General features: G+C 39.1%; 1 protein-coding gene and 2 long non-coding RNA genes across 3 annotated transcripts; all 3 read right to left on the reverse strand.

Moving 5' to 3' along the window:
* Positions 1-14,036: 14,036 nt before the first annotated feature.
* LOC105379544 (uncharacterized) lies at positions 14,037-15,986 on the reverse strand. Its single transcript, XR_001756145.1, has 3 exons — positions 15,923-15,986; positions 14,213-14,241; positions 14,037-14,114 (listed from the first exon to the last, which is right to left on the reverse strand). It is a non-coding gene; the product is annotated as an uncharacterized LOC105379544 (long non-coding RNA).
* Positions 15,987-22,392: 6,406 nt separating this feature from the next.
* LOC102723869 (uncharacterized) lies at positions 22,393-46,673 on the reverse strand. Its single transcript, XR_001756146.1, has 8 exons — positions 46,418-46,673; positions 34,508-34,536; positions 34,341-34,413; positions 30,641-30,671; positions 27,795-27,861; positions 25,465-25,531; positions 22,870-22,929; positions 22,393-22,451 (listed from the first exon to the last, which is right to left on the reverse strand). It is a non-coding gene; the product is annotated as an uncharacterized LOC102723869 (long non-coding RNA).
* A 12,587-nt stretch (positions 46,674-59,260) lies between these two features.
* LOC102724052 (translation initiation factor IF-2-like) lies at positions 59,261-60,189 on the reverse strand (the record flags this gene model as incomplete). Its single annotated transcript, XM_037916380.1, has 2 exons — positions 60,148-60,189; positions 59,261-59,872 (listed from the first exon to the last, which is right to left on the reverse strand). Coding segments are annotated over exons 1-2 (654 nt in total), but the record flags the coding sequence as incomplete, so codon positions are not given.
* Between the last annotated feature and the right edge of the window lie 7,752 nt (positions 60,190-67,941).

The following is a 67,941-nucleotide window of genomic DNA, read 5'->3' on the forward strand; positions in this document are numbered from 1 at the left end:
AGTCATTTATTCAGGAGAGTAGTGCTTAACTTCCATGTGATTGTATTGTTTCCAAAATTACTCTTCTTATTGATACCTAGTTTTATTCCTAGTAGTCAAAGAAGATGGCCACGGAGACAGCAGCGTGGTCAGAGTGGTAGGAGCCGGCCATCAGCGAGAGCTGCTCCATGCCTGGCTGCTGGGTGCTAGAGCCTGTGGCCCGCTGGCTTGCCTCACTGTGGTTGGTGGTGGTGGTGACAGAGACTGCAGCACGACCAGAGTGGTAGGACAGGGACTATCCAGGGCTGCACCTTTCGCAGTGTGGGGTGGGTTGGTGGTGCTATCCAGGGTGTCATTGCCTGCATTAGGGGTACTGGTTGGTAGCACTGTACAGGGCTGCACTTCCCACGGCAGAGACAGTGGGTTATGGGTGCTTTCTGGGGCTACAATGCCCATGGAGGAGGACAGGTTAGGGCACTATCAGGTATACGCTACTGGCGGTATTGGGGGACCGAGGTGGGGGCGCTATTGAGGGCAGGACTAGCTGTGGAGGGGGGGCGAGTTCGGTGCTATCAGGGGCTGCACTGCTGGCAGCAGTCAGGAGAGTTGGCATCCAAGGAAGGAGTGGTTCTCCTCTCCCTGACTCCACACTCCAGAGGGCGACCCACTCTTGGTCATATTGGAGTGCAGCAGGGCACCACAGCATTTGCGTGGGAATCCTGAGCATGGCAGAGCCCCCACACCCACTGTGGTTCCTGGGCCTGTGCACTCTGGGTCTGTGCCTCAGAGGCTGCCAGGCACCCCTGGGGACACCACGGGGGACAGGGCCCTGTGTGTGGAGGCGTCTGGAACAGGAATTGGCACCTGGGTGCAGAGGGCTGGCTGGGTCTGAATTTTTCTGCTTCTCCTGCTCCCCGAGGAGTGCAGCCCCGGTGGGCCCAATGGTTCCTGTGGAGTGGGGAGCTGGGTGCTGTGGTGTCTCCAGCACCCTCCCCAGACCCCAGTTCCTGGCCAGCTTGGGCCAAAAGGAGAGGCTGGACTTTGGAGGGTGGGTGTGAGTGCCTTTGCTGAAACTGGCCCCTGCCACCCAGTGGCCAGCATGACAAGTTGAGGCTCTAACCCTTCCACCCCTCACATCTTCCTCTAGGCTTTTCTGGCTTTGCCCACCCAGCTGCTCCATGCCAGGAGGAGGAGGAGACACCTAGAGCCTGCGACACCACGACTTGCCTCACTGCGGGTGGGTGGCAGCGACAGAGACTGCAGTGCGCCAGAGCGGTAGGAGAGCGGCCGCGCTAGGAGGGCAGGCGGCTGCAGCCAGGGTTGGGGGTCAGGCTTACAGCCATGGACGGGCTGCAGCAGTGGCCAGGTGGTAGGAGCCTTGTAGGGAAGGCTGGTGCATTGGCAATGGGCCTGGCTTTTCCCTGCCCCTGCCATGGATTTGGCCCTGTACTGCCCTGCCTTGCCCTGTACCTGCCCTACTGTTACCTGGACTCTCGGCCCTGTCCTGCTCTGGTCCCATCCTGACTCTGTCTTGGCCCTGTGCTACCCTGTCCCTGCCCTGGTCTTACCCTGGCACTGGCTGTGCCCTGAACCTGCACTGGCCTGACCTTGGCTCTGGCCCTGGCTCTGGCCCTGCCCCTTGTCCTGACCCTGGTCCTGTTGTGGCACTGGCCCTGCCAATGGTCATGGTCCTGCTCCTGTTCTGGCCCTGACCTGGCCTTGGACATATCCTGGCCCTGCTTTGGCCCATCCCTGCCCTGGCCCCACCATGGGCCTGCCTTTTCTGCCCTCTCCTGGCACTGACCTTGCCCTGTCATGGCCCAGTGGTGCCATTGCCCTGCCTTACCCTGCACTGGTTGTGCCTTGGCCCCGCTTGGTGCTGGCCGCTCCCTGGACCTGCCGTGACCCTGCCTTGGCTTTTGACCTGCCCTCACTATGGCCTGTCCCTGGCCCTAGCCCTGGTCCTGGCATATCCCTGGCCCTACCCTTATCCAGGCCCTGCCCCTGCTGCTGCCCTGGCCCTGGCCTGGAACCTGGTCCTGTCAAGGACCTGCCCTGACTCTGCCATGGCCCTGGCCCTGCTCTGCCTTGTTCCTGGCCCTGACCCAGACCCAGACCCTTTCCTGTCTCTGCACTGGCCTTTCCCTGGCCCTGAGCTGGCAGTGGTCTGCCCCTGGTCTTGCCATCACCCTGCCCTGCTGTGCTCTGGATGTGTCATCCCCCTGCCCTGGCCCTACTCTGCCTTTGACCCTGCCCTGGCCTTACCTTGGCCCTCACCCTAGTCTTCATTAGGCCCTGCTCTGGAGCTGGCCCTAGCACAGACCTGGCCCTGACCCTGGCTCTGGTCTTTGTCCTGCCATAGCCCTGGCCCTGAAGTGGACTTGGAGGTGTCCTGGCCCTGGCATGACATGGCTCTGCATTGGCCTGTCCCTGCCCTGCCACTACCATCGCCTTTCCCTGCTCTGCCCTGTCCCAGTACTGACCTGGCCATGCTATTTCCCTGCCATACCCTGCCTTGGCTGTGCCCTGCCTCGGTTCTGGCCCTGGCCCCGGCCCTGCCCTGGACATGCTCTGACACTGCCTCAGCCTTGGCACTAGCCTGGCTCTTTCTTGGCATCAGCCCTGCTCTCTCTGTGGACCGGCTCTTGTCCTGTCCTGCACTGGCCATACCATGCCCTGCCCTGCCCTGCCCTGACTCAGCCCTGGCTCAGCCCTGGCCAGCCTTGGCTTTGGCATTGCCCCTAGTCCTGCCATATTTCTTGCCCTGTCCCTACCCTGGCCTTGGCCCTGACCCTTACCTTGCTCTGGCCCTGCCTTTGCCCTAACACAGCCCCTGGACCTGTCCTGGCCCTGGCCCTTCCCTGCTTGAGACCTTGCCCTGGTTCTCCTCTGGCCCTGACCCTGAAATGCCTGGCCCTTCCCTGGCCTTGCACTGCTCTGGCGCTTGCCCTGACTCTGGTCCTGTCACTGGCCTAGCCCCAGCCCTGTTGCTGGTCTTACCATGGCCCAGACCCTGCCTTGGCCCTGCCCTGACACTGTCCTGGACCCTGGCTGTGCCAAGAACCTGCACTGTCCTTGCCTTTGTTTTGCTCCTGCCCCAAACCTGGTCCTGCCCAGGCCATGGCCATGGCCCTAGCCCTGGCCCTGGCCCTGGCCCTGACCCTGACCTGGCTGTTCCCTGGCCCTGCCCAGGTCTTGGCACTGGCCTGGCCCTGCCCTGCCTTGGCCCTATGCTTTCCTGGCCCTGCCTTGGCCCTAGCCTGGCTTCGACCCTGCCCTGGCCATACCTTGGCCTTCACCCTAGCCTTCCCTCGGCACTGTGTTGGACCTGGCCATAGCACAGACTTGGCTGTGGTCCTGGCCCTGCCATGACCCTGTCCCAGACCCTAGCCCTGCCAGGTACCTGTCCTGGCCCTGTTCTGGGCCTGGCTTTGTCCCTGGTTCTCAGATGACCCTGACCCTGCTTCTGCCCTTGCCCTTGCCCTGGCACTGGCCTTGGACATGTCCGTGGTCCTAACCCTGGCCCTGCCCGGGAGCTGCCACTGTCTCGGCCCTGCCCTGGCTCTGGCCCTGCCCCAGCTCTGGCCCTGCCCTGGCCCTGGCCCTGCCCTGGACCCAGCCATAGACCTGCCCTGGTTGGTCGTGTCCTACCTTAACCCTGTGCTACCCTGGACCTGCTCCACCCTGCCCTCCGTTTGGCCCTGCCCTGACCCCACCTTGGCCCACACACTGGCCCTAGCACAGACCTGGTCCTATCTGTGGCCTTGGCCTGGCATTGGCCCCTGCTCCTGACCCTGGTCCTGCCATGGCCCTGACGGCCCTGGCCCTGACCCTGTCTTGGCCCTGGCCCTGAACTGGCCCTGCCCTGACCCTGGCCCTGAAGTGGATTTGCAGGTGTCTTGTCCCTGAGTTAACCTGGTCCTACCATGGCCCTGTCCCTCTCCTGTCTCTGTCCTGGTCTTGTGCTGACCCTGACCCAGACCTTGGCCCTGCCCCAGCCTTGTCCTAGATCTGGCCATGGCCCTGCCTCTGCCCTGGACCGGCGCTGGCACTGGCATGGACCCCCTGGCCCTGGCCCTTCGCTACTTAAGGCCATACCCTGGCCCAGCCCTGATCCTGACCCTGTCCTGGCCCTAATTTGGCCTGGCTCTACCCTGGCATGCTATTCTGGCCCTAGCCCTGACCCTGTCCCTGTCCCTGTCCTGGCCCTAGCCCCGTTGCTGGTCCTCCCATGGTCCTTGTCCTGACATTGCCCTTTCCTGGTCCTGGCCCTGGCCCTGGCCCTATCCCAGCCCTGGTCTGGCCCGGGTCTGAACTCTGGCCCTGCAATGGACCTGCCTTGGTCCTGCCCATACCCTGGTTCTGGCCCTACCTCTGCCCCGGCCATACCTTTGCCCTGGCCTGGACCCCGGTACTGGTCCTTGTCCTGCCCCAGCCGTGGCCCCAGCCCCGCCCTGCCTGTGCCCTGTTCTATCCTGGGCTGGCCCTGCCATGGCCTGGTCTTGCCATTGCCCTGCCCTAGCCTGCCCCGCTTGTGCCCTAGATCTGCCCCGACCTTTGCCCCTGTCTTGGTTCCAGCCTTGACTCAGCCCTGGACCTTCCCTGACCTTGCCTCAGCCCTGGCACTACCCTGGCCTTGGCTTGGCTTTGCCCTACTCTCTCTATGGCCTGGCTCTGGTCCCGCCCTGCTCTTGTTCTGTCCTGGCACAGCCCTGGCCCTGGCCCTGCCGTATCACTGGCTCTGGTCCTGCCCTTATGCAGGCCTAACCCTGCCCCTGCCTTGGCTTTGGCCTGGACCTTGGCTGTACAGTGACCCTGTCATGACCCTTTCCTGGCCCTGGCCCTGGCCTGGAACCTGGCCCTGCCAAGGACTCGCCCTGGCTCTGTCATGGCCCTGGCCCTTTCCTGGATTTGGATGTGTCCTGTCCCTTATTTGCCCCGGCCCTTCCCTGGCTCTGCCATACCCCTTCTCTGGGGTAGGGCCAGGGTCAGGACCAGGGTAGGGCCATGGTAAGTCCTGAAGATGGGAAGGGCCGGGGCAGCGGCAGGACCAGGGAAGGGTCAGGGCCAGGGATGTGGTAGGACTAGGGGCAGAGCCGGCACTAGGGCTGAGCCGGGGCAAAGCAGGAGAGATTACATTAGGCTATTATGTAAAATGTTTATTTTAGATTTTTAAGATAACTATAGTAGTAGTAATAATGTCTATACTATGTTGTTTGTAATAGTAATAATATTTGCAGTAAATAATCACTAAATTTTAACTAATACTATTTGTGCTTCCAGTACTGTTCTATGAGTATAATTTTATCAATATGTAAATTTGTGAGGCATTGATTCTCACAATAATTCTATGTGCTAGGTACTTAAACCATCCCCATTTTCCAAATGTAGGAAACAGGCATAAAGAAGTTAAATACTTGGCCAGATTACTCCAGTAATCCCAGCACTTTGGGAGGCCAAGGCAGGCAGATGGCTTGAGCTCAGGAGTTTGGAACCAGCCTGGGCAACATTGTGAAACCCCATCTCTACTAAAAATGCACAAAAAGAACTGATTTAAGTTTCTTGTAGGATTCTGGTTATAAAACACTGGTAAAATACACAGGGCATGGACAGGGCAGGGCCAGGGACAAGGTCAGGCCAGGAAGGGGCCAGGGCCAAGGCAGGGCCAGAGCTGGACTTGGAGGTGTCCTAGTCTGATTTGCCCTGCCCCAACGTTGATATCTTAAAACTTCATTAATTCATCTCTCTTTGCCCTTGGTTCAACATTGTGCTATACCAAAACTCATGTAAAACAATGATCTAATGTAATAAAAATGGCATTTTTCTTTCATGTAGATGCAAGGTAACTGGCATTTTTACAATCAACATATTTCCTTTGTCAATTTTTCATTCTGTATTGGAAGTAATTGATAGATATTTCTGAAGGGATGAAGGTGTTTCTGTGTTCATTGTGATCCAAACTTTTTTTAGACCTAGTGGCATTTGTAAAACAATTTGTGCCAGCTGACCAAGGACCACTGTGGCAGAAAGCAGCAAACTTGCATAAGATGTCACTGCCGCATAAGTTGGCTTTGAAAACTAGGGGCTTACTCTATAGTCTTATGAATCAGAGACATTGATAGATGTAGTATAAGATTACAATCATATTTTCCTTTTGACGGTCACATTATAAAGCATGATGTATTGCAATTAATCTCAATTAGCTGATCACAATTAAAATTAATAATGTTGATTATTGCTGATGAACAATCATGACTTCTGTTCTCAAATGTGAAAGTAATTCTTGTAATTTTAATACAAATTTACATATTATTACTAATTGATTTACTCTCATTGGATTTGGTTCATGGATCCAATTTATTAAAATATTGATAATGGGATAATGATTTGTCTCCCCATTTCATTTACACTAAAAGCCACAATTCTTACAATGGTCTGCAAGCCCATCATGATTTGCCGCATGTTAACCGCCAAAATTCTTTTATATCTTCACCCTTGATCTTACCAGTGGTCCTGGCCACTTCACTGTCCTCTGGACATGCCAACATGCTGCTGTCTTATGACCAAGACTCTAGTTAATTTCTTGGCTTGGAAAGATAGCCCTCCATATATCCATTGATCAGCTCATTCAGCTTCCTCAAGTCTTTACTGAAACCTCACATTCTCGATGAGACCTATTCAGTATTTCAAACTGCCTCCCAGCTGCAGCATTCCAAAACCCCTTAGTCTTCTGTGTATTTTTGAAAGGATTTATTGAGACATAATTTACATAGTGTAGAGTGCACACACTAATGTCTACAAGTCAATGGCTTTTAGTATATGCACAGATAAGTGGAGCCATCATCACAATGAATTTTAGAGCATTTTCATCACTTCAAAAAGAAACCCCACCTTCTTTAGCTGTTAACCTCCCATGCACCCATCCCCTACTCAATCCTAAGCAACCACAAAGCTGTTTTCTGTCTCTATAGATTTTCCTATTCTATTTTCATCTAAATAGAATCATACAATAGGTGGCCTTTTGTGCCTGGCTTCTTTCAGTTGGCATAATGCTATCAAGGTTCATATGCGTATTGGTACTTTATTTCTTTTTATAACTGTATAACATTCAATTTCATGGATATAACATTTTGTTTATCCAATAATATTTTATTGACATTCGAGTTGTGTTCAGCCTTTGGCTATTTTAAATACTGCTGCTAAAAATACTTGTGTACAATTTGTGTTTGAACACCTCTTTCCAATAATCTGGGTGTATACCTAGGAATAAATTTCTGGGTCATATGACAATTCTATGTTTAATATATTTAGAAGCCAACAAACTATTTTCCAAAGTGGCCAGTTTTAGCCATAGAGTATCTAATTGTGGTTTTGATTTGTAGTTGCCTGATGAGTGATGCTATTGAGTATCTTTTTATGGGATTATTGACCGTTCGTGTATCTTCTTGGGAAACACATCTATTCCTATCATTTATCAGTTTTGAGTTGGGATATTTGTTACTGAGTTAAAACAATTTTTCTATATTCAAGATACATATATATACAGACATATAGATACGTGTTTTTCAAATATCTTCCACAGTTTTTGAGCTGCCTTTTGACTTGCTTGGTTGTCCTTTGAAACACCAATGTCTTTAATTTTTAAGAAATTTTAAATATCTAATTTTTATTATGTTGCTCATGTTTTTGGTGTTACAGCTATTTCTTTGCTAGATCCAAAATCCTGAAGATTTTCCCATATGCTTTACTCTAGCTCTTGCATGTATGTCTTTAATTCATTTGAGTTAATATTTTTGTATGTTCTGGGGTAAGGGTTCGAATTTATTATTTTGCAAGTGGTGATCCACGTGTACGTTGTCAACCCAGTTTGTTCAAAGATTGTCTCTACCTCATTGAATTGCACATGGCACCACTGTAAGAATCCATTGACTATAGATACATAGTTTTATATATGGACTCTCAATTCTCTTCCAACAGTCTATTTTTCCTTCATCAGTATTGTCTTGTCTTGATTACTGATGCCTTGCAGTAAGGTTTGGAGCACGGGGGTGTGAATTATCCTAATATCTTTCTTTTTTCCAGACTATTTTGGCTATTTTGAGTCTCTTACAATTCCATGTGTATTTTAGAATCGGCTTGTCAGTTTCTAGACAGAAGTCTGTTGGGATACTTGCAGGGATTTCATCAAATCTGTAGTTCAAATTGTAAAGTACTACAATATTAAATCTTCCAATTCATGGCTGTAAGATATTTGCTAATTATTTAGATCTTCTTTAAACAATAATTTTTAATTTTCAGAGTAAACTCTTGTATCACATTTTCCAAATTAATTATTTTTTTTTGTGATGCTATTGTAAATTGAAGTGTTTTCTTAATTTCATTTTGGGGTTTTCATTGTAGATGTGTGCAATTGATTTTTGTACATTTATCTTGTATGCTGTAATATTGCTGAAATAATTTACTAGTTCTATCATTCAGTGGATTCCTTAAAATTTTCTATATACAAGAATGTTATTTGCAAATAAAGTTTTATTTCCTCCTGTCCAATATGGGTGACTCTTACTTCTTTACTTGCTGATTTGTCCTGCATAAAATCTTTAGTACAGTGTTGACTAGAAGAGGTCAAAGTATATATCTTATTCTTATCTCTGACCATAGCGGGAAAGTATCCTTTCTTTCACCACTAAGTTGAATGTTTGCTGTTGGCTTTTCACAGGTGCCATGTATCAGGTGTAGAAAGTTCTCTATTCCTGGTTCATTGAGTTTTTATTTTTATTTTTAATCATTAAAGCATTTGGATTCTGTTAAATGTCTTTTCTGAATCTATCGAGATGATCATGCAATTCTTGTTTCTTATTCTATGGATAAGATGTATTACCTTAATGGATTTTGGGCTGTTAAACCAACCTGGGATTACTAGTATAAATTTCACTTTGTCATAGTGTATAATTCTTTTATATGTTGCTAGATCTGATTTGTTAGTATTTTTTAAGGAATTTTGCATTTATACTTATAATAGTTTTATTTTTCTATGCTATTTGGACTAACTTTTGTATCAAGGTAACACTGGCCCCACAGAATAAATTGGGAAGTGAATATTTCTCCTTTTAAAAAAAGTTAGTCGAGGATTAATATCAATTATCCGATACTAACAAATATTATTAATTTATAAATTATTAATTTCTCTAATTTTTATTTTCTTCCTTCTGCTTGCTTTAGGTTTAGTTTGCTATTTTTTCCAGTGCCTTAATATGGAAGGTCATCTTCTCTCATCCTTTCCTTTGTCTTTTCATTTTCTAAATAGTGTCTTTTTAGCATCAGGTGAGCTCCCCAGGTTGGTAGTACTCCATGTTTATTGCTGTACAACGACAGGTAATATGTCCTGAAGACAATGGAAACTTAACATTCAAAATCCTCCTAGAATCCACCTTATGTGGTATGTCTCTTCCTTTGATTGGTCCTAATTTCTACCCTTTCTCTATTACAAACCATGAGTACAATGGCATTCAATGAGTTCTGTGAGTCTTTCTAGTAAATTCTTGAAACTGAGGGTGTTCTGGGGAAACCCCTGAACTGGCAGTTGGTGTCAAAAGTGAGAATCGTCTTATATGGCCTCTTCCTTTGAACTTTGCAGCTGGACCCAAACTCTGCACAATTTGGGCCAGAAGTCTCGTGTTGACTTTGCAGCCTAAAGTATCTTGTAGTTTGTCTAACCCTCAATAAATTTGCTTTCATCAAATATTGTATTTGTCACCCCAAAATTACCATCATGTTTTTTTTCTCCGAATAACTAACATTGGGAGAAAGAGTCAGCTGAATCTGTAACTCAACAGAAACAAGTGATCCATATACCATATAAGTGGCCATTTCATTTTGCCTCCTTCCACCAAATCTTAGCAACCTCAACCATTGCCATGAGCCACTATAGGCCTACCAGCTACAAACAAACAAGTATCTTTTTAAAACACTTCATACTGCCATTTGATAAATTTCCCAGCAAAGAGATGCCTACTTTAACTCTATGCAAGTGGCTCATATTCGCGAAGTCTGGAGATATTATTCATGTAGTGTGAGAAAATCATCCCAGCGATGCCAGCACATTCTCCTTCCCATGATCTGCTTAGTTTGCAAACATATTCAGGCCATGGGTGAGAGATTTGTATTTCACAGTACAACAATTTTATGGAGGGCATTGAAACTTAGATTGAGCATTTTAGTACAGTCACACATCACTGAATGATAGGGATACGTTCTAAGAGATGCATCCATAGGCAATTTCTTCATTTTGCAAACATCACAGAGAATATTACAAACACCTAGATTGTACAGCCTACCACGTCTAGGTTAAATGGTATAGCCTCTCTCTCCTAGGCTACAAACCTGAGTACTACATTACTGTACTGAATACTGCAGGCAGTAAGAACACAGTGATAAGAGTTTATGTATCTAAACATACTTAAACATAGAAAAGTATGTAAAAATATGTATTGTAATCTCATGGGACCACTTTTGTATATGTAATCCATCTTTGAAATGTTATTATGCATGACATGACTGTATGACAAAAATAAAATAATACATTGTAAAAAATGTACACATGTATCAAACATATTAATATTATAAAAATAAAAATATTCAGTGTAAGAATTTGTAATGATCACAAAATGTTCACAGCTTATATTTTAGTACAGTTTCAAATGCCTAGTGCAATTACTATTTATTTCTGTGTGTATTTTAAACATGTATATAATAAATATTTTTCAGGTTCAACAATATATATCAATCCTACTGGCTCGTATAAATATTGGTTAAAATCATTTAGTAAATTCATGTATATATACACACACGTGTATCAGTGAGTGTGTGTGCATGTATGTGTGTGTAAATGTAATTGTATGTGTGTGTAAATGTAATTGGATGCATCCTAATATTTACCCTTACCTACAAGATTTCCAAGATTCATTTATTATCTTTAGATGATGTATATTTAAAGATTTACCAAATAAAACTGTAATCATGGAAAATATCAGATGTTTTTAAATTCACCTTGTGCACATAATTGTTTCTTTAAATTTATGTTTCTTGCAAAACTTGCAGTAATGCTCATGCACAAAATAATTTTCTAAGTAAAAAATAAAAACATTTTGTCATTCTTAATAATTATTTCTCCCCAATAATTAATGTGAATTAATTCTTAATTCTTAATTATAGAATAATGTTGCCCTTCAGAGTTCTGAAACTTTTGCATGTTGTATACATTTCACTAACTAGAACAACTTCTGAAATATTGGCATTAATTAATGTCACTCAGCAATTATTGATTTCAAAGAAATTAAATACCATTCATATTCTGAATCACAAGGGTACTTTGGCATCTAATTTAATCAAGCTCTTTGTATCATCATCTACACTTTAATTACTTAACAAACATTTCGCTGTGTGAGAAAGACTGAGGAGGTTATTGTGCTTTTTTAAGATGCAACTGTTGCTTAACCTAGAGATAGGCAATGCTCCCTATAAGGGACAAAGAGAAAAATGAATGAGCAATAGAGATGTGACAGGCATGGAAAAAGACAATACATTTATAAAACAAATAGGGCCACAGATGATGAAAATGGGGATCAAATCTTGAGATACTGACTCATTTTATAACGGCACTGTATAATAGAGCAAATCATTTGTTAATTTTTTACAAATGGATTTTAATTTAATTAAGATGAATACAGTGTTTTAAACAAGGCAGGTCATCTTAAAATAAATTAGTAGAATAAAGTGATAAAACCAAAGTAAAAATCATAAATATTTTATAAAGAATTTTTGTCATGTAATTTAATATTTTTGTTTATTTAAAATCACCCAAATCAAAATAATTTTATCTTCATTAATAAATAATCATCAGAAGTTTAACTAATTTTTACTTTATAATACTAGGTTTAAAAATTCTTAACTATATTTGTAATCATATGCTTATATATAAAATAGGATATATATTTACATGTTCACAATATTATATTGTAATTGTTCCTATGGATGTGATTTTTCAATAGAATTAATAAGTACTTTTAAAAATTTTCAATTTCAATGATATATATGTTTGACTTTTCTTTGACAAAGCATACATATATTGATAGGTAATAATATGAAAATCTTCTAAAGACATTACAGGAACATGAAAATGTAATTAAATCCTCACTAATTTGTAATGTTTTATGTAAGCGGAACACATTTAACTGAAAATTGCTTTTATATAATACTCAAACGAGACTAAAAACATTTTAACTAGCGGAGTAAGTCTCCAAATTGATAATCTGAACTATATAAGAGGAGAAACTTCAGGCACTAAAATATTTGAAATGCTACAAAATATTTATATAAACTATTATTTAACAATTTCTGTTTGTAGAGTGCTATACAGTAATCAATATAAATGACATCTCAAGTCTTTCTATAGCTTTGACCACATTTACCTCCTAATTTTAATTATTAATATGTTGGAGCAGTGCATACAACTAGATTCCGATCTTCCTTTTTAATGAGTAAAAATGTGTCCTTTGAGACAGCATTAAAGAAAGAGCACCTTGTATAAATTCAATGCCAAGAGACAAGATATTCTTGATTCTGAAGTCTTGTTCTTTTATACAGCACTGTAATTAATAAGAAGAAGAAAAGCAGGACATAGATGTGGAGTCTATTTTAATAAAAAATTGTCTATAGATTTTGATGATAAAATTTAAAAATCTACTATATTTAGTTACAAAAAAACTAGGTTGTGGGAACATATTTGGTTAATAAACACCCCTACCAAATGCTGACAAGAAAAAAAGTTAGGTGCCACCTTTCTTCTCTGCAGATGTCCTGAGATGAGTTAATTTGAAAGAATGCTTCCAAACCTGAGGTGACCCCTGAGAACAGCATAATCCACTGCTGTCTCCCACATTCAGTTTCTCAGTTTGTGCTCTTTTAATTTTGGGGGGAGGGAAGCCAGTCCTTTCAACCGATCTTCAGCATGATGACAGAGCCAATGAGTGTGGACAGGTGGCACGGTGTCTGACTTTGTTCCAGCAGCCACTTGGGCTTTCTCTGGGTCTTCTCTGCCCTAGGGATAGCACCACTATGGAAAACATGTCTTTGTGACATTCTCTATGCCAGGAACTCCCAACACATTTTCCTTGAAACTGATGAAATGAATAAAAATAAACCAAGAGGTGTGCTGTTTGTTTCTGTTTCCTCCTTTCTGCAGCCCTTCTTGATCATCTAATATTTTTAAATACATTGTTGATCACCAAAAGGAGCATAAGGGGTATATTGATTTGTAGCAGATGTATTAATAGCCCAGCCCCTATTCCTTACTTGTAGCTGCTGGGAAGAAAAGGAATCTTAACACTCTACAAGGTCTCATCTCCAGAACTTGCACCTGTTTCTAGCTGAGGACTTTCTCTAGCAGCACGGGAGCTTGTTACTGGGCATGAAGTGGGAAGAAAAGGTGAGGGTAACTAAGAAGAATCTCCCTGGATTCAGTGATGTAATTCTGAGGCATGTTCCACATAGCTTCCCAGAGAATTAAGCCCAGATACCTAATAATAATGGCTACATCAGGGGTCTTGTTAGTTCTCGTTCTACACTGTCTACGGGTTATTACTATCAGTTTTCTGTCTTTTTTTTTAGCAGTACGACGTGACATCTGTAAAATCTATATTTCCTCTCTTTCTCCTTCCAGCCTTAGTGAAACTATGCTGTAGAATTAAAGCAAAATTATGTTGTGCCCCAGAGCCCCTTATGTCTTGAACTGCTCTCCATATTTCTTCTTCCCAATCTCAATGTGGGGAAGTAAGACCAATTTCAATGTAGTCTTACTGCGAAGATCATGTTCCAGACCAGCAGCTTTAGTGTCACCCAAGAACTTACTACAAATGAAGAATCTCAGGCCTGCTCAATCAGAATGTGCAGCTTCAGCGAGCCCCCACCCCACACCCCACCCCCTCCCCCCGCTGATTTATGCGGGGAAGAGAAGTTCTTCTCTATGTGGATTGAACATGACATTAAACGTGTTTTGCCAAATTACCTGTCCCAGATTTTTCTCCATCCTTTATTTGTGTGGCTATATTCGAAACAGAATCTTTCTCGTCACTTGTAGCCTGAATGGAATTTGAAAGAAAATAATAAATAAATAAATGAAGTATGTTTCAAAGACTATATATTTAAAAGTTCACAATATAAATGAGAGTTTAATTACCTTCAAGGCTGGTGGTTTCTGAGAAGACACTGAAAAACAAAAGGGATACATAATCACTCATATATAAATATGATAAAGTAATCCATACATTCACACAGTGTTAGCATCAAGCTGTAACCTTCTGCCTGTACTGGTGTAGGCTCTGATGTCTTCTACTTTGTGTCTTGGGACTGGAACATGACAGAAATACACTGATAAAAGGGAATACTGTCTCCATGAAATATACCCTTACAATTTCAAACATGTTATGATTTGTCATATGTCGAAAACTAAAAACCGTGTCAATATCAATGTGGATATGTCGATGATGAGGACAAACATGATTTAAAATCAGAGGAGCAACTCATACACCTGAGAATCAATGTCAAAGCAGGTGCTACATGATCCCACATGTCTTTCACGCAAGAAATCAAAAGGATTTACACCATTATACTACAAACATTCATCATGCTCTTTAACTTGCCCAATAACTGAGAAGGCACACAATTACGATGACACTTCAGTTGAACGTACACTTCACATCACTTCAGTGGAAGTGTCCTAAATTGATAATCTTGGATATCTGTTTGCTGATACCTAGTAGATAACATTCATTATCTCTCACACCCATCTGGTGTAATAATGTGCCTAAGTTTCTTTTATCCACTAGTTTAGCCTCCTGAAAGTTTCTTCATCCACTCATGGCACCAAAGGATAATACATTAGCCTCAAGAAAAATATCATCAATTATCAATTTTGACATACTTCTACAAAGTAAAACTGCTACAAGCATTAGATATTAATAAGTTTTTCATTCAGAAATCACTCCAATGTTCATTGAAAATGATCACTTTAGGAGTTCATTAGAATTCTACACAATTTTTGTTTCTAAAATAGTCTTGTTTGGGAATATCACACTATTCTCTATAGAAGTTTCATTAAATAGCTATTTTATCCAAGAGGTAGCTCCTTGAACAAGGAAGCCAATGTATTCATATTCAAGTTTGTCTCATTTCTATTACTAAAATCAACAAAACATGTATCTCTGATGCCTCCTAGTAACAAAGAAGAGTAATGAGTCATTGTGCTTTATCCCAATTCTAGCATTGTTTCCTGCTTCCAGTAGCTCCTGGAGCTGCCAAAATCAAATATTTTTTAGGCAAATATTCCAAATGCATCTGAAGTGAGTTCACTCAGGTTTCCTCAGCAGAAACCCCAAAATTATATAAATAACTTCTTTTCCCTCCTTCCTGCCTCACGATCCGTCTTCCTTGGGAAAATAATTGCTACATCAGGGGTCTCCTTAGTTCTCATTCTACAGTGTCTATGGGTTATTACGATCAGTTTTCTGTCTTTTTTTAGCAGTACGATGTGACGTCTGTAAAATCTATACTTCCTCTCTTTCTCCTTCCACTCTTAGTGAAACCATGCTGTAGAGTTAAAGCAAAATTATGCTTTTCCCTGAGCCCCTTATGTCTTGAACTGCTCTCCATATTTCTTCTTCCCAATTTCAACGTGGGGAAGTCTATAATCTTACTGCAAAGATCATGTTCCAGACCAGCAGCATTAACGTCACCCAAGAACTTATTACAGATGAAGAATCTCAGGCCTGCTGAATCAGAACATGCAGCTTCGAGGAGCCACACCCCCGCCCCGGCTGATTTATTCGGGGAAGAGAAGTTCTTTTCTATTTTGACTGAACATGACATTAAATGTGTTTTGCAAAATTACCTGTCCCAGATTGTTGTCCATCCTTTATTTCTGTGGCTATATTCGAAACAGAATCTTTCTCGTCACTGGTAGCCTGAATGGGGTTTGAAACAAAGTAATCGATACATGAAGTAGGTTTCATAGACTATACAGTTAATAGTTCAACATATAAATGAGACTTTAATTACCTTCTCAGCTGGTTGTTTCTGAGAAGACACTGAAAAGCAAAAGGGATAATCACTCATATGTACATATGATAAATTTATCCATACATTCATGCAGTGTTAGCATCAAGCTGGTATCTTCTTGCCTGTACTAGTGTAGGCTTTGATGTTTTCTACTTTTTGTCTGGAGACTGGAACACGACAGAAATACACTGAGAAAAAAGGAACACAGGCTTCACAAAATATACCCTTACAATTTCAAACATGATATGATTTGTGATACGTCTAAAACTAAAATAAAACCGTGTCAGTATCAATGTGGATATGCCGAGTGACGAGGACAAATCAGAGGAGTAACTCACACACCTGAGAATCAATGTCAAAGCAGGTGGTACATGATCCCGCATGTCTTTCTTGCAAGAAATCAGAAGGATTTACACCATTATACTACAAACATTTGTCATGCTCTTTAACTTACCCAATAACTGAAAAGGCACACAATTATGATGACACTTCAGTTGAACATACAGTTCACGTCTCTTCAGTGGAAGTGTCCTAAATTGATCACCTTGGATATCTCTTTGCTGATACCTAGCAGATAATATTCATTATCTCTCACACCCATGTGGTGTAATAATTTGCTTAAGTTTCTTGTATCCACTAGTTTGGCATTCTGAAAGTTTCTTCATCCACTCATGGCACCAAAGGATAATATATTAGCCTCAAGAAAAATATCAATTATCAATTTTGGCATACTTCTACAAAGTAAAACTGCTACAAGCATTAGATATTAATGAGTTTTACATTCAGAAATCATTCCAATATTCATTGAAGATGATCACTTTAGGAGTTAATTAGAATTCAACATAATTTTTGTTTCTAAAATAGCCTTCTTCGGAGTATCATGTTATTCTCCAAAAAAGTTTCATTAAACAGCTATTTTATCCAAGAGGTAGCTCCTTGAACAAGGAAGCCAATCTATTCATATTCAAGTTTATCTCATTTTTTTAACTAAAATCAACAAAACATGTATCTCTGATGCCTAATAGTAACAAAAAGGAGTAATGAGTCAGTGTGCTTTATCCCAATTCTAGCATTGTTTCCCACTTCCAGTAGTTCCTGGAGCTGCCAAAATCAAATATTTTTTATGCAAATATTCCAAATGCATCTAAAGTGAGTTCACTCAGGTTTCCTCAGCAGAAACCCCAAAATTATGTAAATGACTTCCTCTTTTCCCACCTTCCTGCCTCATAATCCGTCTTCCTTGGGAAAATAATGCCGTAAACCCGGGAGGTGGAGTTTGCAGTGAGCCGAGATCCCGCCACTGCACTCAAGCCTGGGTGACAGAGCGAGACTCCGTCTCAAAAAACAAAAGAAAAGAAAAGAAAAGAAAAGAAAAGAAAATGTATCATTCACTTCTGCTTGCAGGAAGTGCTCTCAATCATTAGTTTAGATATCTACTTGGAGAAAAATTGTTTCTAAAAATACTCATGTTATCCACAGTCATGAAGACTTCTGATATTTTCAACTTCTGGATTCTCAACTTAAGTTCTCTTGCCATCTTTTCATTCACTTATGCAAAAAAAGTATGCATTACACATCAAATAACTAATGAGTACTCAGATTTTCATTTACAAAATGTAACCAAAAATCTCTGAATCATCATTGATTTTTTTTTCATAATGATCAACTTTCTTTTTTTTTTTTTTTTTGACATGGAGTCTTGCTCTGTTGCCTAGGCTGGAGTGCAGTGCGCACAATCTCGGCTCACAGCAACCTCCGCCACCGGGGTTCAAGTGATTCTCCTGCCTCAGGCTCCCTAGTAGCTGGGACTACAGGCACACGCCACCATGCCTGGCTAATTTTTTGTATTTTTAGTAGAGATGGGGTTTCACCATGTTAGCCAGGATGGTCTCCATCTCCTGACCTTGTGATCCTCCCACCTCAGCCTCCCAAAGTGCTGGGATTACAGCCATGAGCCACCGCGCTTGGCTTAATCAACTTTTACATATCAAAATATTTGCCATGATTATGGACAGTTACACTTTTAGTACTCAAGAAATAAATTTCTCGTTTGTTTTTTTCTAGTCAGTTTGATATGCAATAGCATAGCAGCCTCTGAGGTACTTTTATACAATGGCTATTTCATCAAAAACAGCACTGTTTTTAAAGAAAACTGCCAATGTTTTGATATCCAAGTGCATCCCAGTTCACTAACAAACATGAATGAAGCACATATCATTGATGTGTAACCCCTATAGAGAGAAGAAATGAGTTCCTGTGGTTTCCTGTCGTTCTTCTATCCTCTGCTTCCAGTAAGCTCCAAAGCAGCAATAATTTAGTCTTCTCTTTGAGTGGGAATATACTGAGTCTACATAAAGTGAATTCCCTCGAGTTTCCTCATCAGAAACCTCCGAATTACCTAGCCAGCTGCTTTCTTAATTTACACCATCCCACCTCACATTTTTTTTTGCAAATATACTAATGTCCATTTCTCAACAATGAATATTATATTTTGATCTGCAAGTTTAAGTGTTCACCAAAGTTTTAAGAAAAAGAATGTTTAAATTACATTATATTTACTATTAAAATTTAATAAATTATATTTACAATTTAATTAAAATTAGGCTTATAATTTAATGTAATTTAACAATTAATTTTAAATTTATTTTAAATTATATTTAAATTAGTTATATTTATTTTCAAAAATTATATTATTAAAGCATAGAAAATTATTCAGCTATATTCACTGCCTCACCACCTTTGTTTTTTTGTACACAAAAAATAACATTATCATTATTTGATTGCTCTCATGAAGCACTTTTTATAATACCAATACCATTTGCTTTTTGTCCAGTTGCTGGTAGTGCTTTTCATTCCTATTTAAAAAAAAAAAAGAAATCTTCAGAAAATGTTATATTTACTACTCAGTCAGTAATTCAAGAAACATTTTCTGTGTCTATAAATTCATAAGGTCTATACTGGAAAATCTGATAATATGAATAAAATACTAATTTTATTTATTTATCAAGTGAAAAAAGAAATTTATAAAAACAAACAAAAGCAGAAAGACACAATTCATTATTTCTACAATTCAAGTCAATAAAAACAGTGATAGCACAAAGGTAATAACACTTATTTCTACTTGGGAAGCTTCTGAGACACTGCAAATTCAGGGTTCTATTTTTAAAATAGACAAGTGAAGAGTAAGAGTGTGAAGTGTTTCTAGTGAGGGCAGCATGTGCAAAAAAATAAAGCATGAAACAGCATAGCCAATAAGAAATACCACAATAACGTGGTAAAACTTGGACACAGACCGAGAAAGTGGAGTGGAGAGATAAAATGGGAGAAACAGGCCAAACCGCAAAATAAGTGTTATGCTAGAATGTAAATGTTTCTTTCGTGTAATGAGGGTCCAGCCATAAGCAGATGAGTTAGATAAAAGTAAACATGTTTAAGAAAGGTCACCCTGAAAGACATATATAGATAGATAAACATGGGGAGAAGAGAGAAACAAAAACAAACATTCCGAAAGTATAGGGCAGACAGTGTATTACAGTAATAAGATATGAGAAATGGTTAAAGGTAGAAAATACAAAATTTGGTGAGTCACTGGATTGGCAATGTGAGGGAAACCTGGAGTGCAGTTTTTTCTGCTTCAATGTTTCATTGCTACTTTCTTGGTGTTATTTACTAAAATTGGGAAGCCAGATGACAGAGTAGATTACAAAGAGTCAGGAAAGAATCTGGAAGGCAGTTTGAGACCTATTAAACTGGAGGCACAAAGGGGACTTAGAAGACTGATCTGGGTAAATACATTTGGAGTAGAAATAGATGACCTTACTCAAAAAAAAACCATACGTTGTTGAGAAGGTCAACATTTGTAACATATACTAAACTGGTAGGATTCAATAATTTAAACCTATGAAGAACACTGAAGTTTTGAAAATAAAAAGAAAACAAAACATGGGATTCAAAATTTCAATTATATATTTCTATACTGGATTAAAAGATATAAAATATATTTTCTTAATATATGCAGATATTTATTTCTGGAATATTATGGTCATCTGCATTTTTGAACTTAATGAAAACAGTTATCTAAACCAGTAATTCAAGGTATCCTAAGAAAGCTCATTTTTAAAAAATCATCTTAAAAGTTTAACTTGCACAAATGTTTATTCTATTATAGAATTATAAGGCATTTTAAGTGCTACTAAAATATAAGAGAGAAATGTAAAACCTATTTTAAAGTTCATATGGTTTTCTGATTCTCCTGTAAATTATATACTAATAGCTCTAATTGCCTACTTATGCCATAAAGATAATAGTTAAAAATCAGAGAAAGGATCAAGTAAAATAATCATATGACTATGCAAGCTGAAGATTTACATGTCTTCAAATACACTATGCCTGTCAATCAGGACCCAATACTGACATGAAGAGAGAAGAAATTTATTTTAAACATCAAGTCAAAAGGATTCCTGAGTTTTAGAGCTGAATCAATTTATATGCAAGGTATAACAACTATAAATACTAAAGTTAATAATGCTTCCAGAGAATAATACAAAATGTCCCAACTGTAGGAGATAGTTTTAAAAGTAAAAAGTAATATTCCAGAGATAATTCTGTGTACTCTGTTGGCAATATTTCTTTCCTTACAATTCTATCAAAATAGGTACTTTGTTTAGAAAACAATCATGAGTGTTGATTGCATTCATCACATGTATGTTCTTAAGTACAGACGTTATCAGCACAAGGTAAGTCAGACTAGCTCCAGAAATAAGTAATAATTTATTTCTTTAAGAGGGTTCCAGGTTAAAAATATATTTTTTCTCATTCAATGAATATAAATTAGAAACCTCATTTAAAATTAACCAGAAATGGCTAGGCGTGGTGGCTCACACCTGTAATCCCAGCACTTTGGGAGGCCGAGGCAGGCAGATCACAAGGTCAGGAGATCGAGACCATCCTGGCTAACACAGTGAAACCCCGTCTCTACTAAAAATATTTTAAAAAATTAGCCGGGCGTGATGGCGGGTGCCTATAGTCCCAGCTACTCGTGAGGCTGAGGCAGGAGAATGGCATGAACCCGGGAGGTGGACCTTGCAGTGAGCCGAGATCATCCACCGCCCTCCAGCCTGGGCGACAGAGTGAGACTCCCTCTCAAAAAAAAAAAAATTAACCAGAAATTTTAATTTTTATTAATTTATGTATTAATTAATTTTTATTATTTTTTATTATTTAATTACTTATTTATTTTCTCTCTTATTATCAAAAAAAGGCTAAAACAGCTGCCAAGATTATGTAAAAGTGAAATAAATTAGTTAAGCAACTTAGGAATATACCAAATATTACTTTAAAAAACTTTTAACAAGAGTCAAAAATTAATGATTCATTCAAAATCTGATATAGCCTAAAACACATTTTACTTTGCATTATCTATGAACACGGCATTCACTAGATAAAATATGAGACACCACTTTACTGAAATTTTAAAAAGTGAGGATTAAATTTTCTTTCCATTTAGAATTTTTAAATTAATAAATAGATGCATATATTTTCAGTGTACGTGTGATGATTTGATCCATCTATATAATCTAATGAGGGTAACAGAGAGACACATTACCTTAAATATGTATGTTTTATTTAAACTAGAAATATTCAAGTTATTCTCTCCTGGCCGTTTTTAAATGTAAAACAGAATGTTAAATATAGTCACCCATAAATTTTCTTCCAATCCTTTATTAAAATCACCCGTAAGTCACTCAGAAGAATCTGAGCATTTTTTTAATTACTTGGCTTTCTTTTCCTAATCTATATTTAAAATAATTCTATAATATGATATGGAGACATTCTACTGTCATTTAAATTCACCATTTTTGAGGTGTTTTATACTAATCTTTGTCATCTTGACACTCTTATTCAACTCTGTATTCTTACTTCTTTCCCCTCCTCACCTTTGTATTTGTGGAGCTGTTCTTTCAGGTTGCTTTCTACTTCTTTCCTTCCCTAATGGCAAACCTAACAATCATTTACTCCTACGACCTTTTAGGAATCCTAGTCCCATGCGTATATTTCCCTTGCTGTTACACTTCTTTTCTATTATTACCTGGAGAACTTCCATTCCTTTATAGGATCCTTGTCATCGTTATAAAGACAGGGAGATGGCAAGTGAATAAAGCATGGGAAAAATATTTTCCAAATAAAACAATTTACCATTGTAAAACTAGAGATCATTAACAGATAAGAGTGAGTTGGTGAACAGGACTGGACTCTGATTATTCTATGTTGGCTTTTAACCATATCTTCATTTACCTTATCAACATTTTGGTCTTCAAACAAGGTTTCATTTTCTGTTTTTTCAATGCCACATGCAGCATCTACTACAGTAAAAACAAAGTCAAGAGTAGATGAAATGCGTGTAATTAAGAATCAATAAATAAGAACCGGGTGTGGGGGCTCACAACTTTTAATCCCAGCACTTTGGGGGGCCGACGCAGGCAGATCATACGAGGTCAGGTGTTCAAGACCAGCCTGGCCAACATGGTGAAATTCCATCTCTACCAAAAGTACAAAAATAGCCAGGTGTGGTGGTGCACACCTGTAATCCCAGCTACTCGGGAGGCTGAGGCAGGAGAATCACTTGAACCCAGGAGGTGGAAGTTGCAGTGAGCCAAGATCATGCCACTGCACTCCAGCCTGGGCAACAGTGAGTAACACTCTGTCTACAAAAAATAAGAAAGAAAAAGAAAAAAAAAAGAATCAGTAGATAATACAATAGTCAGGTTTCAAATAGCTTACACTTTTCTGCAGATTGTTGAGAAATAGTCCTCTGTTCTTAAAGTATGGTTCTGAAATGCTCTAGAAGAAAGTCAATAGGTTTAAGAATAACATGCAGCAAGTTAAAATAATGATAATTGCCACCATTACTACACGATCTAACACAAAAAGGATAGACTTTGAAGTCACTCATATGTAGATCCAAACCTCAAGTCTGCCATTTACTTATTTACATATTCACATGAGATGATGATTATGATTGGTGATACAGATATTCTCAAAATGTTACTCCTTTCAACCCCAGTTGATTATTATACAAATACTATGATATCTATCAGTTTCTTTTATTAACCACAACAAACTGGGACAAAAATTTACTCATATGTAATTTAGAGTAATATTGAACAAAACTAACAATAAAAAGTCAATTAATCACTTTAGTTTTCAAAATATTTATGCATGATATATATTTGTGTGAATTACTTTCTGTGGGAAAAAATGTGAGAATGTAGTTTTTAGTAGTACTATATTTAAATGGGCTATCATCGCAATCGGTATAAGTTGCTTCTATTCTGTGTGTCAAAAGCTAAAAGCAAATTATTGTATAACTTCAGCTCCTTCCAAAAAAGACAGAACAAAGCAACCATCCACCTTATGGAGCAATGATTCACGAATGAAGGCCACACATAGCTACTAAATAGAAAGCTGTAACTAAGTATCCTGACAACAGAAACAGAGGTGAAACAAAAGAATAGACACTAAAGACATGTGGTCTGCAAGGAAAAAGTTAGACTGAGGTAAATCATTCTTAAACAAAGGGGAAGGAGGGAGAAACAAACAAAAAAAGAGACATGACCAGTCAATCAAATATGAGCTTAAAAGAAAAGCTTGTGTTCATAATATATGCCTAATAATGCTGGTTAGCATTTACTCAACAATTTGTTTTGTGTAAATACTTATGTAATAAAAAGTTTAGTTTGTTTACTATAAAATAACACATCCCAAGAGTTAAACATGATCATTCACCTGAAAGCTGAAACATTCTTACTACAAAGAGAGAGAGAGAGAGAGAGAGAGACAGAGAGAGGAATAAAAAACACAATAGAATTCCAGCAACTTAACACCTGGAGAAAGAATTTTTATTCAGAATTCAAAAGAGTAATGTATGCCCTGAAAAATATGTATTTAATAGAACATGGTTGGGGCTTTGAAAATTTAATCTAAAATCCTAATCTAAGCTTCCAGTTGGAAGATATTAGAAGACACGCTGTATCCACCTTTCCTATTTCCTTTCCATCTTTTCCAATTTTCATTTTATTCTATGACATATTTTCTCAGCATAACTCACCTCAACTTATAGATTCTCAACATTAGAAGAAAAGATAAATTCAGAACATTCAAGACATTTAATAGATTTAATTATTAGATATCTTATGCATATTATGTTACCTGTAACATTCCATTAAAAAAAAGCCCATTTCCCTGTTTGTTGATTCACATTAAAAACTATTAAAATGTTTCTTACATGCAAGACCTTATTCTGGGTACTCAAGATACATACAAATAGGTTTTCTAGCTTCAAGTGGCTCGTAGTAATGCAGGAGCTTTACAATTATTTTTTCAATAACTAAGCACAAAAGCCTCTGAAATTTGAAATTTAGAATGAGATACAAAGACCCTGAGTGGATTTTTTTTAATTACAATGCAAAAACCTTGTGAAATTAAAGTCTGACCACAGAAATATGAAGAGTCTCTGCTTATCAAACAGGTTGTTATTTTAAACAAAATGCATATTCTTAGATTAGATAAAGATTTTACAGTATACTCTTAATAAAAAAGACTTGGAAAACACAGTGTAAACCCTCTCTAATACAGGTGTGAGAACAGAATTTAAATTTCTAATATTCCACAACTTTTTTAAATTAGAGATAAGCTCTTGCTATATTGCCAAGCTTGGTCTTAAACTCCTGGGATCAAGAAATTCTCCTGGCTTGATCTCTTGAATAGGTGGGACTACAGGCACATGGTACCATGTCTAGTTAAATTTCCACAATTTCTAATATTATTTTAGTCTAATTATATAGAACCAAGAATAAAAATAAAGAAATAGCTCTCTGCAAAAATACTGTATGATGTTAAAATAGGTGTACAAGAAATAAAAAGAACCTATATGCTATGTGTAACAGGGTGATTCCATGATTCCCATAATAAGTCATCTGATGTAACAAACATTCATTTAAACAGAGGTATTATTAGTCATACTCATATGATATACAACTCAAAGTAAAAACACTTACTCAGATAAGCCTAGACCAAAATTTGTATCTCCTCTATTGTGGGAAAGCGTTCCCAAACAACATTTTTCTGTCACTATGTATTTTCCAACAATTTTTTTTTCAGATCACACCTCTCAAAGTATTTATCAACTATTTCTTATTTACAAAGTAAAAAAATTAAAATTAACCCCTCCTATTTCTTTAAAATAGTTATCTCTAATAAAAGTTTTAATACTAACATAAAACAATGATAGGTAGACAATTGCTAAGTTTTAGAAGAAAATAATACAAAAAATGAGATTCAGAGTGAGAAAATTAATTTCACAAGAGAGTACTCTACCTCAGATTCCAAAGCAAACTTATCCTTTGTCACAGGCTGTGCAACATTATCCAGTAGGTAGCGACACCTACAGAGCAAAAAGATATGACAAAAATGAGCACGCTCATTTTTTAAAACAAAAACCATCAGTCTATACATGCATGTCCCCTCCAAAAAAAAATGGTAAAACAAAGTCTGAGGAAGGTCAGTTATCCTTATATTAAATAATATTTCTTGGTATAATTAAGATATGGCTTCTGTATTAGAAAACATTTCAGTTACCTATTTCTGCCTCCACCTCTCCCAACCTATGAAATATCCAGTGCAGACTCACCCTTAAACCCGTAACAAATAGTGACAGGCATTATAACAGCATGGCCAGACAATAATTTGTCTTTATAAATTATCTACCCTAAAGACTAAACTGAAAATCCAATTGATATCTGACACAACTTTTGTTACTGAACTGCAGTAAACCTGATAACCTAAAACAAGGTAGAAAAGGCACTGTCTCTTCTGCGTTATCTATTTCTGATTCAAAGACTAATCTGTGTCACGGGAAAAGGGGAGTCTTGGATCTTCAGCATGTAAGCTACTTAGATTGCCCATCGATTCTCTTTACTCTAGAACTCTACAGGGAGCCCCCTGAAACACTGCAAATGTTTGAAAGCTGAGTGTAAAAAAAGTCAAAGTACAAATGTACTTTTGGAATATTCTTCACAGAAGATTAAAACATTAAAAATTATAAAATCCAATTAATGTCATTATATAGATCCTGCCTTATTCAGGTCCACAAAAACCAGCAAGCTTAAGAACCTTCATAGACACTCAGATACTCAAGAGACAGACTGCTGGAAAAGTCTCCCTCCTGAGTACTTACAGCTTAATTTCATTCATCACTATCTAAATATCTTCCTTCCTATGGGCTCCCCCTTCTGGATCCCTCTTCTGCAGGGATCCATGGCAATCTCCAATCTACATCTTCAAATTTGTCTGTCCCCTGCAAATTCCATTCTTATCCACTTTCATTGGGTTCAACAGCTCATTATTCCATTCTCATCCTTTTCCACTGTGTTCACTAGAGCCACTCCCTCTTTCTAAAACTAAAATCACTCAATGACAGAATGATGTAAAAGAAGACTGGGTTTTGAACTAGAATTATTAGATATGTCATGCATATTATGTTACCTGTAACATTCCATTATAAAAAAAACCCATTTCCTTGTTTGTTGATTTACATGAAAAACTACTAAAATGCTTCTTACATGCAAGACCTTATTCTGTGTATTCCAGGATACATACAAATAGGTTTTCTAGTTTCAAGTGGCTCGTAGTAATGCAGGAGCTTTACAATTATTTTTTCAATAACTAAGCACAAAAGCCTCTGAAATTTGAAATTTAGAATGAGATACAAAGACCCTGAGTGGATTCCTTTTAATTACAATGCAAAAACCTTGTGAAATTAAAGTCTGACCATAGGAATATGAAGAGTATCTGTTTATCAAACAGGTTATTTTAAACAAAATGCATATTTTTCAATTAAATAAAGAGTTTAAAGTATACTCTAAATAAAAAAGGCTTGGAAAACACTGTGTAAACCTTCTCTAATACAGATTTGAGAACAGAATTTAAATTTCTAAACTTCCACGACTTTTTGAAATTAGAGATAAGCTCTTGTTATATTGCCAAGCTTGGTCTTAAACTCCTGGGCTCAAGAAATTCTCCTGGCTTCATCTCTTGAATAGGTGGGACTACATGGACATGATACCATGTCTAGTTAAATTTCCACAATTTCTAATATTATTTTAGTCTAATTATAGAGCCATGAATAAAAATAAGGAAATAGCTCTCTGCAAAAATAGTGTATGATATCAAAATATGTGTACAAGAAATAAAAAGAAACCACATGCTATGTGTAACAGAGTGATTCCATGATTTCTATGATAAGTCATCTGATGTATTAAAGATTCATTTAAACAGAGGTATTATTAGTCACACTCATATGATATACAACTCAAAGTAAAAACACTCAAATAAGCCTAGACCAAAATTTGTATCTCCTCTATTGTGGGAAAGCGTTCCCGAACACCATTTTTCTGTCACTGTGTATTTTCCAGCAAATTTTTTTTCAGATCACACCTCTCAAAGAATTTATCAACTATTTATTATTTGCCAAAGTAAAAAAAAATTAAAATTAACCCCTCCCATTTCTTTAAAATGGTTATCTCTAATAAAAGTTTTAATACTAACATAAAACAATGATAGGTAGACAACTGCTAAGTTTTAGAAGAAAATAATACAAAAAATGAGATTCAGAGTGAGAAAATTAATTTCACAAGAGAGTACTCTACCTCAGATTCCAAAGCAAACTCATCCTCTGTCACAGGCTGTGCAACAGCATCCGGTCTGTAGAGACTCCTACAGAGCAAAAAGATACAACAAAAATGAGCACGTTCATTTCTTAAAAGAAAACAAAAACCATCAGTTTATACATGCATGTCCCCTCCAAAATAAATGGTAAAACAAAGTCTGAGGAAACTCAGTTATCTGCATATTAAATAATATTTCTTGGTATAATTAAGATATGGCTTCCATTTTAGAAAACATTTCAGTTACCTATTTCTGCCTCCACCTCTCCCAACCTATGAAATATCCAATGCAGACTCACCCTTAAACCCGTAACAAATAGTGACAGGCATTATAACGGCACGGCCAGACAATAATTTGTCCTTATAAATTATCTACCCTAAAGGCTAAACTGAAAATCCAGTTGATATCTGACACAACTTTTGTTACTGAACTGGAGTAAACCTGATAACCTAAAACAAGGTAGAAAAGGCACTGTCTCTTCTGCATTATCTATTTCTGATTCAAAGACTAATCTGTGTCACGGGAAAATGGGAGTCTTGGATCTTCAGCATGTAAGCTACTTAAAGAGGGCCCATTGATTCTCTTCACCCTAGAACACTACAGGGAGCCCCCTGAAACACCGCAAATGTTTGAAAGCTGAGTGTGCAAAAGTCAAAGTACAAATGTATAGGTTGTTAGGTTGTTATTGGGAATATTCTTCACAGAAGATTAAAACATTAAAAATTTTAAAATCCAATTATTGTCATTATATAGATCCTGCCTTATTCAAATCCACAAAAACCAGTAAGCTTAAGAACCTTCATAGACACTCAGATACCCAAGAGAGAGACTGCTGGAAAAGTCTCCCTCCTAAGTACTTGTAGTTTCATTTCATTCATCACTATCTAAATATCTTCCTTCCTATGGGCTCCCACTTCTGGATCCCTCTTCTGCAGGGATCTGTGGCAATCTCCAATCTACATCTTCAGCCTAGGAAAGCCCAGATTCCTCAAAAGATGGGCTAACATAATTGAGAGTAGGATCTCTCTATTCCTCTGCTTCTGGAAAGTAAGTTAGTCTCAGTCATCCACCCCAAGCATATGCATGTTACCAACTACCCAAATGAAGCTTCATTGCCGTTTTGCCGGCCAATCCTACATTTGCCCTACCCTACATGTACATGAGAGAATTGAGAAAAGAGTCAGAAAAAAAGAGACATCCACTCTGGGTCATAGATCTATGTACTTAAGCAATCTCCAGCTCCCTAGTCCTTGAGGGATTCTAAGTCCTCTGTAAGCTGGGATGGAAGAGGATGACACCACATTCCTATCTGCTCCAGAGACTCTTTCCAGTGGCTCAAATTCTTTTAACATTTTTCAATAAAACCTTGAAGTTTGTCAGTTCCTCCAGTTAAACAAACAAAAAGGCAGCAACCTCTTCAGAACTCCTTGAATGCCGTATTCTAATATGCCTTTCTTGATAGCTCCCAACATCCTGTGTTTTCAATTCCCTTATCTTTATCAAACTTGCATTAAACCAAATATTCAGATTTTTTCCTAAAACCTTCATTTCTATCCAACTAAGAGTTTGTTTCTCTTCAAATTTGGCTGTCCCCTGCAAATTCCATTCTTATCCACTTTCATTGGGTTCAACAGCTCATTCCATTCTCATCCTCTTCCACTGTGTTCACTAGAGCCACTCCCTCTTCCTAAAACTAAAATCTCTCAATGACAGAATGATGTAAAAGAAGACTGGGTTTTGAACTAAGAAATCTGAGTGCAATTCTCATTTCTCTGATTTACTGTATCCAAATAATTTTCTCTCTTTAAGTTTCAGGTTCTCCACCTGAACAACCACTTCATCAGGATGTTAAGCAAGGATTCAAGTACTAGAGGATATTTTGTTTAGTCTCTAGGATTTCTTAACATTCTGAAATTCTATGCACCTCTGATTGTGTCTGTAAGAAAATGGGGAATATTTAGCTGCCATACATGAAAACTATAAAAGAAGTTCTTAAACCCTAAGAAAAGCAGTAGAGAAAGTGAAAAGAAATCAAGAAAATACTAAAATGTCATAGAAGGAAAAAAGAAGAATCCAGAAAATAAGAAAAAGCTACAGCGAACTAGGCAGGGTACTCACTTAAAGAGAAAACCTAACTGGGCAGGCAGTAAGTAGAGAAATGAATTAGAAATATCCTTTTAATATGTGCTAAATATAGTTAACATAACATGGTCTATATTTAGATAATCTCCATGCACAGTAAGGTAATATTTTTCAAGGACTGGACTGGTCTTGCTTATGAAAAACTTAGGGTCCTGTGGACACAGGTAACTGATATCTGCCTTTAAAATTTTGATGGTTAAAAAAAATGTAATATGGTTACCACTGCCATTTCCAAAATACTTGGACAAACTTTTGGAGTATCCATGCTTCTAAGGAACACTCTAAAGAGAGTTAATATATAACAAAATGTGACTTTCTGAATTGATCTGAGTTAAACCAGTACCGTGATCACATTGCTGCATAGGTCTGTATCCATCTATGCTTAGGGGCAAATGAAGTGATTTGAGAGCCAGGCAGGATGATGGCCAAATCATGGGTTGGCTACCTGTTAACTGTGGAATCATGAGCCAATATTTCAACCTCTTTAAAGCAGAGTTCCCTAATTAGTAAAAAAGCAATAATAGCACAAATAGTTTGTAAAGCTGTGTGGAGATGACATGACATGATAAATATTAAGCATGTAATATGGTGTCTAGCACAGAGTAGAACACTAAATGGATACTAGTTTCTATTCTCTCTATTCACTAAGTTAACATATCACTTTAAAAAATCTATGAAATCATACCTGTTTAAACACTGTTCAACAGCAGGAAGCACTATTAAACAACAAGTAAAATGCATTTTAAATCAATAGGAACCTATAAAATATTAAAAACATAAAAGAGCACAGTGACTTTTTCCTATAATCTCAGCTACTCAAAAGGTTCAGGCAGAAGTATCACTTGAGAAGCCCAGGTGTTTCAGACCAGCTTGGGCAACACAGAAACACTCTATCTTTATTTTTAAAAAGTTAAAAAAATTTTAAAAAAAAATCATGTAGGCAGGGCTCGGTGGGTCATGCCTGTAATCCCAGCACTTTGTGAGGCCGAGGTGGGTGGATCACTTGAGGTCAGGAGTTTGAGACCAACCTGGCCAACATGGTGAAAGCCGGTCTCTAGTAAAAATACAAAAATTACCAGGTTGGTGGTGCACACCTGTTAACTCAGCTACTCAGGAGACTCAGACAGGAGAATCACTTGAACCCAGAAGGTGAAAGTTGAAGTGAGCCAGGATCACGCATGTCTTTCATACAAGACATCAGAAGGATTTAAACCATTATACTACAAATATTCATCATGCTCTTTGACTTGCCTGAAAATTGAGCAGGTACACAATGACAATTATTACACTTTAGATGAATGCACACTTCAAAGCTCCTCAGTGGAAGTGTCCTGAATTGGTCAGCTTGGATATATGTTTGGTGAATCCTATTATATGGTATTCATTATTTTTCATACCCATGTGGTATAATAATGAGCTTGCACTTTGGTATTTTCTGGTTTAACCTTCAGAAAGTTTTGTCAGTCACTCATGGGAACAAGGTATAATATACAAACCTAATCAAAATGTATAAAAAATTATCAAATTTGATATACTTACACACAATAAAGTTGCTACAAGCATTAGATATGAATAACGTTGTCCATTTGGAAATCACTCCAATATTCATTAAAAAAATATATTTTAGGAGTCAATTAAAGAATTTAACATTATTTTTGTTTCTAAAATAAGTCTGGTTTGAAAGATCATGTTATTCTCTAAAGTATTTTCATTAAATTGCTATTTTATCCAAAAGTTTGCTCTCTGAACAACAAAGCCAGTGTATGCATATTTACATTTATCTCATTTGACTAACTGATAACAACAAAACATATATCTCTGATGCCCAATAATGACAAAGAGGGGTAACAGGTGACTGTGGTTTATCACAATTCTAGCACTAGCACTCTATCCTGCTTCCAGTAGTTCCTGGAGCAGCCAAAATCAAATCTTCCTTCATGCAAACATTCTAAAAGCATCTGAAGTGAGTTCCCTCAGGTTTCCTCAGCAGAAACCCCAAAAATTATATAAATAACTTCTTTTTCCTTCTTCCTGCCTCACAATCCCTCTTCCCTGAGGAAAATAATTACTACATCAGCGGTCTCGTTACTTCTCGTTCTATAGTGTTTATGGATTATTATGATCACTTCCTCCCTCTGGTTTTAGCAGTGTGATCTGGCGCCTATAATTTCTAGTACTTCATCTTGTTCTCCTTCCCCTCTTGATGGAAACATGCTGTAGAATTAAAGGAAAATTATGCTGTCCTCTCAGCCTGTTATGTCTTGAACTGCTCTCCAATGGTTCTTCTTCCCAATTTCAATGTAGGGAAGTCTATAATCTTACTATTCAGATCATGGCCAAAAATCAGCAGAATCACCATCACTCCAGAACTTATTACAAATGCAGAATCTCAGGCCTGCTGAATCAGAATGAGCAGCTTCAATGAGCCCCCTGCTGATTTATTTGGGGAAGGGAAGTTCTCCTCTATCTTGAATGTACATGACATTAAATGTGTATTGCAAAATTATCTGTCCCAGATTTTTGTTCATCTTTTAGTTCTGTGGCTATGTTCGAAACAGAATCTTTCTTGTCACTTGTATCCTGAATGGGATTTCAAACAAAATAATCAATACATACAGTATATTTCATAGACTATACAGTTAATAATTCAAAATATGAATGAAGAGTGTAATACCTTCAAGGCCGGTTGTTTCTGAGAAGACACTGAAAACCAAAAGGGATACATAATCACTCGTATGTAAATATGATAAAGTTATTCATACTTTCATGCAGTGTTAGCATCAAGCTGTATCCTCCTGCCTGAATTAGCGTAGGCTTTGATGTTTTCTACTTTGTGTATTGGGACAGGAACATGACAGAATTACACTGTAGAAAACAGAAGTATAGTCTTCACAAAACAAACACTTCCAATTTCATAGGTGATATTATTCTTCATATGTCTGTTACTACAATAAAACAGTGTCTATATCAATGTGGATATGCCGAGTGATGAGGAAAAATGTGATCTAAAATCAGAGCAGCAACTCATACACTTGGGAATCAATGTCAAAGCAGGTGACTAATGCTCCTGCATGTTTTTCATGTAAGACATCAGAGGGATTTATACCGTTATACTACAAATATTTATCATGCTCTTAAACTTGCCTGACAATTGAGCAGGTACACAATGATAATGGCACTTTAGTTGAATGTACACTTCTCAAGTGCTCTGTGGAAGTGTCCCTAATTGATCAGCTTAAATATATGTTTGGTGAATCCTAGCATATAATATTCTTTATTTCTCACACCCCTGTGGTGTCATAATGTGCCTACATTTCTCGTATCCTCTAGTTTAGCCTTCAGAAAGTTTCTTCATCCACTCATGGCAAGAAGGTATAATACATAAACCTCATCAAAAAGTATAAACCATCAAATTTGGCATACTTATACAAAATAATGTTACTAAAAGCATTAGATATGAATAAGCGTTTCCATTTGGAAATTGCTCTGATATTCATTGAAAATAACCACTTTAGGAGTCAATTAATGAATTCAACATTATTTTTGTTTCTAAAATATCTGGTTTGAAGGATCATGTTATTCTCTAAAGTATTTTCATTAAATTGCTATTTTATCCAAAAGTTAGTTCCTTGAAAAACAAAGCCAATGTATGCATATTCATGATTATCCTATTCGAATAGCTAATACCAAGAAAACATATATCTCTGATGCCCAACAGTAACAAAGAGGGGTAATGAGTCACTGTGTGTCATCACAATTCTAGCACTCTATCCTGCTTCCAGTAGTTCCTGGAGCAGCCAAAATCTAATCTTCTTTTATGCAAATATTCCAAATGCATCTGAAGTTGAGTCCCATCAGGTTTCTGCAGCAGAAACCCCAAAATTACATAAATAACATCTCCTTTTCCCTCCTTCTTGCCTCTCAATCCCTCTTCCTTGAGTAAAATAATTACCACATCAGACGTCTCCTTAGTTCTCTTTCTACATTGTTTATGGGTTATTCCAATCACTTCTTCCATGTGGTTTTAACAATATGATCTGATGCCTATAATTTTTATTACTTAATCTCTTTCTCCTTCCCTTTACAATGGAAACAGGCTGTAGAATTAAAGCAAGAATATGCTGTCCCTTAGCCTATTATATCTTGCACTGCTCTCCAATCATTCTTGCCAATTTCACTGTGGGGAAGAATATAATCTTACTACTCAGATCATGGCCAAGGAACAGTAACATCAGTGTCACCTGAGAACTTATTACAAAAGCAGAATCTCAGGCCTGCTGAATCAGAATGTGCAGATTCAATGAGCCCCCTGCGATTTATTCAGGGAAGAGAAGTTCTCTTCTATCCTGAGTGAACATGACATTAAATGTGTATTGCAAAATTACCTGTCCCAGATTTTTGTCCATCATTTATTTCTGTGGCTATATTCGAAACAGAATCTTTCTTGTCACTTGTAGCCTGAATGGAATTTGAGACAAAATAATCAATACATAAAGTGTATTTCACAGACTATATAGTTAATAGTTCAAAACAGAAATGAATGTGTAATTACCTTCAAGGCTGGTTGTTTCTGAGAACACACTGAAAAGCAAAAGGGATACATAATCAGTCATATGTAAATATGATAAAATTATCCATACATTCATGCACTGTTACCATCAAGCTGTATCCTCCTGCCCCTATTAGTTTAGGTTTTTAAGTTTTATACTTTATGTCTTGGGACTGGAACATGACAGAAATACACTGAAGAAAACACCAATACAGGCTTCATGAAATATACACTTACAATTTCAAACATGATATGATTTGTCACATGTCTAAAACTAAAATGAAACAGTGTTAGTATCAATGTGGATATGCGGAGGGATAAAAACAAATGTGGTCTAAAAACAGAGGAGCAACTCATGCACCTGGGAATCAATGTCAAAGCAGGTGGTACGTGCTCTCACATGTCTTTAGTGCAAGAGATGAGAAGGAAATACACCATTATACTACAATCATTCATCATGCTCTTTAACTGGCCCAATAACTGAGAAGGCACACAATTATGATGACACTTCAGCTGAATGTACACTTCACATCTCCTCAGTGGAAGCGTCCTAAATTGATCAGCTTGGATGTATGTTTGGTGAATCCTAGTAGACAGTATTCATTATTTCTCAGACCCATGTGGTGTAATTATTGCCCAAGTTTCTTGTGTTCTGTAGTTCAGCCTTCTGAAAGTTTTTTCATCTACTCACGGCAATAAGGTATAATATGTAAACCTCAATAAAAAGTATCATCATTTATCAATATTGACATACTTCTACAAAATAAAACTGCTACAAGCATTAGATATTAATAAGCTTTCACATTTGGAAATGACTCCAATATTCATTGAAAATAACCATTTTATGAATCAATTAATGAATTCAACATTATTCTTGTTTCTAAAATAGTCTGGTTTGAAGTATCATGTTATTCTCTAAGGAATTTTTATTAAATTGCTATTGTATCCAAAAGTTAGCTCCTTGAAAAACAAAGCCAATGTATGCACATTCATGTTTATTTCATTTGAATAACTAATATCAACAAAATCTATGTCTCTGATTCCCAATAGTAACAAAGAGAAGTAACGAGTCACTGTGGTTTATCTGAATTCTAGTACTCTTTCCTTCTTCCAGTAGTTTCTGGAGCAGCCAAAATCAAATCATCTTTTATGCAAATATTCTAAATGCATCTGAAGTGAGTTCAGTTATACTTAGAGTCATAATTTAAAAAATCATTTTCTTTGTACTCATGAAGGCTCCTAAGATTCCTACATTTCCCAGATTCAGCAGTTCAGCTCTTTTGCCATCTCTTTTTCCACTTTTGCAAAAACATACATGTCAAAGAAATCATGCATAATCAGATTCCCATGTAAATAAGGTAAACAAAATCTCTAAATTACAAGAGACTTCTTTTCTTATTAGTAACCAACAAAATATATACATACGTACATATATGTGTGTGTGTGTGTGTGTGTGTGTGTGTCATGATTGCCAAGAATATTGGTAGTTTTTTTAGTACTCAAGATATACATTCTTTTATTACTTTGTTTCTAAAGCTAGTTTGAAATAATATACCATAGGGGTCTCTCAGGTCCTTTTATGAAATAACTACCTCAGCAAACACACCTTTCCTAAAGAAAAAAAAAACACTTTTTCTAGATTAAGCTGCATCCCAATATGCTAACTGATGTGAACGAAGCACATATCATTGATGTGTAAAACTTCTAGGGAGGAGAAATGAAACCCTGGGGGTCACCCTCATCCTTCTAACTTCCGCTTTCCATTAAGTGACTCCCCACAAGTCTCCTCATCAGAAACCCCCAAATTACCTAGCTAGCCACTTTCTTTGTTCTGCCCAATTTGACATACACTCCTTTTCATTCATAAATCTAATATCCATATTGGTGGACTTCATTCTTTGCCCTCCACATTCATTTCTTCATTATTCTCACCACTACTGTATTGTGACATCTGTACAATCCCATTCTGACACATGTGAAGATAAGGTTTTGCTTTATTAAAATGTTAAATGTATCAGACACTTGACTAACGTGTACAAATTCCTTCTTCACAAAAGCAGCCCCATGGCCTTCTCTCTCCCATAGACACTCTTTCACAGCTGTTCTTCACTCACATCGGTTTGAGTATCTATCATCTCTCATTTTGTCTCTATGCTTTCACCTCATATCATGAGTTATTATCATAGGCTTAGCAGCCTTTCTTACCTATTTTCCTCTCCAGGAGACAGTACTGAGTAGTAAATTAGAATCTTCCAGGATATGAACACTTTCACGTACACAAGACTTTGTGGAGCTATTTTATGTTTAACTACACATAAAACCACTATGTCTATGCATTCCAGAGAAACGGGCTCTGAAATGTTATTGAACATAACCTATTTAAAAACTTCTTTAACTACAATGACACTGCCTCTCCTCAATGCACCAACATCTTCAGAAATAACTTGTGAAGACTTGAAAACATGTCAGTAATTGACATGAAAAATGAAGAATGATGTAATTTTTTGCAGGTATAAATAAGACATGCTGAGATCCTTACTAGATCCAAGAAGAGAAGAGTGCCATGAGACAGGAAATAAATATGGAACAGAAATATTTTCATTTGTAATGAAAATTATTCTATTTACAGTTTTCAGAAGAGAAAAAAATACACACACACACACACACACATTCACACACAAAAACCAGAGCAATACGGCTTTACAGGGTGTTTTTTCTTCAAAAGCCTATTTGTCATTTGACATCCGGGAACACTCTATAGGGATCAACAAAGGGGTTCTAAATTGTGACCTGAGTAGTTTAGAGTTTAAAATTCATGAGGGGGAGTCAAGAGGACAAGTAACACTTTGACCATTGGCCATTTCCTCTCCTTACTGTCATTCTCTGAAAAGCACACACTGGATTTTCTCAGGATCATGACATGTCAAAAAGACATGCTTTAAGGGGGAAACAGTTGCAATCAACACAGCCATGGGAGACATACAGCTATGCTTGCTAGGATTTCCAATACTTCTGTTTCATTTCTAATATAGTACAAGTCATTAAAAGCAACCACATAAGCATATCCATGCTGGTATCTCATCATATTTATGTCCATATGGTATCAGCATGAAGAGAGCATAATTAAATATGCTGCAGTCATCACATGGCATATCATTAGATCATACAATAAATCGAATACCTCACTGGGTCAACATGGATAGATCTGAAATATATATCACTGATTTTACAAAGACCAAGTTGCAGTCATTGTGTGCACTGTCTGAACTTTTCTACAAGGTTTTAATACACAAAATCACGTTCTACATGTTATCTATGAATGTGCACATATGTTATAACAGGTTTTTAATGTGTATTTGGGTGATTTCTTTTTCTTTTTTTAAAAAAAATTAAGTTCTTGGTTAGATGTCGTCAATAAGTTTTAGTAGTATAGAAAACCCTAAGACCATGACAGCTCAGAATGACTGTCTTAAAAGGCTATGTCTACCAAAGAGTCAGGAAAGCACGACTACTTACTTTCTTCATTTTTAAAACTCAGAGGTACCCCACGCACACTCCCAAATAAAGCTGCACACAAGTTCTTTAGTTTAATTAGATCCCATTTTTCAATTTGGGCTTTTGTTGCCATTGCTTTTAGTGTTTTAGTCATGAAGTATTTGCCCATGCCTATGTCCTGAATGGTACTGCCTAGGTTTTCATCCAGGGTTTTTACACATTTAGAACTTACTTTTAAGTCTTTAATGCATCTTGAGTTAATTTTTGTATAAAGTGTAAGGAAGGGGTCCAGTTTCAGTTTCCTGCATAAGGCTAGCCAGTTTTCCCAACACCATTTATTAAATACGGAATCCTTTCCCCATTGCTTTTGTCAGGTTTGTCAAAGATCAGATGGTGTAGATGTATAGCATTATTTCTGAGGCCTCTGTTCTGTTCCATTGGTCTATATATCTCTTTTGGTACCACTACCATGCTGTTTTCATTACTGTAGCCTTGTAGTATAGTTTGAAGTCAGGTAGCATGATGCCTCTAGCTTTGTTCTTTTTGCTTAGGATTGTCTTGGCTATATGGGCTCTTTTTTTGGTTCCATATGAAATTTAAAGTAGTTTTTTCTAATTCTGTGAAGAAAGTCAATGGTAGCTTGATGGGTATAGCATTGAACTTGCAAATTACTTTGGGAAGTATGGCCATTTTCAAGATATTGATTCTTCCTATCCATGAGCATGGAATGTTTTTCCATTTGTTTGTGTCCTCTTATTTCCTTGAGTGGTGGTTTGTAGTTCTCCTTAAAGAGGTCCTTCAAATCCCTTGTGAGTTGTATTCCTTGCTATTTTATTCTCTTTGTAGCAATTGTGTATGGGAGTTCACTCATGATTTAGTGCTCTATTACTGGTGTATAGGAACGCTTGTGAATTTTGCACATTGACTTTGTATCCTGAGACTATGAGGAAGTTGCTTATCAGCTGAAGGAGATTTGGGGCTGAGACAATTTGGTTTTCTAAATATACAATCATGTCATCTGCAAACAGAGACAATTTGACTTCCTTTCTTCCTATTTGAATACCGTTTATTTCTTTCTCTTGCCTGATTACCCTGGCCAGAACTTCCAATACTATGATCAGAGTGAACAGGCAACCTACAGAATGGGAGGAAATGTTTGCAATCTGTCCATCTGACAAAGGCCTAATATCTAGAATCTACAAGGAACTTAAACAAATTTACAAGAAAAGAACAATCTCATCAAAAAGTGGGCAAAGGATATGAACAGACACTTCTCAAAAGAATACATTTACGCAGCCAACAAACATCTGAAAAAAAGCTCATCATCACTGATCATTAGAGAAATGCAAATCAAAACCACAATGAGATACCATCTCACGCCATTTAGAATGGCAATCGTTAAAAGGTCAGGAAACAACAGATGCTGGAGCAGATGTGGAGAAATAGGAATGCTTTTACACTGTTGGTGGGAGTGTCAATTAGTTCAACCATTGTGGAAGGCAGTGTGGTGATTCCTCAAGGATCTAGAACCGGAAATACCATTTGAGCCAGTAATCCCATTACTGGGCATATATTTGGTGCGTGTGTGTGTGTGTGTGTGTGTGTGTGTGTGTGTATGTACAGTGGCTTGTCCCTATAATCTCAGCTACTCAGAAGGCTGAGGCAGAAGTATCACTTGAGAAGCCCAGGAGTTTGAGAACAGCCTGGGCAACATAGCAAGACTCTTTACTAAAAAAAAAATCATGCAGGCTGGGCACAGTGGCTCATGCCTGTGATCTCAGCATTTTGGGAGGCCAAGGCGGGTGGATCACGTGAGGTCAAAAGTTTGAGACCAGCCTGGCCAAACATGGTGAAACCCCATCTCAACAAAAATACAAAAAAAAATTAGCCAAGTGTGGTGGCACATGTATGTAATCCCAGCTACTCGGGAGGCTGAGACAGGAGAATCGCTTGAACCCAGGAGGCAGAGGTTGCAGTGAGCCGAGATTGTGCCATTCCACTCCAGCCTGGGTGACAGAGTGAGACTTCATCTCAAAAGAAAAAACAAATCATGAACTTTTGTACATGCCTTAGACCTTGTAGGAAAAATATTATAAGACTTTGATGCTTTATTACAGAGACTCTCATGATTTGTTACAAAGCAGTGCTTTAGAAACATACTTGGAGGCTATACTAAAATTATTATTTATACTATTTGTAGGCAACTAATGAGTTAAGAACTCTTATTTCCTTTCTTACATGCTTAGCATATACTTATCAAATGCAAAGAAGAATATATTATCAAAATTTGTTACCTTACATGTGAATTGCGGTATAAAATAGTCATAATTCTAACAGAATTATATCAGACTGACAGAAAATGGCATCATTAGTAGAATCAATATAATGAGCAGGCATTGTCAAAGAACATGATTTCTGGACAAATGAACCAGGTGCAGCTAGAACAGCAGTCCCCCTTATCTGCTGTATGTGTAGAAAACACATATTCAACATGATGTTCCCCTTCTCTCACACCGCAACAACAATCATCAACACAGAAGATTTCTGTGACCAAATATGTATTTTTCCCCAGCAACAAGCAAACAATCAATTCCGATGGGTGCCCTCTAATTCTGACACTATCTACTTGGGGATTATCTACAGGTTGAGGGCTCAGTACCACAAGGCTATTCCCCCACAGCAGTTACAAGTCTGGGCCTCCAGAACTTCTAATCAACTTCCAGTTGGACTTCAAGTTGGGTTTCCCAGGACCCCCTCTTTGGTTTGATCAATTTACTAGAGTGGCTCAGAGAACTCATGGAAACACATTTACCAGTTTCTTATAAAGAATATTAAAGGATACAGATAAAGAGATGCATAGTGCAAGATATGGGGGGAAAGTAACACGCTTCCATGTCCTCCCAGGGCACTCACCCTCTGGGAACATCCATGTATTCTCCATATGCCTTCATGTATTGAATGAGAGCATCCAGGTAGCTGAATACAGCTACCTGGATGCTCTCCAAATCCAATCCTTTTGGGATTTTATGAAAGCTTCCTTACATAGGCATGACTGATTAATTGAACATTCAGCCCCTCTCACATCCCAGGTGGTGAGGGGTGGGGCTGGAAGCCCCAACCCTCTAATCACACCCTGATCACTCTGATGATGAGCCCCACCCTGAAGCCATCTGGAGGCTGCCTGCCATAAGTCAATCATTAGCATACAAATGATATCATGTGGGAAGTTCTGAGGATTTTAGGAGTTGTATGACAGAAAATGGGGTTGAAGACCAAATATATATTTCATAATATGACATTGGTGGTTTTATTGACTGCAGATTCAGTTACCCACGGTCAACCATGGTCCATAAATAAAATTCCAGATGTATATACATCATAAGGTTTAAATTGCATAAGATTCTGAGTAGTATGATAAAATTTGAGCCATTACATCCCAGTCTGCCCAAGATGTGAATCATCCCTTTGTCAAGTGCATGCACATTATATATGATATCTGCTCACTAGTCATTGACATAATCTGTACCTAACATCCAACCAACAACATCATCATGGCTCACGGATCCAAGATCACGTGAAGCAGATGTTCTTCTTTCTGACATATAGTCAAATAGAAGGTCAATAATAGCCCAAGACTACATGGCAATGCCTACTGCATTTGCCTCACTTATCACATAGCCATTTTATCATCTCACATCAGTGCAGAAAGTAGGGTGACTATAGTACATGATATTTTGTGAGCTCACATTCACTTAACTTTTATTACAGTATATTGTTACAATTGATCCACTTTACCATTAGATATTATTAATCTCTTATTGTGCCTAATTTATGCATTAAATTTTATTATAGATATATATGTATTTTTAAAAATTATTGTATGCATAGAGTTCAGCACTATCCATGTTTTCAGGCATTCACTAAGGGTCTTGAAATGTATCCCCCATGTATAAGAGGAAATTACTGTACTTATTTTGTTGAAACACAAGTTTCTCCACTTCTTCAGTTTAAACTATTCAGGATAAAGCACTCTAATACAAAAAATCTAGGTCTATGAAAACTGTACTCTATTCTATGGCAAAACACAGCATACAGACCAGGGTCAAGGATCCCTGCAAAGACTTTTCAGCTGCCAGTGCAGAAGAGCCTAAGAGAGATCAGTATCCTTACCTTCACTAATCCTCTCCTAGGGAAGATTCTGGTAAGTTTGCTTAGTTCTAGCTATTCATTCACCCTATGTAGGGCACAAACAATGCTTAAATTCAGCTTTCATTTTAGCTCCTTCAAAAAAACACACACAGAGGAAATAGCACTCCCTTAAAAGCTTATCCAATCTGAGTCTTGTCTCCTTTTCAGAGAGAAGCTTATGAAGAAACGCCAGGGAGGTATGGCAAGTTGCCAGGGAGGACTTTCTAATATATAAAATATATATAAAGGAACCATAAACTCACTGGAGCTACCAAGATGTGCCAACAGTTGTCCCACTACCTAGTGTGAAAAACAACAACAACAACAAATCTTTGTCACTTTAGGTAAACAAAAATAGTATGACTCTCTTGGCATTTTTCATGATGGAGAACCTAGTTATAAGTGAGTCATGTTATAATAATATAGACTGTTTTCAAACTGATCCCTCAAAGAAAGAAGGTCAATAAGAAACATATTTGTATGCCTATAGTATTCACTAGCTGGTCTTATTTCCAACTGCAAGGTAAATAGGAAAGACTTTCTGACTCCAGTTTTATAAAGTACAGCCTCTTGAGATTGTCCCTTTCCACTTCTAGTCTATCTGGACCCATCTCACAGAGAAGGATGATCCAGTTATTGCTGTGTAGTATACAGCATGAAGCCATTTTCCTCAACCCTCCTCATTATGTGGCAAATGTCTATATAAATTATGCTTTTTCAACATGTAAAGCATATGCCATTAAATCCTACATTAATAAACTAAAAGCAAAAAAGCACAATGGATAGCTTAATTGAATACATTCAATTATCTTGGAAATTTATGTTTTGTAATATTGAAAAAGATATCCACTATATTATCCTTAATATATGACTATGCTGGACATATCAAAACTATGGAGACAGCAAAAATATTAGTAGTTGACAGGGGTTAGTTGGGAGGGAGGAATAAAAAAAGAGAGACGAATTTCAGGGCAGCGAAAGTATTCTAGTGGCAGGTACATTTATTATACATTTGTCCAACTATATAGAAGGTACAATACCAAAAGGGAACTAAGATATAAACTATGGACTTTGGGTGATTATTATGATCCAGCAATGTAAGCTTCTCAGTTGTAACAAATGTACCACTCAGGTGGGAGATATTCATAATGGGGGGAGCTATGCATGTGAGGGGGGATGGCATATATGAAAAATCTCTTTAGGTTCTTTTCAATATTGCTGGGAATATAAAACTGCTCTTAAAATAAAGTTATTAATTTTTTTAAAAGATTTTCACTGCATCTTCTATTACTAATATATTGCTATAATATATTGCCATATATTATAGCAAGATGTACTCAATTTGAAACACAATATGAATATTCTCTCCAGAATTGTAGTATATAAAAGTACATAAAGCAAATAACTATATTAACAGGGAAGAAAATAATGGATAAATGATTGATTTTTTAAATTTCATAATTATAAACAGAAATTTAACAAAATATAAAACAAAACTGAAACCTATATAATTAAAATGAAACAAATTTTTTATTTTAATTTTAAACCAGAAATCATTATTTATTTTATCTATTTTACTGAAAGGTTAATTGAATAAGAACAGATTATAATTACCTAATATTACCATAGTAACTTCTGTATAGAAACCTGTTAAATATTCACCAAAATTTCAAAATCTAACAGCACAGAAACTTAGTATTTCATATTAAGTTGCAACTGACGCAAATGAAATAAGCACCATGCTATGTTATATCACCATGTTATTCACTATTAAATAGAATTTTTAAGACACTAAAATTAAGTTGGGGCTGTAACTGCTGTGAAGAAAATAATTCATATAACAGTCATAAGACTGTCATTCTTAGAAATGCCTACATGCAAAACTGGCCCTTCGCTGGTGTTTGGAAATTTGCATTTTAAAGGTTTGTCACCATTTCCTGAGAAAAGTAGCTCACTGTACCTAAACTGTTTGCATAAACAATGTGGTTGACTCTGAACAGCTGCTTTTCTTCTGGAAGTGTGGAATTTTTGTATATGTGTGAGAGAGAATGCTTATGTAACTAGCTTCCATAAAAACCTTGGATACTGTCTTGTCAGACTCATATTGGTAGACAATACTGCCCATGTGCTGTCAAAATTCAAAGCTACAGGAATTCAGCACATCCTGGTAACTTCACAGAAGAGGGCTCCTGGAAGCTTGTGCCTGGCTTCCCCAAGACTTGCCACATGCCCCTTTGCCCTGAGCCAATTTTACTTTGTATTCTTTCACAGTAACAAATCAAAGCCCAGAGTAGGACTGTTTGCTGAGTCCTTACAAGTGAATCACCAAACACAGAGGTGGTCTTGGGAAACTCTGACACAGTGGCATTACATGAAATTAGTTTTCTTTAAGGTGATGTGACCTGTGACTACAATCAGAAGGCTGTTTATAGAATACCTTTCCCTAATCTGTTTTCCTTAACAGTTGCCTTTGAGATTCCTGTATTTCCGCATGAATAAATCCATAAAGGAATAGAAATAATTATGCCAAAAAAATGAAAAACAAGCAGCAATCCTATTTTAACCAGAATAAAAAATTGAGAATATGGATGATTAAAAATATACCCCATAGTATGAAAGCTTCTAGAAGAGAAACAAAAAGATCACAGCCAATTGTCTTCAACTCTCCAAGGTTTCTTTTATAATAATTGGGGATCAGGCCAGGCACAATGACACACACCTGTAGTCCCAACTACTCCAACGGCTGAGGCAGGAAGATTGCTTGAGATCAAAAGTTCAAGGTTGCAGTGGAGATTGTGCCTGTGAATAACCATTGCACTCCAGCCTGGGAAACAGAGTGAGACCCTGTCTCTAAAATGTATTAGTAGGCTGGGGGCGGTGGCTCATGCCTGTAATCCAAACACTTTGGGAGGCTGGGGCGGGCGGATCACAAGGTCAGGAGATGGAGACCATCCTGGCTAACATGGTGAAACCCCATCTCTACTAAAAATATAAAAATTAGCTGGGCGTGGTGGTGCACGCCTGTAGTCCCAGCTACTAGGGAGGCTGAGGCAGGAGAAGCACTTCAACCCAGGAGGCAGAGGTTGCAGTGAGCCAAGATCACGCCACTGCACTCCAGCCTGGGCAACAGAGTGAGACACAGTCTCAAAATATATATATATATATATTAATAAAAACATATGTAAAAAATTTGCATCATTCAGGTCATTGTGATAATTATAGAAATATATGTAGCCATTGGTTATAATACTGTACTATCAATCATAGAGCTCATTTAATTTGTTTCTAATCTTTTTTCTTAAGTTCTTATAAAACTAAAAATATCTATTAAAACTAAAATCATCTGTTAAAGTAAGGGCCAATAGGACTTTAAACTCATTTTGGGGAATAAAGGAAGTTATGGACCAGCACGATGGCTCATGACTATAATTCCAGCACTTTGGGAGGCTGAGGCAGGAGGATCACTTGAAGCCAAAAGTTTGAGACTGGCCTGGGCAACAGAGAGAGACCCTTGTCTCTAAAAAATAAAAAATAAAAAAGTTAGCTTGGTGTGGTGGCATATGCTTGTAGCAGTCTCAGCGACTTAGGAGGCTGAAGTAAGAGGACCACTTGAACCCAGAAGTTTGAGGCTGCAGTGAGCTATGATCACACTATTGCACTCCAGCCTGGGAAACAGCAAAAGACTCAATCTCAAAAAAAAAAAAAAAATCAAGAAAGTTATATATAGATGGTTAAAGGTGTGGTAATCCAACCGACCAAATATTCCAGCTAAGTAACAGATTACCAATATTCGAAGAAATATAACACCAGAAAAGTGTTTTACATTAAAACTGTGTCAAGTTTGAAAATTTAAAAGACACCTTAAGTGTCTTAACTTAATTTGAAAATTTAAAAGACACTTAAAGTTTGAAAACTTAAAAGAAACTTAAAATCTTAAAGGACCAGCATCACTTACACTGTCACTGTGCTAAAGATATAAAGAAGTTTAGCATTAAAGATTAATAGAATACCAGACATACTTTAGAATAGGTAGCTAATTCTCTTAAAAGAAAATCATATATAGTTGTCAAAAATACCTATGTTAGAAATGTGTTCTAATAATATTTTCTTTAGGGATGAAATTCAAAAGAAAACAGTAAAAGTAGAGATATTAGAAGAGGTCATGAAAAGGGAATTGCACTAAAACAAAGTGTCCCAGAACACAGAGACTTGGTATACTTAGCATATCACCTTATATTTTTCTCCATAACATTATATAAAAGATGTCAGCTTCTCCAAACTGCTCGTCTGTAGACTACTTCCAATTGAAACTTGAAACTCTCGAAATGTGGCTGTGTTATGATTCCATGTTGGAGGGAGTTGGGATGTATGTGCTTTGGACAATCTGGTTCCAGTTACTGCTGCCAGACTTTTGTTTCAGAATGCATCCAGAAGAACTTATCAGGGATTTCAGTACAAACTAAGTATTTCCACAAGGAGCAGATAAGAAGACCGCAGTTTTTCTCACACATTACCCTTAGGTTTTGACAATTCTGTAAAAGAGTGGGCACATGTAATCAGAAGTCAAGACCATTTTCCCTGACCCTGTGCATGTAGCTTCTGCAGTTACAAAAGAGTTACGTAGGATCTTGGTAGATTTGTTCCTCCATATTTGGACACCAGATATACCAATCACATCAACAGCTCACATTACACCTCAAAAATGGTTCTTTTGAAAAGGGTACTGCCAAAGAGCTTTTAAAAGTTAAATCTAATTGGCTTTTTAGTAATCTTACTTGTTAGAATTGATACTCCCTCCTTAAAATTCTCACATTTTTATTTTTGCCACATCACTTCCTCTGACTCCTCTCCTACTTTTCTCTAGCCACTGCTCATTCTCCTTTACCAATTCTTTTTCTCCTGGGGGCGGGAGGGAATGTTGACATTCCCAGGGTTTTGTCACTGGATGCCTTCTCATTCTACATCTGCATCATGGACAGTTGAGATCGATGACTTTGCCTAATAATTATAACAACATCATTCTACGTCTGCATCTCCAACCTCAGAGTTGGAGGGAAGGGAAGTTACTCTTCTCTGTTGACCAGCTGTACTTCTCCATTCAGTGAACACATCCTACTCCTTTCTCCTGTGCAGTATAAAGGCCAGTACACAACCTGGAAACCTATGAATGATCCAAGATTTCTCTCTCCCCACTAATGTTTTATATTCAATGTTCACTAAATCATATTAACTGTACCTCTTTTCTGCTTCTGCTTTATATTTCTACTGCTACCAAATAAATATGTTTATATTTCCTAGATCAACATGGCCTCTTCATTGATGGTTTTCACAGGAAAAAAGTCCCTACCAACTATTATTTTTTTATAAATAAAAAATTAAGTAAAACAAATGAAGAAGCCATAAGGGCAAGAAAAAGACCAACATTTTAAAATGAGTAAATGGAGTAAATTTACTTTATTTTATCATGGATGGGTGAACACCTTACACTAGATTGATAGTAGTTCAAGCATCGAACTAAAAGGAAACTACAGCTTTAACTACTGCAAAACTTCCTTTCTCTAGCTTACTTTCTTGTACTCAGAATACAATATATAATATATATAACATACCAAATATGTATTTTCATCAGCATGGGCATTGGCAGCACTAAATCCCATGTTGTTCAAGGGCCAACTGTAATTACTGATTCATTTACTAACTGCAAAGAATTTATTTTACAAGTTAAATAGAAGTTCTAATTATATAAAAAGTCTAATTCATTATTATGTGACTATAAAAAACCATGCAATGTAATAACTTAAAAATTTGTTTTCTTATTTACACAAAAAGATCATCTAGAATATTAGGAACCATCATAAAATAATAATTTTTTCAAACAATACTGAGATTATAAACTACCTACAATTAACTTTTTAAATAATTAGAAAATCTAGACTACTAAGTATTTTTTAAATGTGTGCAATTTAAATTGATTTTTTTAAACTGTTTTTTTGTAATCAAAACATCTTTATTCTTTTTTATCTATGGTAGTACCATCAAGAGTAATTCACTATCAGAAATCTTACCCGGATTGCTATTTATAGAAAGCTCTTCATATTTCTTTCTTTTGTATTCAGAAATTAGTCCGGCAATGCTATGTATAAAAATAAATGAAATTAATATTTTAATACCATTATCAAAAACATTTACCAAATATACTAAATTATTAGAGTATCTTGAACAATATCAGGATGTTAATTATCCTATACACTTCTCTTCTGTAAGCTCTACAAACTTCTTAGTACCTTTCTAATTAAATAATAAAAACAGGTGAAGTACTCATGAAGTGAAGGCAGTATAGCTCAGCAAACTATCTCACATCAGCTTGACATAATGGAAAGTCACCTTCCTGGCTCTTACTGGAAGGTCCTGGCTCTATAGTCAACAGGTATTTGCTCTTAAACAAGTTGCTTCTCTTATGCACAATGTCTTCTTCTAGATTTTACTATCTTCTTTCACTAGGTTGTTATATAGGTTTAATGAAGTAGCATTTTTAACATTCACAGAGAAATAGTAAAGCAGTGGAATTTGTTCTTGAACTTTATTGCTGAAACTATTTTGAAATCCCAAATCAAACCCAATGTGTATTTTTTCATAGGTTCTAATATTCAAATGCTTCAGTTTAAGAAAAATGTTAAGTCCTAATTTTGCTTATTGTTCTATTATTTGTGGCTTATAATTCAGGGCATCTCAACTATTTCATAATTCATAAATAAATTAATTTATGAATACATTATTTCATTAAAATAGGTAACACGATTGTTCACTATTATTGAGCTCATCAATTCCAAGGGCAGAAAACTAACAGATGTCAAGATCTGGCTTGGGCTACCACTATTACTTCTCTGCAGACTCTAACTGAACCAGATGTTTGCTAGAATGATGGTTAATCTCCATCAGTGATGTTATCTCCAACTGACATGGAAGACAAAACCCTACTTTCATTTTTTTTAAGTTCCATGAAGTAGATGAAAGTTGACATTTTCTCATTTCCAAGATACATACTAACAAAATATTTACACAACACCCCATGTGTTACTTATCTCCATTCTCAGTTTATAGATCACCTTACACAAATGTTTTTGTAGTGAAAAATCACAATTCAAATATAAGGGGCCACCCATTTTGTTTCGATTCAAACTGTGACTTAGCTAGCCAGCAAACAGTCAAATGACCTTCCCCTGACTGCAAAATATGAAATGTCTCACGATGCTAATTTTCTCTGTATTGTTCCAATTTTAGTATTTGTGCTGCCAAAGCAAATACAAAGCCTTACTTTTACATATAAATGCTGATAAGTCATGGATGAGGGTTAGCTCTGTTAAATCTAACTAACCAACTTGAGACTTAGATAATTCCGATGAATGGCTTCCTGTAAGGTAGAATCTGAAAATATTTTACAAACTTGAGATAGTGATGCAAGCAGCTTGGGAGATCTTCATTATTATAGAAAACAAATCACTTGAGGGGCCAACCACAAGTTGATGCCTCCTACTCTAAGGAAGGATGGCATAGAAGCTTCCACTACCTGAGAAAAGCTCTTACACTGTTTATTTAAAAAGTCTCAGGGTACAGATCTGGTAGCAATAAAGAAAAAACTGTGATCTCTTTCTACAACATTATTTGAATATCTCTGACAGTTTAGAACTATCCCAACTAATATTTGAAGAGAAAAAAAGGGACTCAAAAAGTAACTCACCATGAAGGTCTAGAAGCCCAGGTTAAAATGCGGGCTCTACAGCAGGTTTTGAGTGTGGGTGAAAGTGTCAATTTGCTCAGTATGTATGTTGATAAAGTTAGAATATCCAGCTAACAGAGCAAGGTTCTGCTGTTTTGGAAACAATGGCTGAGCATATAAGTATGTGCAAGTGAACTAAAAAAATAGTTGTAACTTTGAAGCCTTTTTATGGATCAACATGAAGATTGAGGGACCTCAAACAGAAAGGGCATCCTGGTGGCAAAGGTTAATCATTACCAGACTGCAAGAGTACTTTCAATGGCAAGAAAGCAGCAACAGAATCAATGAAAACAAAGCAAAAATTAGAATACCCTTTCCCCTTCTCATTCTGACTTGTAGACACTGATTGTCTTCCTTGGACTTAGGGAACCCCTTAGGTTCTTGAAAAATTCAATGATCAGGCTATAGTAGATGGTCCGCAGTACACAGCACAAGATTTTTTGATAAACTGGACATTTTGAGACCCAAATAACTATTTAGAAAAATCAAACATATGAAACTACTTTATCCTATGCATAGGGGTTATACTGGAAATAAAATGTACAACATTGGAATCCCTAAGGAGAAAAGTCCTAAAAGTTTCAATATCAAGAATCCTGCACCTGCTGCTACTTATCTAGCCTTTTGCTTGATTTCTGGCTGATGAAGTTGCACAACTCTCGAAAACTTAAAAACTTGAAAATTTGTCACTTGAAAACTACTTGAACCAAACTATGAAATCTCACCTGATATATAAGATGCAATTGTTACAATTATTTTAAACTTCAATTTAGTGTTCACTAGCCTTTTTATGTAAAGACTTACACTGAATTCCCAGCCTCAGAGGCATAATCTTCTGCAGTCTTTCCACACACATCTCGAGAAAACATATCAATATTTGCTGCAGAAGAAGAATGACTATATCTTTGTGTTCACGAATAACAGCAAGTGTGAGGGCCGATCTAAAATAACAGAGAGGTAATTAAAAACTTTAATGACATTTTAAAAGCTAAGTTTATATACTTTATCAACTTAATATGTTGTCTGTCCATGTAGAATTAACCCAATTACATGTACTAAGAAACAAGCATCTTGGGTGCTCAAGGGTTTATCTTTGCAAGTTACCACAAAGGTTAAAAGCAAGGAACAAAAAGGAAGCCTCTTGTCCCACTATGGTATGACATAAAGTTGCTAACTTAAAGTCTTTTGATGGGCAAGAAACTATGCTCAGGCCACCTATCTACAGTAGGCAAATTTAAGTGAAAAATTATTCATTTCTTCCCTAGTCTGATACTATACATTATAATGCAAAATCACCTAAAGGGTCAGATAAGAGCTATCTGCAGGCTTAAAACAATAATATTAATAGGAATGCTAATAGTAGTAGTCGTAGCTTCAGTTAATGATGCTCATAAGCATGTGCTAGGCATTTAATTAAACACTATATATAAATATATGTATATGGAGGATAATAATATATCCTTCAAGGGTGTTTGTGTATAAGTAACATAAGTAACATCATATATATATAAAATATAAATATTGTATATTATATATTATCTACAAAATATATAATATACATTATAGATTATTATCTATAAAATATATATTGTATATATTATATATGATGTTACTTACATTATCTTCTTACATACATATGTGTGGGTATATATATATTATATATATGCACATACTTATATGCTCAGCCATTGTTTCCAAAACATCAGCACCTTGCTCTGTAAGCTGGACATTCTAACATTATATATATATATATATATATATATATATATATATATATATATATACATATAATGTTACTTACACACAACCACCCTTGAAGGATATATTATTACCCTCCTTTTCACAGAAGAAAACATACTTGGTGATAAGTAATGTTACCAAGGTCACACATCTAGCAAGTGGGAAAACTAGGGATTAAATCCAGTCCTGTGTGAACCTAAAGCTTGTTTTCATTAAAGTAAAGTTTTATCCATTTAAAGCTATCTTTTCTCCCTCTCCCCATATCAATTAAAAACAACACCAAAACACAGTAGAAATGAAAAACATGAAACCTCTTTAGCTAACATAAGATCATACAATCAAAAGCATCACATTATTACATTATAAATAACACCACATCATATTACAAATAACAAACATCTATCAATATACAAAGCTTTCTATATATAGAAGCCTTTTATGTGTATAATGTCTATATAGAGAGACAAATCCTGCTATATACTGTTCTTTATGTTACTCAGTCCAAATAATTGTTTTTCTACGTGTGATGATCTGTGTTGATATTTCTCACTATATCCCAATAATTAAAAGTTAGTCTTCTTATTAATATAATATTTGTGACTTGAGTGACCGCTACCACTCTACAATGACACTCAGGTTTAAAAACAACACAATAAGAACTAAGGTCTGTACCTGTTAAGACAATTAACTGCATTTATATTTGCATTTTTCTTTAATAAAAATTCCACCATTATCAGTTTTCCTAGATGCGCAGCCAGTAAAAGTGGTTGACATTCAATCTGTAAAACAACAGCAACAATTTATAATCACATAATTACATATTTATCAACTGAACTGAAAACCTTATGTAAGATCCTGTGAGCTTAAATATATACAATTGAAAGGACGTAAGAGGTAGTCCCTTTCTTTTCACTCCTCGGTGCTTTTCTACGTTCTGCTCCTTCCGCTGGAAACAGCCTCCTCTGCCTCACCACAGAACTCTGGTCATCTCCAAAACTCACTTCAAACATTTCCCAGTTCCAAGAATCTTTGCTTCTGTCACAGCATTTAGCATGGCATGTTTCAAGGATTTTATTGTTTCCCACCTGAACCAAGAGCTTCTTGAGGGCAGCAGCTGTATTTTTTTTCTCTATGTCCTCAAACTCTAAGACACAGTAATAAATGTTTCAGGTATTTTTATAAATGATCTAAATTATTATCTATAGAGCGGTGTTTCTTAAACTATTAATATATTCCAAAGGATATTTACTTTACCAGAAGCTCAACATTATACCCCAAAAGAAAGACTTCATGATCACCCATGTTTGAAAAATGTTACAAAACTGTGCATTTTGTGTCTAGTATTTGAGAAATCTTTTTAACTTCACCTAATCCCTATTTGTAAATACTTATTTTGGAGAACGTTAACATTTGAGAAATGAGAGTTTCACGGATACAGTTGTGAGAGCTTACCAGTAAAGGTGGAGGTTTCCTCTGGGTGATACACACTTGCCTCATTCTCTTCTAACCATGGTGTCAGAATCTCAGATGACAACGTCAGGTGCGAGCACCTAATGTTGTCGTCTCAGATTCTGACACGATTGACAGTTCATTTGAAGCCTATCTCTTTTTAATTTGGAGAGCCAGGCTCTGAATTAATAGAGATAGGCTTCAAATGAACTTTCACTGCTTATTATTAAATAGTCCATGGGTTTTCTCTAGTAATATTTTTATCTTAGCTGTCAGAAAGCTCTGTATGAAATGTTATTCTCAATTACAATCTTAGGACCCTGATGCAAATATTTATGTAATTATAATCTTAGGACCCTGGTACATAATTCCTTTAAAAATTTATTTGTATTCTAGTTTCCATATTAATTCTTACTTAACTTTTTTATTTTAGATAAAATATAAATCAGAAATAAAAATACAGTGGCTTATCAATTAAAGCTCTAATAATGACCTATATGAATTATTTATAGCATAATGAAAGCCACTAAATTATTTGCATCATTCATTTATTTATCTATCTATCTATCTATCTATCTATCTATCTATCTATCTGAGACGGAGTCTGCACTCCAGCCTCGGCAAAAGAATGAGACTCTGTCTCAAAAAATAATAATAGTAATAATAATAATTTTTAAAATAAAGAAAAAAGTATTCATGACTCTTGTTAAAGACAGGTAGGAAGACCTTATTCCAGGGGGGCTACCACAATAGGGTTTTGCTGTAGGAGAGCGAGATTGGGCTCAGTCTCACTCTACAAAGGATGAGTAGGATGTACAGTCCAGGAGCAAGGGTGCCGGGTGGGTGGAAAATGACAAAGAGGAGACATTGAGGAGAGGGGATGCTTGCTCGGCCAACTCAGCAGGAATCTTCCTGAAAGCAGGCCAGGGTAACAAGATATCGAGAGTGGAGGATGAGGAATTTGATCAAATATTGAGGGTGATCCCATAGGATTTTCACTAAACTGACCCAGCAGGACTCTTGCTAAACCTGAACTAAACAAGCCGAGGACAGAGCCTAAGGTCAGCGCCTTGAAGGCTTAGTGGAGTAGAGTTAGGTCTAGGAGAGGGTCAGTCACCTGACAGCCATCTGATCATAAGAACCAAGTAGCTTTTCTATCTTTTGTCCAATAACCTTTCTCTAAGCACTGTACCCCAAGGAAAGAAGGCAAATGTTAAAAATCAAAGAAAGAAAAGGAAAAAGTCAGTGGTGTCAAGATACTCACAGCTGCACTATATTTGTTTGTTTGTTTTGTTTTGTTCTGTTTTTTTGAGACAGAGTCTCGCTCTGTTGCCCAGGCTAGAGTGCAGTAGTGTGCACTCGCCTCACTGCAATCTCCACCTCCCAGGTTCAAGCAATTCCCATGCCTCAGCCTCCCAAGTAGCTGGGATTACAGGTGCGCACCACCATGCCCAGCTAATTTTTGTATTTTTCGTAGAAATGGGTTTTTGCCACATTGGCCAGGCTGAACTGCACCATTTTTTAAATAAAATGTTGTCAATAGCCCCAAAGCCTGACAATAGAATCCCAAGTGAACAAAGGCTGGTAAATTGCTGCCTCTTGAAGCAGCTGAAGCTGAACGCTGGGGCTTGGGAGCCAGAACGCTTGGGTTCCAGCTCAGCTCCTCCAGTCACCAAGTGACTTTAACATCTCTCTGCCTCAGTTTCTAACCTGTAAACTAAGGATTGTACTAACTCCTACCTCAAGAACTACCTCCAAGCTTCAGTGAGATCGTGGCTATTGCCCAGTGCCCACGGACTGTGGGAAATGTCCTGTAGCCATGAGCTACAATCAACCACTGCACATCCTTTCCATCCAAGCGCTCTATGAGATCGGGGAGAAAATGGAAACCTATATGGGGTGACCCAAGGAGCTCCCCAGCAAAGCGGGATTGAAGTACAGAGCCAAAAACCAGAGGAGAGTTACCCAAGCATGGCTGGGATGTCCTGAGAGGAGCAGGAGCAGACCTTTCATGCCATCTCCAGACCAGGCCCAGGCAGGTAAGAGGGTGAACAGGACCAGGAATTCGCACGACCCCGGGGGGCCGACAGGAGAACCTGCAGAACCATGGACCCCAGACCTGCAAGACACCAAGATCTGCGCCGGCCCCAAGCACACCCCAAATGCACCTCAACAGGGGCCTGGCCAGGCCCCTGGACCACTGCCTCGGCTCCTCACTCAGGCCCTGCCTCCCTGGCGGCCCTCTCGAGCCCTACCCCACAGCCAGCTCCTGCTTAAACCTAGCAATGCCCCCCAGGCCTGCAATTCTATTATCAGCTTGAACTAGGTCCCGCTGAGAGTGACAGGAAACCCAAATAATGGAAATTGCAACCAGGCAGAGTGTGTTGAATTCTCCCCGGGAGGATGCAGCCTGGAGCTGAGCTACACAGGACGCTGGGAAGCAGGCCCCTTCTGCGCACCATGGCCATCCCCAGGGAGCCCCTCATCAGGCGGCTTAGGGTGGCTTGCCAGCCAGAGAATCAGATGGAGGAAAAATCAGAAAAGAAGAGAAGCAACGCTAGCTTCTGGCAAGAGGCTGGGACTGGTACGTGACATTCTCCTTTTGCCCCAGTGGCCAAAATGTGGTCACGTGGCCATGCTTTACTGCAAGGAACGCTGGGAAATGTAGTCTTTCTTCTTTGCAGCCGTCTTATCATGGAAACAGGGGAGAACGGATAGTAGGGGACAACTAACCAGCTCTGCCACAGCTGAAAATCCAGATTCCGCCATGGCCTACAGGCTCCTCCTGGCCGACCCCCTCGGGAGCCCGGGTGCCTCCCTTCCTCCATGCCTGGTCCCTCTGCCTGAAGCCTTCCTGCCCTCTCTCCTGGCTCCAAGCATCCTGTGGGCTTCCCCCAGCGCTGGTGCCAGCAAAGCCCGATCTCCTCTCTCGAGGCCGCCTGCACTCCCCCTGTGCGTGCATCGCAACCTCTGTCCCTGACACACAGGGATCCTTACCCTCCCCAGGGTCTGTGCTCCCCAGGGAGGAGCCGCACCTCTGGGCGCCCTGAGCCCCAGCCCTGCAGGGTAGGCACCCCATGCGGTGGTTGCAGGCACCCGGCAGTCGCTCCATCCTGGTTTTCAGCCTTTAGTGCACAGAAGCGTGAAGAAGCGGGGGTCACTGGCACGGAGTCCTCCTTGAGAGTCCGGCCGGGGATCCGTACCAGTGGTCCCTGCCCACCTGGGTTAGGAAAGGCTGACTGGCCTGGGGAGGCTGTGGACGACGTCTGCGGTGTCATCTGAGTGCCACGGCCATCACTTTGAGACGGCGTCTGCTTGCTGCAGCCAGGCAAAGGTCTTAAGGAAGGCCAAGGCCACTGTCGACAGGTGTGTGGCTCCAGATTGAAATTGTGACAATACCCCCAGCCATGCCCTTCCATCTTCCCACCGTGCAATCAGTGCACCACCTCCCACCATGCAATCCAGAGCACCACCTCTCAGCAAAACCTCCAGGATCCACCTCAAACCCAGCCCCATCCCACAGCCATCACCCTGGTCCGGGCCACCAATAGCTCTTGCTCGGACACAGGCAGTCACCTCTCCAGGGAGCACCCAGTGTCCCTTCTGCCCTCGTTCTGGTCCGTCCTTCACCCACAAATGGAGAGTGTATTTTAGCATTAGATCAGTTCATGTCGCTCTCTCGCTTAAAACCCGCCCCTGGCTTCCACTGCCTGGCATGAGAATCACCACTGCCTGCCCCACGGGACTGGCCCTGCCACCTGCCCCATGCCCGCTCCCCTAGCTCATGGTCCCCCAGAGTCACTGGCCTCCACCATCCTCTCAGCCAAACCCCACCAGCCACCACTGCGTGCCACCCACCCACCCCGCCAGCCTCTCCATCACGTATTCCTCCTTCCCTTCTTTTGGGAAACTCTTTTCTTCTTGTTTGTTCATTTTATTTTCTGTGTCCCCAACTCGAATGGAGGCCACGCGGAACACTGTCTGTCTCATTCACTTCTGTGTCCCCGGAACCTAGAACCATGCCTGGCACACAGAACGTGCTTGATAGGTACTGAGACAGAGACATACAGAGAAGGAAAGAGGGAGAGAGACAGAGAAAGAGAGAGAAAATAAGAGAAGGGGAAGGAGAGATGGCGGAGAGGGAGGGAGAACCGAACACTGAATCCAGGGGTTCCTCTCCCACCCCTCATGTGCCCATGGTAACAAGGGAGTCCCCCTCTTCTGACCCCTTGTTGTCAAAAAGTCCATCAAGCAAGAACGCCCGAGCCCCAGGCCCCCTCTGAAATTCCCAAGAAGGAAGCACCCCAAGAAGGAAGGCGCGCAGGACGCTGCTCTGGAGCCATCGGGTTCCCGGTCTGCTCACCACACTCAAGGAGCCCCTTAACAGGAGCAGGAGGAGAAAAGACACCCAGCCTGGGGTTCCCCCCGGACAAGGCCATGCTGTGACCCAGGCTTGGTCCTGGCCCTGACCGTGGGAAGCCCACCCCACAGGCCCTCACCCAGGCAGGCCTGAGGCCCATGCACCGCTAAAGGCCTGGAGAGGGGGTCCCACCGCAGCCTCACCTGGGTCCCCTGGGGTCAGGGTAAGCTGGGACAAAGGGACCACCGGTTGCTATGGGAGAGGGAGAAGGCACAACTTTCCCGGTAGAATGGGCTCCTGCTGTGCTCTGAGCCCTGGGTCACTGTCCGCACTCTGGGGAGGGAGGAGAGGAGCCTGGAGCCCCAAGGGCGCGGCTGGCAATAAAGGCAGATGCTCAAGTTGATGCCGTCCCACGCACTTGAGGCTGGGTCCAGGAGTGGCACTGACACGGCTGGGGAGCCCACTCCCGAAGTATGACCCGGGGATGTGCACAGCCACATTCCAAAGACACACGGGATGAGATCAGCCCAGGTGACCCTGGGACTTTGCCCTCTTCGGCAGGAGCCAGCCCTGTGCACCCTGTGTGCCTGTCCATCTGGAAGGCCCAGCATGAGAGGCCCGACCGTCCTCCTCACTGTGGCTCTGCCCACGCTCCTGGCTCCCAGGGCCGGGGCACCGGTACAAAGTCAGGGCTCCCGGAACAAGCTGCTCCTGGTGTCCTTCGACAGCTTCCGCTGGAACTACGAGCAGGACGTGGACACCCCCAACCTGGACGCCATGGCCCGAGACGGGGTGAAGGCACGCTACATGACCCCCGCCTTTGTCACCATGACCAGCCCCTGCCACTTCACCCTGGTCACCGGTGAGTACTAACCCAGGATGGGGCCTGGGGGTGGGAGGGCCTGAGAAAATAGGTGGCACAGAGCCCTGTCGTGCAGGAAAAAGGGGAGAGGTCCTTGCTCCATGCACAGGACACAGCCAAGGGGAACATTAGGAATACCTCACCGTTGGTAGCAACAGATCTGGGACAAAGAAAAATGACCAGGGGGGTCCTTAAACCCGTGGCCACAGGCAGGGCAGCAACCCCAAAAGGCTTCAGGAGGAGGGGAGTGTGGCAGGCTCCCAGCCGGCTCCCACGGCTCCCCTCCCCTGCCCGCCCGTCCAGCTGGCTGTGTCAGCCTCTCCCTCTCCCTTGCATCGTTTCCATCTCCCAGCCAAGACCTCCCTGACAGATCTGCCCAGCCTGTAGACAATACAGACAGGTTTTTAAAAAGCCAAATATGGGGCCAGGCGCAGTGGCCCACGCCTGTAATCCCAGCACTTTGAGAGGGTGAGGCGGGCAGATCACTGGAGGTCAGGAGTTCGAGACCAGCCTGGCCAACATGGCGAAACCCCGTCTCTATAAAAACACAAACATTAGCCAGGCATGCTGGCGCATGCCTGTAATCCCAGCTACACAGGAGAATTGCATGAACCCAGGAGGTGGAAGTTGCAGTGAGCTGACATCGCGCCACTGCACTCCAGCCTGGGTGACAAAGCAAGACTGCATATAAAATATATATGTCTATACATATATTTTTGCTCCCGCAGCCGCGGCTTTTTGCCGCCGCTTTCTGCCGCCGCCCCTTTTTGCCGCAGCTTTCTGCCGCCGCCGCCGCTTTCTGCCGCCGCCGCCTTTTGCCGCCGTCGCCGCCGCCCCGGCTTTTTGCCTCCATCCCCGCCGCCGCCGCTTTTGCCGCCGCCCCCGCCGCGGTTTTTTGCCCCCGCCGCCGCCGCGGTTTTTTGCCCCCGCCGCCGCGGCTTTTTGCGGCTTGTTGCCCCCGCCGCCGCTGTTTTTTGCCGGCGCGGCTTTTTGCCCCCGCCGCCGCGGCTTTTTGTGGCTTTTGCCCCCGCGGCTTTTTGCCCCCGCCGCCGCGGGTTTTTGCCGTCGCGGCTCTTTGCCCCCGACGCCGCGCCTTTTTGCCCCCGACGCCGCAGCTTTTTGCCCGCCGCGGCTCTGAGGGCGGGAGCGGCACACTCGGCTGCCAGCTCTACCGGCGTCCTGGCTCGGGCAGCGCTGAGGGGCGCTCCTGGTCCAGCTCTCCCGGCTCGGGGGTCCCTTGCCTACGCGCCGGCGCCCCGGGCTCCCCGCCTTGGCCGCTGCGGCCTGCATAGAGCGGCGCTCCGCGCGGCCGCGATGTGAGAGAAGAAGGAGGGCGGTGGCGGGGGTGATGCGCCGGCCGCGGTGGGAGGCGCAGGGGCGGCGGCCAGCCGGGCGCTGCAGCAGTGCGGGCAGCTCCAGAACCTCATCGGCAGCCTGCGCGGGCTGCGCACCAAGTGCGCTGTGTCCAACGACCTCACCCAGCAGGAGATACGGACCCTGGAGGTAAGGGGTGTGTGGACCCCGGCTGGGCTCGAGGAGCGGCCCGGACACCTCCCTCCGGGCCCTAGTTCACTTCTGGCGGAGTTGCATCCTTGAGCTCGAGTCGCCCGGTTGGAGGCTTCTCCCTCCTGCACTTGCTGATGCGGCAGCCGGAGGACCCGGGTCCAGCCCTCACCTTGGGCAGGATTTCTGGGGCGGGTGCGTGGTCGGAACTGGGATAGAGGCTCGAGGGGCCCATGGGTGGGGTGGGCTGCGCGCGGACATCCCCTTACCCCCCCCCCCCCCCGAATTTCCATCTGGTCCAGCCCTCTCATCTTGTAGGTGAGGAAACCGAAGGCCTGAGGGAGAACTGACTTGCCAGGAACCCCTGTTAAGGAGAATTAACAAAGAGTGGTTATTAAAGGAGAACTGAGTTGGGAGTCAGACCTGGAGGCCCACACGCTTGGTTAAGACATTATACCACCTTGAATCTGGCATGTTGACTGAGGGTGAGCCACTCCATCCTCGTCTGATTGTGGGGTCTTGACCTCAAGGGGTTTCTTGCAGGAAAAAGCAAATAGGCTTGCTTTCCTAGCTCTGTCCAGTACCTTAGGGACCCTGAGGACTGGAGAGATTCTTGGAGAGCCATCTGGTGTATGTCATGGGTGGGCCTTTTTTGAAGGTCAGTCTGCCCAGTGGGCTGGCTCAGCCCGAATGAACTGTCTTGAATCTTTGGAGTTGTCTGTGTACTTTTAAGGGCTTCTCATCCTTGCACCAAAAGATCCCCTGGAAATTAGGTGGGAAAACCTTAACTTTTGTGGGGCCTTGTGTTTGTCTTAAAATTCCTGCACATGGCCAGGTGGGGTGGCTCACACCTGTTATCTTGTCCTGGATCCCTTGAGTCAAGGAGTTTGAGAACAACCTGGACAATATAGTGAGACCCCGTCTCTACAAAAAATAAAATATTATCCAGGGGTGGTTGTGCGCATCTGTAGTTCCAGGTACTACTGTGGCTGAGGCGGGAGGAGCACTTGAGCCTGCACTGAGCTGTGATCTCACCAGTGTACTCCAGTCTGGGCCACAGAGCAAGACCTTGACGCAAAAAAAAAAAAAACCAACAAGAAAAATTCTTGAAGATTTTGCATTCTGTCTCACTATCCATTGGTTTTCATGTCTAGATAATGTCAGAAATTCTTTACAATTGCTTCCAGAAGGAGTAGCCTTTTGATCTAGTGCACAGGTGTCCAGTCTTTTGGCTTCTCAGGGCCACATTGGAAGAAGAATGCTCCTAGGCCGCACATAAAATACACTAATGCTAACGATAGCTGATGAGCTTAAAAAAAAAAAAAGGTTTGTGCATAATTTTCATGATACCCACCATCACAGATAGGTGGAAAAGTCCTTGTAGTCAAAGGGTTGGACACAGCTGATCTAGTGTCTTGTCGTCCATTTTGGCTTTCTCCCTGATTCCAGAATGCAGGTAGAGATGTAGAGACATGCTTTCAGGACAGCTATTGAGATAAAAAATTCGTTGTCATTTATTCCCAAGCACAGCTGTTTGTCATTTTCATTGAAAAAGTCTCCATTTAAACTGCTGTCACATATAAAATCTATTTATATAAGTCTGTATTTTTCTGTTGTCTTGGCCTTTGTGGGCAGTAGTGTGTTTTAACCGAGCAAACTGTCCTTCCAAATAATGAAGCTGAAGTCAGCCTACCTGCTTGCCATTTTTCTTCCCCTTCCATTTTTCTAACCTCAGGATAATTGTAAGAATGAATTAAGATTTGTGTTTAAGGCCGGGCACAGTGTCTCAGGCCTGTAATCTCAGCACTTTGGGAGGCAGAGACAGCTGTATCGCTTGAGCTCAGGAGTTGAAGACCAGCCTGGGCAACATACTGAGACTCTGTCTTGTATAATTAAATTAAAATTTAATAAAAGAAGAGGAAAAGACCTGTGTTTCAAATTTAAAAAAAGGGGGGAAAGTGTAATGCAAACTGTGGACTATGCCAGCTATGATTGGGAAAAATAATTTTTCCTACAGCATTATCTGTAGACTTGTATTAGCAGCATACTGGTCATAAGCATTTTGCTTTCCTCAAATATGATGAGGTAAGCTACTTTAAAGTGTGGTGGGGCTTTCTTCTGCATGGCTCCTGGAGGTGTTGAGTCCCAATTTAGCCAATTAATTTGGGTTTAGTTTTGATATGGATAAGGGAGACCAGCTTCGTTCATGGTGCACACACAGTTTTGCCAATAAGGAGAAAAAAAAGCCACCTGAATGTTCCTACTCATTAGATGCTATCTGGAGAGCTCCTACCCCACCCCCACCAAGGCCCGGGCCCTTAAAAAGACTCAATGCAGCCTTTCTGTATCTCATACTGTATTCTGCAAGATGCTCCTGTGAAAGAAAGTTGTGCTGCATCAGCTGTCTCCCTCCTGAAAATCCCTGCAGATGAGGATTTGTGTTTTAAAGGTTCTGAGAAGTCCTGCAACAACAGTTCTCAAACTTATTTGTCCAGGGGATCTTTTCTTCCACTGAACGTAGTTGGGGAGACATGGCCTTAAGCCTTGAGCAGAGAAAGAGACAAGAAACTGTTGCCTCACTTACAACCAAGTGTTGTGTTTATGTTTTAGGTTTTTATGAAACTGAGGTGCTCTTTGAGGTTCTAAATCAAATTGGGTGGTTGAAGAGAGGCTGGTATCCCTGTAGACTTAGCCAGCCATGAGAGGTTGCCTTTTGTTGAAGGAGGTGTTTTACAAGGAAATAGGGTGTCTCCTGGGCATCGCATTAGCACTTAAATACATGTATCACTGAAATGAAATGAAATGATGAAATGATGAAATGAAATTAAATGATGAAATGAAATGATGAAATGAAGAAATGAAATGGAATGAAATGAAATGAAATGAAGTGAAATGATGAAATGAAATGAAATGATGAAATGGTGAAATGAAGAAATGATATGAAATGATGGAATGAAATGATGAAGTGAAATGATGAAATGAGGAAATGAAATGATGAATTGAAATGATGAAATGAATGACGAGATGAAAAGATGAAATGAAATAATGAAATGAGGACATGAAAAGGTGAAATGAATTGATGAGATGAAATGAAATCATGAGATGAAATGATGAGATGAAATGAAATCATGAGATGAAATGATGAGATGAAATGAAATCGAGATGAAATGATGAAATGAGATGAAGTGAAATGATGAAATGATGAGATGAAGTGAAATGATGAAATGATGAGATGAAATGATGAAATGAAATAAGGAAATGATGAAATGATGAAATGATGAAATGAAATGGTGAAATGAAATGATGAAATGAAATGAAGTGAAATGAAATGAAATGATGAAAAGATCAAATGATGAAATGAAATTATATGAAATGATGAAATGAAATCAAATGATGAAATGAAGTGAAATGATTAAATGATGAAATAATGAAATGAAATGATGAAATGATGAATAGATGAAATGAAATGATGAAATGAAATGACGAGATGAAAAGATGAAATGAGATGAAATGAAATCATGAGATGAAATGATGAAATGATGAGATGAAGTGAAATGATGAAATGAAATGAAGTGACGAAATGCAAACGATGAGATGAAATGATGAAATGAAATAATGAAATGAAAGGATGAAATGATGAGATGAAATGATGAAAGGATGAAATGAAATGAAATGAGGAAATGAAATGATGAAATTATGAAGTGAAATGATGAAATGAAAAGATGAAGTGATGAAATGATGTTATGAAATGATGAAATGAAGTCAAATGATGAAATGATGAAATGGTGAAATGAAATGATGAAATAAATGAAATGAAATGAATTGATGAAATGATGAAATGAAATGCAATGAGATGAAAAGATGAAATGACGAGATGAAAAGATGAAATGATGAGATGAAATGAAATCATAAGATGAAATGAATAAATGAGATGAAGTGAAATGATGAAATGAAATGTGATGAAATGATGAAATGATGAAATGATGAGATGAAATGATGAAATGAAAAGATGAAATGATGAAATGAAATGAAATGAAATGATGAAATGAAATGATGAAATAGATGAACCAAAAATACTTATTCATTTTTTTTCTTGGCATCCTTCTAAGAGTATTTTAGTGAGGTTAATTTCTAAAAATAAATTGCTATTCAATGGCTATACAGTTGGCCTTTACACCACAGGGGTTTGAACTGTGCAGGTCCACTTAGCAAAACCAACAATTCTACATCTTTCTCCACACCCTGCCCAGGAAAAGGATGAGGATGAAGACCTGTCTGATCATCTACTTCCATTTAATAACTAGTAAATATATTTTCCTTATGATTTTCTTTTTCTTTTCTCTGGCATGTTTGTTAAGAATACAGTATATAAGACATATAACATATTAAATATGTGTTAATTGACTGCTTGTGTTATTTGTAAGGCTTACAGTAGGCTATTAGTAGTTAAGTTTTGGGGGAGTCAAAGTTATAGTGGATTTTCTACTGTGCAGTGGGGCCAGCGCCCCAACCTCCGTGTTGCTTAAGGGTCAACTGTACTTGTTATTTCCTTTCCTGTAAGAGAAAAATGATGAGAAGGTCTTTTCTCCAATAAGTGTATTCAAAATGTAGCAGATTTGAAATGTGTTGGCGCCACCATTTTGCATCTCACTTTGAAAACTTATTATTAAAAATCGTACTAAAGCCTACCTTACTTTTCCAACCTTAGAAAAAATGTTACAAAGAAAAGGGGTGAATCCATGCTAGTTTGCACTGAAATTTGAAATTATCTTTTAAAAATATATTTTTACTTTAATTACTTCCAAAATAGAGATCAGTTGCATACAAATGGCAGGTCACTCTAATCCACCCTATGACTGCACTTAGATTCATGAGGAATTGTGCCAACTAGAAAGGGCAGAGAAGAGGAATAGAGTGCTCTGCGTCTTGAAATATAAACATGCACATAGCCACATGCTTTGATTCTGTTGTCACTGTGTATTTACTGCTAGGAAGAGGGCATGTTTGTGTATTTTTATGCTAATTATTATCCAAGTTGTTAATGATTTAGGCTTTCAGAACCATATAAAGATTTTTTTCCTTTCAGATATAAACTATCTTGCATTGTTCTTCTGATCATATGAGGGATAAATTTGCCTAAACATTCTTCAGACCATAATATGATGTCCATATAAATGCCAGTAGCAAGAGTAGAATCAACCACAACTGCCTTTGTAATTATTTAAAGCATGTGTGCCTATAAGTAATTGGCATTTTATATAATCAAGAATCTTTGATATAATGATCTCTCAAGCATTTGAAACATGGCTCACATATATTAATTTTATATGCAAATATATATATAACATCACTGTATATGAAACTAAATTTTGGACTTTAGAACAGCTTCTTAGAATCTTGACTTAAATGTCCACAGTAATATTTGACTTAAAAAAATTTAGCACACTGTCACTATGATGAAAAAATTACTATAAAATTATTTAAAAAATTTTTCCACCCTAACATTTAGAATATTCTCACATTTGTGGTTAAAACCTATTGTGATTGTTCTTAGAATTTAGATAAAAAATGTTCCAGAAAGTTTGAAGAGAAGCACTTTAGTCGATTTTTATTTGTTCAAGCATGAAGAAATGGCATTTCATTGACATTTTAAAAACTATTCAGATTCCCTCTTTGAATTGAAGTGTTTCAAAGATATCTTATTTTAAAATACCAAAATAGGAATAGAATATGAAGGGCTGGTTATGAGTAATATGATACACTTTTTGAGAGGATGAGATTACAATAACAATACCTCCTCTCATAGAATAGCCAGCAAGTCTCCACTAAATAAGAGTGCCTTGATTTTATAGATGTTTAATCATGGATATTGAGTTAATGCGAACGATTTGTAGACACAGGAGTTTATTAAAGAATTATATAATATCTTTCAAGTGTTGAAATTAAGCCTGCATCCCCACAATTTTCAGAGGTGCTGATGCCTAATAAACTCAACCCCTTGCATGCCAAAATTGGCTTAAAGCCCACCCATTACCCAAGCTACACTTCAAGCATCAAGGTTCAAAAATGTAATTTTAAATATGCAAGAGTTTGAGGAATTCACTACTCACACTTTCTTGAACAGTCTATCCAAGTGCATCAAGCAAAATGTGAGTAAAGAAATTTTGACCAAAGGATTGATAGTAATGTTGAAAACATTTAATAGTAGATCTAAGATTAAAAGGTGAGAGTGAGGGTGAGAAGAGTGTATGAATGCTTTGTGTTCTGACAAAGAGAATGTAGCACCCATGTCCTACCTGCTTGGTTGCATTGCCAGTGCCCACGGTAGGCTATTTTATCCAGGTTTTTAGTTTTTTTTTTGTTTGTTTTCTTTTTTTTTTTTTTTCAGGATAGTTAATCCAAAACCAATAACTCCATAACTGGTAGAATTGGAAGGCTTTAATAGTGCTTAACATTTTGTACATAGCTTTATAACAGTTTTCTTTTTCTTTTTTTTCTGAGAGATTCTTTTCAATATACCCCATCATGGTTGAACTCAAAGTCATTGCTTATTTGAAATTTACAACTGCTGACGTTTTGTAACCTTCGCATTCCAGGTAATTGGTTTTTTGTGCATTTTCTGTATTTTTCTCCATCAGTCTACCTAGATATTTGTTAGATTTAATATTTTAATATTTTTCTGAAAAAGTGAGCTTTTGCGTTTTTAAATATATACTCAGTTGCTTTAATACTGCTTTTTCATGTACTGGTTCCTCCTTTTTTTTTTTTTTTTTTTTTTTGAGATGGAGTCTTGCTCTGTCGCCCAAGCTGGAGTGCAGTGGCGTGATCTCTACTCACTGCAACCTCCACCCGCCACGTTCAAGCAATTCTCCCACCTCAGCCTCCCGAGTAGCTGGGATTACAGGTGCATGCCACAATGCCAGGCTAATTTTTGTATATTTAGTAGAGAATGGGTTTCACCATGTTGGACCAGGCTGGTCTCGAACTCCTGACCTCAGGTGATCCACCTGCCTCGGCCTCCCAAAGTGCTGGGATTACAGGCGTGAACCATGGCACCTGGCTATTTCCTTCATTCTTTATGTTTATTTTACTGGTTTTATCTCTCTCTCTCTCACTGTTTCTCTCCTTCTCATATTCACTTTGCAGTTGTCAAATAGCCCAGGTGATGTTACAGATTTACTCCTTATAAAAGGAGGCATTACACATTACACATGCATCTTAGTGGCCTTACAAAAGTGTTTGGTTCATTTGTATTGACTATTCACCTTTAAAATATTTCAATATTCATTAAAATAGCTTCCAGCCAATATTATTAGACCTATGTTTCTAGCTTTCTTTTTTGTATTGATATCTACCTTCATTGCTGTTTGTTTAGGAAATATATTCTGTGTCACGTTATTTTCGTGAAAATTGTTTGAATTTGTGGTATGGTCTAGAAAATGTTAATTTTTGTAAGTATTCTGTATGAACATGAAAATAACATGAATTATAATATTCATGTTCCTTATATAACATTTGCCCTTTTTAAAATCCACTAGCTTCTTTTAAAACTTACTCTTTTAATTTTTTCTTTTATCTATTACTGAAAGATGTGTGTTTCAAAAGTCTATAATGATTTGGGGGCTTATCCATTTCTACTTACTTTCTGATATTTTTGCTTTATATAATTTGACTCTCTCTCTAAATACGTATATGTGTGAGTGTGTGGTGTGTGTGTATATATGTATGTATGTATCAGGCTAATGCACATTTAAGTCATCACATCGTCTTAATAACTTAAATCTTTTATCACACTGGTTAGACTAACTTATTTTAATAAATGTTTCTAACTTACATTCTATTTTGTCTACATAGCAAGTTTTTAAAAAATTATATTCATGTAGTATGTTTGTATGTATATCATATATACACAGTATCTGTATTGTTTGAACTTCAAAGTTTCTGTAAATTAATATATTAGTTACCTCTCTTGTAACTATGATAGAGATGGACTTTTTTAATTTTGCCAATCTTTGTATTTTAACAAAAACATTGTCTACTTAGGTTTAAGTTAATCTTTGATC

The sequence above is a fragment of the Homo sapiens genome (genome assembly GCF_000001405.40).
Source record: "Homo sapiens chromosome 16 unlocalized genomic scaffold, GRCh38.p14 Primary Assembly HSCHR16_RANDOM_CTG1".
Classification (NCBI taxonomy): Eukaryota; Metazoa; Chordata; class Mammalia; order Primates; family Hominidae; genus Homo; species Homo sapiens.